We start from the raw sequence: 67,428 nt of genomic DNA, 5'->3' as shown, positions 1-67,428 counted from the left end.
TATGACGCAGAACTATCAGGTGAGAAATACTGCAGTTACTATGGCTGAGGAGCAAGGTGTTTCCATGATAGCATTGAAAAATCTAAGATAAAGATAGTTGACAAGTAAATTAAAACCAAGTAAATAAATGATCAATAAATTTTAACAGATTAAAGTAGAATACAATCACAGTAAGAAAAAATAAAACGAACCCAATGTAATAAATTATATTACCTCAAACATAAGAAAGGTTCTTATTACAGGAAAACGTAAGCACAGTAAATTGTACATATATATAGTAGATAAGCACCAAAACCAAATATATATGAACGTTTAAAACCGGATTATCAATAAAAATAGATAACTTAGTATGACTGCATTGCAATGTCAGCGAAAAACATTGATATGAGTGCATATTGAATAAAGATAAGAAAAGAAATTATCATTCCCGAAGATGTAAACTTAATTTAATTTATAATTTAACACATATATAATAATAATTATAAAACAAATATTTTTATCTTTTGCAGTATCAAAACCTTGTGAGATTTTTAGAACTAGCTGTTACAAACTGCCCAAATTTAAAGTATTTTCGCCTGATCACCAAAGAGTACCAGGATCAAAAGAACCCCGATCAACAAAAGACAAACCTTGGACAAATAAAAGCAGATTTGGAGCGGAGAAACATTGCTGTATCCATTAAATACGAAGACACGTTGCACGATCGGAAAATCTAGTAAGCTTGCAAAATCATTGCGACAGCAAACAATATGTGGATTGATTAGTGTGTGAAAAGAAAAGACAAAAATTCTTGGGTATATAAATAACATTTATAGGACCATTTGTTTTTAAATTTAAAAACACCACTAATACTTATTTGTAAATTACAAAAAAAAAGTATAGAGTATAAAATACGGGACATTTTGCTTGTATTTTTTGTTTGTTTTTTAAATTAAAAAAAGACCACAAAAGTAAAAAAGTATAAAATATAAATCTACCATTTTGCCTGTACTTTCGTCAGACAAATCGATTCACCCTACTATTCATGTATACACACATTTCTTATCTGTTCTTTTATTGCTTGCAGCTTGAGCAATGGCTACATAATCAAAATTGGACGGGGTCTGCACTTTTACAAGGCAGCCAATCCCCTGTATTCGATTGGCCTGGTCAACTACAAATTCCGAAAATGCCTCCAAACGGATGTGGATATTTGGCGCAACAGCAGCGCAGCATCCTGAAGCACAGACAATATAATAATGCTTAGCTTTAAGTGATACAGCTTCGTTTATACATTCTATTCTCTTACGATTTTTATAAAAATTTCCTTCAATTTTTTCAAAACGAAGAGTAGTAGTCGCCCACAATTGCAGATTTTGGGCTGCTATAAATCTGCAGACGCCACGAAGACACCAAAACTAATGTATGGACGAGGCCGGAGGGGCGTTTTCTCCGCTGTACGCTGTTCTCTGCCAGAAAATGTTTAAAATTCATAACTTTCACGCCACTTGCGGATGCGGAGGCAGCTGCACAGCTGGCGGCCCGTCCTGGCTGCTGTTTTGAATGCCGCTTGCCACTGAGGCAGCCAGCGGGTGGCCACTGCAGTTGCATAAAAGACAGAATCGGAAGCTCCTGCTTTACCAGCTCCTGTGTCCGTGTCCCCAGGCTCGCTTAAAGCCCGGTATTCGCCTCAATGGGGTTACAGTCGAACGTCTGTAGGTCGAACTTTTATGCAACTCGAAAGGAATTAGCTGTGTTTTTCACTCCTTTTAAAGAGCTATTTAACTATACTAATGCTCTTTCTTAGCAAATCTTTAACATTTAAAGCAATGAATGTACAACGTTTCCAAAACAAAATTCATTTTCGTTTCATATATCAGACGAACCAGACGAATTTTTCTATTTTATTTTAACGTCTTATTTTTGCTTTTTAGAAATAATCATTTTTTGTTCAGCCAAATTTAAGGTCTTAAAGTATATGATTAGTGATGGCAAAAGAAAACGTTTTTAAACAGATTTTTCAGGTTAAAGTTAAACAACATTAGGAATTAATTAACATTAATTAGACATCTGAATCAAAAAAAAAAATTCTTAACAAATTTGTCTCCTTTAACTCTAAGTTAAAGTTAAAGAAGTTGGCCTGTTATAAAATTCATGCCAGTAGACATGTGCGTGGATAATTAGAACTGCGACACAGTTGGCTGCACATCGGAACCGGAGGAGAAGTCGAAGTCGAAGTCGCAGCGTTGTGCCACCTTCTACTCGTGTGTGCGGTGGGCGGCGGGGTATATTTTCAATTTACTTGGTGCCATACCAGGGATTTATCAACAGATGAAGGCAATTGTTACGCAAAGGCCCGAAATGCGGCGCGATGAGCCGGCCTAATAAATTGCACCAGAGCTAAAATGCTTTGCTCGCTTTTAAATTTTATGGCCCGTAAGAAGGCCGCCCAGAGAAGACACCCCATACTCCACCCAGCACCCACAAAAGCACCCACCCACACCCACTGTGTAACCACCCCTAATTTTGGGTTTAAGCACGTCTAGAGGTCGGAGCCTGCGGGCCAGCATTGTGGAGTGGGGATTCCATTTGCCTAAGCTGGCTATTCATTCCCTGGATGTTCTAAACAAGCAACAAGAGCTTCTGCTGTGCTGCTCGGGGCCCAGGATGAACTTATTGAACAATTAGATGGTTCACTTATTTTAGATAAATCTATGAACTAGATGGATCCCGGGGCCTTCGCTTCGCCTCGAATGTTTGCCTACAAATAAGCCACTAACTGACTGAACAACAGAGCCGGATTCCCTTCGGCCACGCAACAGTTCGTTGAGTTCCCTGAGCTCCCTGAGTTGCCTGAGTTCCCTTAGTCCAGTGACTCTTTGGTCACAAGTGCACAAGCCTCAAGCGCTGCTTGCCAATTTGTGAGCAATGAATGCAGCGACGGCAGCGCAGGAAACTACTACAATACATAGCCATGGAATTAGTTATAGTCCGGTTCCAGGACTTCGTCTTCGTCCTGGTCGAGGGAGAGTGCGAGTGCGAGGACACAAAGGGCACACAAAAAACCCACCACTCTACTCCAAAGGGACGAGGAAGTCGAGCAGACAGTGCCCGGGGCAGACCAACAGCATAACTAATCCGAATATTTTACTCCGCCCCTCCGAAAAATAGATGCCGATGCCCTAGTCGAAACCACTTTATGTACCCGGTGTTTTTGGGTGGCGCAGAGGTAGAGGTATGTCGAATTCGAGGACCAGTGGAAATGGGATTTGCTGAAGAGGGTCCAACACTCAGAATACTTCCTCACCAATATATTAATTAAATACCATTTGAACCTGTTTAAATTTATAAATTAAAAATGTTATTGATTGAAATTGTTTTGTTATTTAACTTTAGTAAAGCTTCTTACAAGACATATAATTTTTAAAGTATTGTTAGTTATAATCTTAAATGCCTTTTTCAACCCATTTTAATATATAAACCTATATCAGCTTAACATGTTTTGATAGTAAAATTTACAAGTTAACTTGTATAGTAAAGCTTCTTAAAAGATATAGAGTTGTGAAAGCATTGTTAATTAAAGTCTTCCTAATGAACGTGTTGTTTAATTTTAGAATGCCTATTTTACCAATTTTACTTATATCACAAAAAATAACTGTTATCAAAGTATTTTCATAATAAAAGTCAAATTCAAAAACATTTAAAACATAGTTAGGACATATTTTGTTTTTTACTTCACTAGTTTTTATGTATGTCAAACCTTCTTTCAAGATTTAGAATTGTTTAAGCATTGTCAATAAATAATTGTGTATAACTTGAAGTTAGAGGGGAAAGAAGTGTTTTTAATTTTCTCGAAGTTTTATTGATATTTTAAAATGTTTTAAAAATAACCGATGCTTTATTCAGCTATCTATATAAATTATCATTTTTAGTTTTCAGTTTTCTTGTTAAATGGATGTTTATGTGTTTTGGCCAATCTTTTTGCTAGTTTTTGCTATTTTTCCTATTTTTTTTTTAAGGTTACATACCCAGAAAACTATAAAAACCTGTTACTGGGCATATGAAAGTCGTAATATTGAAGCCAAGGATTCTCACTTGGCCATCAACCAGGATGAAGAAAGGAAGAGGGCAATAGATGGAGTTGCTACAAGGGAAGGAGGTCGCGTTAAGCGGAATGTTTTAGGTTCAGCGCAGCACTTATGACATTACATTTTACGAGACCGTGTGTGTGTGAGAGTGTGTGTATGGGTGTGGCTGTGGGTGAGTTTCTGCCTACGTGTGTGTTCTCTATTAATTTGCCATAGCATCCCCAAAACCCAACCTCCTTAACACGATTGTCCTGGCTGGAAAGATTTGTGAAAGCGCCACGTAATTGACTTTGACTTTCACCATGGCCCTTAGCTCGTTTGCTTAAAATTATCATTGGGTTTTTGGGATTGGGATAGGAAAAACTAGGATTTCCATTGTGTACACATATATACTTATGCCGATTTCCTATTAGATGCGTAACTTTGGACCACCAAGAAAAGAAAAAAAAGGGTGGCGTCAACATTTTTTGCTTGTTTTTATTGCTGCTCCAGCAACATCAACAACAAGGACAATAACAACGGCCAGGCAAACTGGCAAATGTCCCACTTGTTACCAGAGAACGCCCCCAACCCAAAATAAAAATACGAAAACACATGAAAAAAAAGAAAGTGGGTGGGGCCGAGCGACATAGGCGATAGGGAAAATCGGGCCATAACTTTTGTTTTGCTACGTACATAAAATGGCGCCAAGCAACCTATATAGGCCAGACATCAGAAACGAAGAGAAACCAACGAGAAAGATGGCTGCACTGAGAGGAAAGTTGACTATCTTCTTGGTAAATCAATTAGCAAAGGGGTTGAGTACTAAGATTACAAATTCTCAATACAAAATGTTAAAATTCTTAACAAGAAATCTATAACTTTAAAATATACGAATCCTTTCTTAAATTAAAGCAAATATGTGATTAACTGGTTAGTTTATTTTCTTAATATGCCATTTGTAATGTTTAAATTTCCTATAAATACTTTCTAATTACAAAATATATGCATCCTGCCTTAAATTAAAGAAAATATGTAATTAATTTCTAAGTAATATACAATACTTATTCTTAAAACACTCATTTCAATTATTTTTACTTATTGCAAATATAGGTTTTTTAATGCTATTCTTATTTCCTACTTTTATACGTTTATAAATAAATAACATATCCTTAAACATTAGTACCGGCCCATCTATCTTAATAACATTCCCAACAAATACTTGTGTTTTCCCTAAGGACTAAAGTTGTAAAAAATCTATGATTTAGTTTTCTGAGTGCATTGCTTTTGGGATGAGACGCAGGAGCACATAAAGTCAAGTGAAACTACTGGCAATAGCAATTGAAATCAAAAACGTGCCATCAACGGTTGTTGTTGTTGCTGTTGATGTTGTTGATGTTGCTTGTTGGTATTGCTGTTGTTGCTGTTGTTGCTGCTGCTGCTATTGCTATTGCTGTCGTTGTTATTGTTGTTGAAAGCATCGCTCCTGCATCAGGAGCCGACCATTATGTAAATTGCGTGAAGGACACAAGGGGGCGGGAAAGTGAGTTGGGTGGCTTTTTGGGTGGCTTTTTCGGATGGGTGTTGCTAGTTGCTGCTGCGGCTATTGCTGCGGTTGACCAGCAACCGCATCATTAACGCTTTGGACAGGCATTAGGAGAACGCAATGACAACTGGCTGAGGTCTCAGGCTGCTGTGCGTCCGAAATATGAACTAAAGTGATTTTCAAATATGCCACACAGTCGTAGTCGTCGTCGCAGGCACTTTAGGAATGGCCATTGTTGCTGTCGAGCAGTTGGTGTTGCCGCTGTGCCTCGTGCCAGATTAAAAGCTGTCACAGACCAAACAAAGGCAACCGCAGCAGCAATACAAGGAGCAACAACAGCAGCAACACAAAGGACAGCCAACAGCATTGGCAGCAGGAGCAGCCGAGGCAGTTATTGTCCTCTCTTTGGATTTGCAATGTATGCCGATTTATAATCAATCAATGTCAGCGCAAAATTCGAAATGGGTGGTGACGCCTACTGCACTGCTAAAAAATGTCGAAAGCGAACAAAGTCCTCCGGAAATCGAAAAAAAACCCGGTGTAACAAATTAACACGGAAGCGAAAGAAGGATCCGTTTGAATTCACAAGATAATGATTCGTCATTTAATATTTTGAAATTAAAGTGGCAATCAAGATTGGCAGACACTAATTGAATGATTACTTTAATATTCTTAAAAAAGAAAGTTGATTTAAACAAAATGAGGTACTAAGTATGTTAAAAGTGGATTGAAAATGGTTACTTAATTCTGTTTAAGTAAGGTGTTACCATGAAAGAAGAATATTTATTATTTGTTTTTTTGTTTGAAAATGAAGAAGTAGAATTAATTCTTGCTAGCAGAAGGCTTAAAAATATAGTTGTATATCAATGCAATATTTTTCTCTAAGTGTATTTCTCGGCAGTCTCTTTTTCACGCGCTCCCCCGGGCGACTACGTGGAACGTATGCCGAAAAAAGCCTTCATTAGGCCCATAGACGTCACGACAGGACTTCGCTAGGGCCAAAGGCGCGTTATTTATAGTGCGTGTCCTATTAATGCATAATCGACGTCAATCTTGGCATATTAAAGGACTAACGCGGCCTAAGTCGCTTCATATCCCTGGGCTATCTGCCTGATCCTCCCCTCCCCCTTCTCATCTCACCCCTCGTCACGTTTTTTAACGATTTTAAACCAAAGATAGATGGCCAGAGATATCTTTTGGCAGCCACTGGCTACTGGTTGCCTTGAAAATCCTTTTTGCTATGGTTTTCTTTGGTTAATAGACCGAAATGCTTGTCAAATTCGCTTGCGAATTGATGAACTCGAAAAGGGTCCGCTGCCGGAATTAAATGCATTAACACAGATAAGAAAAATATTTATGAATTTAATAAGATATAATGGTATTTTTGAGCTCAAGAGTTTTTTCTAGTCTGAGCTCGTTTTAAAACGAAATACCTGGCACAAAATGGTGTAACGTTTGGGTTGATGTTTTTGGGTAGACATTAAATACAAAGAATAAGTAAAATAAATCGTAGACTTTGTCTTAGGTTCTTCAAACAAATACAAATTTTAAATCTTATTTTTTTGCATTATTATTAAACAACCTCTTTATTTAGATATATTTTTATAGCATACTTATCAGATTTTTCATTAAAAGCTTGCTTTAAGTTCTTCCTAAGCTACTGTTTCCTTTTCGCCAAATCCAGGCCACATTCTTAGCCAGGAATTTACCTCGGGTCAATTATTTCACTTATTTAGCAGGCTTTAAAATTTCGCCACAAATCCACGCCTCCTCAGAGCTGGATGTTTAATGACCAGGAGACATTGTGACAGCGTTGACAACTCGCTGGAGAAATGGTAAATGGGAAAAGTGTGGGGCGCGGAATTCTGAGATTCAGTGAGCATTAGAGGAAGTAAGTCGCGGGCATAAAAAGCCAAGTTGTAATTTGAGTAATTAAAATTTGACACGATAATCGAATCGCTGGAGCTCTAGAGGTCGGTTACAAGATAGAATTGGAGCAGGTAGATGTAGATCCAGATCCTGGCACGACATCGGCGCCAGCCCTTTCACCCAGATTACAACTTGAGCGGCCTTAATGCCCCGCACTTTATGTACATTTGTATATGATTCTTTGTGTGTATATAGGGCCAGGCCAGGCAGTCAATGTCAAACCACAGACTATTAAATACACACGCAGGCACGCGAAAGTGCTGAAAAACAAAGCTCGCGCAAGCCAAGAGATGAGGATGCTATACACGGTTAAAAAAAAAGAATAATCTTCCTTACAGAAATAATACTTTGTAAAAGTATATTCAATACGCAAAAGGTGACTACACCTCTTAAATCTTATTCCTTACTTTCCTAAATGTCTATAAACTTCTCAATGTCATGTTCAATTTTGACATTGAGTTAAATTGCTGGGTATGTTAAAATAAAAACGTTAAGGTTAAGTTTTTGAATTTCTTACCAATTCATGTAACAAAATTTAGTATACCAATTTATGTTTATAAAAAATATCACAATAAGAAAGCAAATTTGTGCTTCCGATCAACTTAACTTCATCTTAACTCTTTCTGACAGGTTACAAGCTATAACTTCAACATCATATTGGGAAATCGGTCCTCTTTTAACAAACAGTGACATATGTTGTTTATAATGTAAAATAAATAGAAAAATATTACTTTTCATGAGTAATCAGTATTTATCTAACTTATGTTGTACTTCAGATTAAGTTTTGTCATCTCTTTTGATTATTAAAAAGCGTTAAGGAAAGCTGATCCATAAATTGATCTGAAAAATGAAATTTTAACTTTTCCTTTAATGATTTTTTTTATTTTGGTTGGATATAACATTACTATAATGTGTAGATGTGTTCCATTTTATTAAAAACACTACCTAATTATATCCTCATTTAGACTAGATTTTCTCGCAGTGCCCGAATGGCAGCGATGACGATAGCGATGAAGCTGGCAATGTCGGCGACGGCAGCTTCCATAATTCGCCTGACGACTCCGGGATTCGTGGGGAGTAAAAGCCATTAAAGTAACAACCAGGCACAGCACGTTTTTACGGCGACAAAAGAAGGTTCCTCAGGATGGCTAAAATCGGAGTGGGGAGGTGGGAGGGCGAAACGAGATGGGGGTTTTCAGACTCAATCGTAAGCGCAGCAGTCAGCGTCATAAACGACGGCGTCGGCATTTAGAAAGCGCAGATATTCCTGTCAAAACGATAAGCGCGCCTTCGCCAGAGTGAAAAGACAACCAGTCAGTTGAGAGGTGGATTGGGGTTTGGGGATTGGGGATGGTGTTGCGATGGTGTGGATTTGAACGCCTGGCAATCCCAACAAACCCAAAGGCAGCATTTTTATGCGGGATCTTTAAACGCTTTGCGGCATTGTCATTTATGTATCTATTCCAGGAGTCTTTCTTGCATTGGTTAAATGCCTTACGGTAATTTCATTCACTTACGCGCACATAACTTGCAGAACTCACGTATTCCCATTCGGATTCGCATTCGCACTTTCCCCTGTTTCCCTGTTTTTCTCCCATGGAAGGGGGCAAAAAGTTATGGCTAAAATGGGGGTTTGGCAAAAGGTGCGTAATGACATTCATGTGATAAGCACACGCAGACGCCCCCAGGTGAAAATGGGTGGGTATTTCGGGGAGGACGGCTGCAGCTAATGAGGCAAATTCCCAAACCCAAAGCCAAGCAAATATGTACATAAATCTTTAGCGGAATAGAAAATAAAATATATAGAAAAGTAGGTAGCAGTTGGTTGGCCATTGCTGGCCGCAAGAAATATGGATTGTTGCCTAATCACCTAGAGCACCATCAAGGAATGGGGAATGGGAATGGGACAACTCCTAAGTCGCGCAAATCCCAAAATATTTCACAACTTTATCCCCTTAGGTGGGATTTTTGCGGACAAATAAAAAATATAGGATGAAAAAACCGAAAAAAAACAACGCAGCAAACGAGCATCAGTGGCACGTTAATCAAAATGTTAGCGGGGAGCCGGGGGACAAATCGTCCTGGCCGCCAGATATGGCCATCTTACGGATAGGTATGCTGGATGTACAGGATATACAGGACCAAGGCATCGAAGGCAAAGCGAAAATTTTAATGGCTCAATAAAAATGCCATTTGCGCAGCCCTCTGCTGGCCCGCAGAAAGTTGGCTTTAAAGGCAATCGGGCAGGCCAGGCCAACCTACTCCGCCAGGCGAAAACAAAAGCCAAACAAGGCTTAACACATTTCCCCAAAATGTTTATCTAATCAGCGCAAAGTATCCTGACACCTGAGAAGAGCCAGGAACGACAGATGCACTTAGAAAAATACTTTTATCACCTGTCGAAAAACATTTTTAAATAAAATAGATTTTCTTTAAATTCCATTTGCTATACTATAATATTTAATTTAATGGTCAACCATAAAACCAAATTTGGTTGTAATTTTTTTGAATTCATTTTTTTAAATTCGAATTTTTTATTGAGTTTCAATATTTTTACTAAGTATAAAAAAGTCTGTTAGTAAGATTATTTTTATTCTTGTTTTCACATCTTTTTTTTTAATAAATAGAGTGCTGGTAACATAGAAACTTAATGTTAGACATGAAAAACATATGATTTAATCGTTAAAAAAATTGTTTTTAGTTTTTGGCACCTGCTAAACCAAATACGAAAATCTATTGAACATTTTGTCTAGTGTATAGAAAAGCCAGGACTCTCGCCAGGAGGCAGCTGTCAGGGCATTAATCTGCAATTGCCGAAGATTTCCGCCTTCCAATCGAATCAAATGTAAATCAGGGAGACCGGGAGGCAAGTTGGGGCAAATGGAAAATGGAGGGAGGCCATTTGCTGGCTTTTCCACTGAACTAGTTGCACATCTCTGCGCCCTCACACGTATTTATTTCTTATGGTTTTCTTTTTTTTTTGGGGGGGGTGGGGGGTGGAGAAGGAGGATTTATTTTCGCCACCCATTTTTGTTTGTGGTGCGCTTTATCAAACAGAAAATTTAAAAAACAAATAACAGCCGAAGAATACAGGGCGGCAACAGTAACAACAAGAACAACAACAGACGGGTGCGCTGCCATTAATTTTTTATTGGTTCTCCGAAATCCGATTCATGCCTTCTACAAAGATTTCTCAAACATTTAAAAGTGCGAAAAGATCAAAGCGAATTCCAACTCATTGTTCCCCACAGTATTTTCGCGGCTTAGCCAGAGAAGAATAAATCTATGAATTCCGGGAGAGAGTTCCGTCCTCGTACGTTTAAGTTTTCAGTTCCCCTGATGATGTGGCATATTTGCTTGTAAACATTTGACGAGTTCCATTTTAACAATCCGCCCGGCGGAGCAGAGACCACCCACAATTACTCCAAAAACTCGGCCATGGAAAATTAAATCAGCAGCTTCTTCTGGGGCTTGGGTTTTCGGTTCCGTTCAAACTGATATTTTGCTGGCTCTGCCAAACCGCATATCAAACTGTCGACCATTTACCATTGGGTCTACAGCAAGGTGCGGCCCGTGCCAAGTGGTTTTTGGCTGCCGTTGTTTTCATAACATTCTGTTTCCCCCCTGGTTCCCCACGTTGCACGTACACATGGCCCCCCAGCCCTCAGCCCCCAGAAAACCATCCCAAAGTCGGGCAACTTTTGACGCCACTCTGTCTGCCGCGCCACGCCTCGACGGCCTGCATTCGTATATATATAAAAAATATTCATACGTAGAATGCCCTTTTTATTATGCATTCTTCGCCAGCGGGTGCGAACAGTTTTGTGGTGAACTCTGGCATTTCCCGCTCCACTTCGCTTACTTCCAATTTGCAGGCGGAAAAAGCTGATACCGAATGGGGGTCAATACTAACTATTTGGCGCAAAGGTCGCTCGCAAATCACAAACTTTTGGAGTTACGGATATTTCACTAACTGCATTTTAAGTTTAGTTCGCTATAAGACAGTATAAGGGGCGCGAAGAAAATCGAGATCGCTTTTAAAGTTGTCTAAAGTTGGTTGTAATAAATTTTACTTCGACTTTCATTAAACAAAAGTCTTACAACGAATTTGTTCCTTTAAAATGTACTTCCTATTGTTTATAATCTTAAGCTTAAATTTATGTTTTAATAAAGAGTATTTATTTGTATGTTTCTTAGGTACAAAAAAAATGGTTTTTAATTTATAAAGTGCAAAAAGTCTTTGTAATTCTTTTTGAACTAAAAATTATTGAAGATTCTCGTCAAAATCATTCAACATGCTTTCCGAAAAATATATATTGTCTTAAACACTTTTAATGTTTCATTTTGTGTTCTTAACATATCAAATAAATTGTAGTTCACCATTTATTGTTATATAATACTTTCCTTTTGCCCCCTTTTGAACCCTTTAAAGTGAAAGTTATAGCTGGTGAAAGCGGATAGAGCTTTGATCTTATCAGTTTAGGCCAAGTTTCGCCCGCAAATTGAATCTCCAGCGGAAATTTCTTTGTTCCTAGGCCTCTTTTTGATCGCCTGGAGGGTATTGAAACTTCGATGTGGCAACAAGTGCCAACGCATTCGTGGCTATATCGTCACTTGTGTGGAGTGTGGGGTTACAGTTTGGAAAGTTCGAGGGAAAGGGAAATCAGCTCCGCTTGTTTACACGTGCCTTTGTTGCGCGATGCGTGTGTTCCGGACTCCGCATACGGAACAAGGAATAGGGAATGTGGAGGGGCATATGAGCACCGCATGAAGTTTTGCCTACTTGTATTTACATACAAGCAAGTGCAGCAACATCAGCAGCAACAGAGAATATTCCACCCCAACTCCCCCTTGTTGGCTGACTTTCCCATGAAAAATAAACAAGCGTTTGGCTCCGACAGTCGCCAAGATGTCTACGACGTGCCCTGGCTTTTGCTGTTGCTCCAAGTCACCTGGCTACCCCAAAAAGGTGGCACGAGTGTGTTGCAAGATCCACTCAAAAAAAAAAATTTAACATTTTGTAACTTAATTTTTACTTTTGTAAGCTACAAGTAGAAAAAACTTCTACTCCATGACATAAGATTACTAGGATAGTTAAGACAACTAGGAAGATATGGAAAAATAAGTTCATTTTAAAAATCACTTTTAAAACGAAATCACTTGACGATTCTAAACCAAACCGTTTAAAACACTATCCAGTACTTTTTATTTTGTCTTTTTACAAATCGTTCTCGGAATTTAAAAGCTGATTTTTATAAATTGTATATAATTACAATTCACTTCTGTCGGCAACAGAGAATAATTGGATTCCCAATCCTTTTTCCAAGTGTACTTAAGTGACTAATTAATAAATTTTATATTCAATTCAACTGGTAAGTATATATTTTAGGCCCCTACATATTCAGTTTTACTTGTTAAATTATTGTCTTAAATAAATATTTGTCTTTCTGCAATAAGTAATTTCTAAAGTTGCATTATTCACTGGCAAATAATGTTATGCGACTACCAGCATTTCACAAATTTTTCAATTGAATACAACAAAAAATATTACCAAGTATAACATCTTATCTTCAAAAAGTTTTTCAGTTTTAAGAACGACAGTTTTATAAACCTTACCTTATATTTTTATCTGTCCCAAATTTGGTGAGCAGAATTTTGAATTGTGTTTAAATTAAATATGACGGTCTTGATATTTTCACACTCTTTTACTAAAACGCGGCGAATTGAACATCATCAAGAACAGCGCTGGAAGTAAATGGAAAACACAGCGAATTAGCGTCCGCACACACATACATATACAAACGCCCGACACTTGTGTGAATGCATTGGTGTGACAAAATTTTTGCAAAGAACTAAAAAGACGAAAATTGTACTTTTTATTGATATTGATAGTTGCACGTCATAGTAAAAGCAATTAGAGTTATCAAGTTATCATTCTGCAGTTACTAGCTTGGTGGATTTGCTGTTTTTTTCTTTCCCAGGTTCACACATACATGATAATGTAAAAACGTAGTTTTTTCACTTTCTGGTGCTTTATTTTCATGATCACAGTGGCTTAAGCTGTCATTGCATTGTTGTTTACACAAGATTTAACTTTTTAGAACTTAATAAATGGGAACTTTATAAAAAAATGCTTAGAAAAAATAACGCGACCACTTCGACAAAGCACGAAAAGAAAATGCAGAAATGGCGTCGAACTTTGGAAGGAGAGAGGAATGAGAACTTTGGAAGGAGAGAGGATCAAACGGAACGTGCTCTCTTTCTCTTTTAAAAAGAGAGTTAATAAGAAGGGATTATTTTTTTGTAAGGAATGGAAATTGAAAATATTTTATCTTTACTTATATTTAATAATTAAACTTAATTAAGGTCTCAAAACACCCAAACAAAAACTGATAGTTTTAGTTTTTTTATATTTTAGTTTAGTTTTTGAAAGTAAACTACAGACAGTATTAAAGTATAAGTATTAATTCAATACTAAATATTAACTTCTATACCGAAGAGTCTTAAAAAGTTGTCTAAGGACTTATTTTTTTTTATTTTCATTCATTCGTGGTCTTAATTTAAAGTTATATTATTTGGACATTTTTCACACCCAATGGTTTAAAATTCATGTAACAATAGTTCAGTTTCTATGAAACATTTTGCTTGGCTGTGATTAAATCAAAATAATGGACAAAATCACATTTATTTTAATTTCTTAACATTTTAGTGCATTTTTCGCGCAGTGCAGGTCCATGGGGAGTTGTCATGATGTTGCCAGTGCCCGTATTTTAATAATGCATCGAAATGAAAGTGGCTGTCAACTGGAGATTTGACAGCTGCTTTATGCCGGCGACAAGGATCGATGAAGGCCCCCGAATCAGAATCGGAATCAGAATGCACACCGAAGGTAATGCCCATTGTGGCATCGTGTCAGGTGCGTAGACAGACTTGCCACAGCTTATTTCACTTAATGTGTGATAATCAGGGGGGAATCGCCGGCTCATTAGCACATGGCACTCGAGAACTCGAGAGCTCAAGAACTCGACAACTCGACAGCTCGAGAACTCGAGGAATCCCCATCCAGACCGCACTTACTCATAAATGCCATAGATCTTTGTTTTTTGGGGGCCACCAGCTGGCCCACTTGATGGCATAAACACAGATTGCATGGGGCCCGCTTTGAAGTGCAAATTACCCGCGGGGTCAACCAACAAAATATCATGGCAACCACAACACACTGGGCCCCTGAAAACACTGAAAAGGGGAAATATCGGTGAAAATGGGGCTTTCGCTCGTAATACATCTTGGAAATCTCTTTTAATGACCCGCGCCGGCCACTTGAGAGGTTTTTAGTTCAAAGCTGTTGCTATTTTAATGTGGTCGATATTCTAAATTTAAACAAATAAACAAACATGCATTGCTGTTGCTGCTGAAAGTTTATTGTTTTTAAACCTGTGCAGCAAAACTGTTTGATATTCCTTTTCGTTGGCCGGTTGAGTAGCCGATAATTTGGCACTTACTATAAAACGTGCGAAATTCATTCACATTCACATTCACATTTCCACTTGATTCATTTTCGGCCGGCAAAAGCAATCAATGTGAGTGCTTGGTTTATGTTTTTCCGAATACATCCGCCCAGCTCAGCTCCATTTTCTATCCACCCACCACCCAACCCCCCTTCGTGAAAAACTTTTCTTGCGGCTGGAAATCAATATGAGTAATACGAAATAATAATCCATGAGAATCCCGTGGTTTGGGGGCCACTCAATACCGATTTGTGTATAGATTGCTCTTTTTGAAGCTGCCAAATAGCGGGGAAGAAGGCGAAGTTACCACTCAATTTATAGGTTTTTCAAGTGCAAATGAGGTGCTGTCAGCAAGAAAATACTGCAAATGATTCGAGTTTCAAGTGAATCAAAGATAGCTAAACTTTCAAAGCTAAGAAAAAAATTAAATTAAATAATATACACTCGTTTTAAACTAAATTTTTACTTTAATAATTTAAGACATTCTTTTCAAGCAATAGACAAAAGATTATAGTCTTATTACGTTGTGTTTTCCCTACAGGTATATACATTTATGCGCTAACTAAGCAAACACATTTAAAAATATTTATTTAAAGATAGAAGTTACAAAGATTATTTAAGTAATTCAAAAAAAAGTCTTTGAATATGCAGTCATTATTTTAAAGAAAGTTACAGAAATAATTCAGATTTCAATAGACTTATTGCTTATGTTAGTTACTTTTAAAAACAAACATCTGTTTTACAAAACGTCAGAAGATAATGCTGTTCATTAGATGCTATTTAGAATTAATGCGCTTAGAGTTTGGCCTAACTGAAAAAACACATTAAGAATATTTTTGATAAAAGATAAAAATGATATAAAAATAGATAAAAAGTGAAAAAGAAATAGAAATAGAAATTAAAACATATCTTCAAATATGTATTTCTTGTTTTAAAGAAAGTTATAGAAACAAATTTGGATTAAATAGGTTAATATTTAATGTAGTTAAATTTCAATACAAAGATCTGTTTTAAGTTCTGTCATCATTCTCTAAAAACCAATTGTTTATAAAAACTTGGTGGAATGTTCAATGATTCAAAGGGAAAAACCAGGCAATTACCTTTGACTCCTTTGGCAAAAACAAAAGTTTCCGCAAACACAAATCAATTGCACTTGCCGGCAAACTCAATGGCTAAATAAATTATGGTTTTCGCTAACCGCCATCGACTTGAAACCCGACATTAATTAACACCAACCCTTTTGGCCAAGCAGCTGAATCGAAATGGCGGCGATTACTCGTGTGTCCAACACCTGTTACCAACAAATAAGACAGGGAAAAAACGAGGGACGAAGGAAAACTCCCGTCGTCACAGGTCAACAACCAGTTTATTGCTCACGCATTTCATTTCAGAAATCTTCTTGGCGTTCCGAAAGTCATCATTATCATCGAGGATGGTGAAATGGAGGATGGAGTAGCCAGGAGCAACTAGTGTCAAGAATCGCATAAATTTCCGATTCCGGGACGCTGGAGCTGAGTGTGCCATTTAATGGCCGGCAAAGGTCACGTTCACACCGCCGTAATGGCTAATGGGCAACGAGCGGCTCCTGACAATTCAGGTAATGTGGATAATTTGCTGTCAATGATGTGGAACGGAGGGAGCTGCTCTGCGGTCCACGCTATTTGTTGTCAAACACGGCACCCTGCATTTTACGGCGCACTATAAATAGGCCCTATACTACATGTTAATGCCTCCCGATAAACTGGGAACTCATGGGGCATGGGGCACAAGGCATGTGGCATGTGGCATGGGGCAGTAGACCCAATCGAATTTTGACAAATCACTGCTTGTTGAGCACAGCCACAAATCCCGCTGATCGATGATTTGTTGTCTTTGATCTCTGGAACAACGAGTGTGGAGTGATTAAATCAAATTTTGACAAGGTGACGATGCCAAGCCACAGTATATTTTTCTTCAAGTGTGCTTTAAATCGAAGCTAATACAGTAAATCTTCTATAAGAAACATTTTCGTGGGACTTAAATAAAAGCTTACACTACAAACAGCTTCTGTAGGCCGTAACTAAAGAATTTACTTAAAAACATCACTAACTTTTTTTGTTATCTAAAACTCGTTTAAAAAATATAAACTTTTAAGCCAATATTGGTAAAAAATGTCTACCTTGGGGTTAACTCGTTTTTTTAAGGAACAATACCTTTATATTTAATTTTAATAATAACAAAACTAAGTTATATACACTTCTTATATTTAAAGAATAAAGAATTTCGTTTATTATATTTTATTATTTAGCTAAAATAATCTTTGCTTTTTATATGTGTTTCAGCAAACTGACTTCATTGAAAATTGAAAAATTTAGTCATAGTTTTGTTGAAAACCCAGAAATTCGAAAGATTAATTATACGAACAAAACATAACATATATAATATTAAATTCAAATTTAATAAACAAATTATATTCCAATTAAATGTAAAGAAGAATTATCAGTTTAAGTTGAAAAATAATAATAGAATTAGGTACTATATTACAAGGGAAAAGCGGAGTTTAAAGTACTGAAGTTCCACTGCATTATTATTCATGTGTGTCTTAACCAAAAAACAGGGAACTTGCAGCATAAATCAAGCGATGACAACGGAAACAACATCGGTAGTCACGCTCTAAACAATAACTATGCAATTACAGGCAGCGATTAAGTTGCGGTCGGGAGCGGCAACTAAAATAAACAAGATCTGAGGCGTTTTATGGCTTAGTGCGACAGATAGGGCAAAAAGAATAGGGAATCCAAAAGAAAACATTGTTTCACAACGAAAAACATTGAGAATTGAGTTCCAGAGCTCTAGAGCTCTAGACCAAAAACCAAACCGAGCTGAGCCATAAAAAACACAATATTTGTTTCCAATACTATTCCCAGCATAGGTCTAAAAATAAGCAGCGACATCTCTCGAATGTGTGGCCATCAGAGAAAATCAGAGGATCAGAGGCCAGAGGATAACCCATTGTTTTATGACCCATTTCAACCAGCGGTAAGCGATCGTAAAATTTGAATAAATCGGGAGAGAGCGTGAAGAATCCTTTGTTGGCATCTTCTTTCACATATGTGAATATCTGAACTTCAATTGCTTCGTTATATGGTATTTGGTATTTGGTATTTTCGATTTGCGTTCAATGTTTTTATTTTTTTCAAATGATCTCTGCTTTCTACTTGAGAACGGAGCGATCGTAAAAATCCGTAGATCGTAGTCCTGTTTGAAATGTATACACAATTATTTTACGACCTTTTAAGATATAGACCAAGACTTTGGTTGCTTAGGGAAAATTGCGTACTTGACTGCACCATTTACTCTTGCTTTCTTTCGCTCGGAAAAGTCGTAAAAATCGGAAGGGAAATTCTACGAGATAGCAATGTCAAGGGACTACAAGAAGATAAACCTTCTGGCATTATCTTCGGCAGCTGTTATCCGGCATAATATTAAAACGAAGTTTTTCTTGGAACTCCTATATTTTAATAATGTTTACAAACCAATTGAACAGAAGAGATATCTAAACTTTTCAATTCCTATTCACTTAAGAGGCTTAAAACCATTGCAAGGCGTCAAAATAAAAATGGTTAGTAAAAAAAATGTTAAGCTTTGCAGAAATAAACAAATCTTTACTATAAATTGTTTAAATTTGTTTTCTCTAAAAAAAAATACTTGAATTCGTATAAGAAAAAGACTGAGACTTAAAAGTCTTTCTATATGTTTGAAATTTTCAAAAACTCCTAAAAACACTTCAAAGATCGGCTGCAAAAATGCGTATAGTTCATGTGTAAACTTTGCTTGATTTTCATTTGTTGAAAAATCAAATTCACATATTATTCAAAACACATTGGGAACTCTCAAACATTCACACACACATTCAAAAGAGATATTTTAACTCCGCCCATCCGAAAGGCGGGCAAATGAAAATCGAATATCGCTCTGAGCATATGGACATAAATAAACATGGAGAGAGTGGAGAATATATATGTAAGCAACGCCCCCTCAAAAAAAAAAGACTATATTTCGGGGATAACTGGATAAATACTATTATAATCCAGGATATCAAATTAATGATGATGTCCTTAATCAAAAATTTAAATAATTGAACAAGAAATTTATAAAAAAAAGCAAATAAATAATTTAAATTATATATAAGATCATCATTTGTCTTAGGAAAAATAGTAACCCTAGCTTAAAATTTATATATTTAAAGAATATGTTTTATTTGTTTTCGCAGAAACAAATTATTTTTCTCTCTCTGAAAACTCAAACATGTGTGGATCTTTTGTTGAGGGTGTTCGTATATCTCTGTATTTATAGACCAATACGCTGCTCTCCCCAAAAAACACATGCACATGAGTACTGGATGAGGCATTACAAGTGATCTGCGTATCCGAGTCCATTCATTAGTCGATCGGACTTCTTGGCTGACGCAACGGTTAGCCAAATAGTCGCGCACGTATCTCCAATAACTTCGGATGTTATATCTTCCCGGGAAACATAAGCCCCATGAGATCAAAGAAAATTAAGTGAAGTGAAAAAAACAAAGTTTGAAAAAAGGTTTTCTGAAAATAAAACATAGTCAAATCCTTAATTCGAATTAAATACAAAAGAAAACCATAAGAAAATGTTACCATCTTGCTATGCCAATGGATCGGGTCTGCCGGAAAATGACGAGCTTCTTAATTCCCTGCTTTCAAATCCCGAATATCTCAGAGCTCAAGTTTCCCCAAATCCATTGGCTCCAAATGCCGTCGGAATGGAAAGTTTGATGTGCGGATCGTTATCTCCAGCTTTTTACTACCAGGGAATTGATAATTTCCTGGCCTTGCACAATAATATCTGGGGTTTGCCCATATCCTTCCTGCATAACTCACATCGACCGGAAAAACCGCCGTTTTCCTATATTGCACTTATTGCCATGGCCATAAGTAGTGCTCCTAACCAGCGATTAACTCTCAGTGGAATCTACAAGTTTATAATGGACAAGTAAGTTATATCGTTATTTGAGAGTTAGTCATTGTTTTTATAATTTAAGTCCTTTTTTTTATAAAAGCGGGTATTTGTTTTTTAAAACTTAAATATTTTTTAATTAACCTGCAATTAACCAGCAATTAACCAGCAATTAACTCCCATTACAATCTACAAGTTTATAATGCACAATTCGAAGCAATTATTATTACTATTTTCTTTTAAGGATCGTATACTAATTAATTTTTTTAAAGATTTACTATTTGTCTATTTCCCAAAAGTGTCAACTTAATTTTCCCTGCATTTTGAATTTTTTAGTCCCCATGACGAAAATCAAGTTAATTTAGATGACAGCCTTGACTAAATCAAATGCCAAAATAAAAAATCGCAGCATTCCGAATATCTATTTTAACTGAAACAAATTTTATCCCAAGACGCATTTTAAAACAGTTGTCGCTACATTTGCCAAAACTGAGATTAATATCATTGAAATATTGAGCGTAAATTTATTTCTTTCAACGTGAAAAATATATAAATATCAAGGATTACTTGGTCATTTATTTGTTCCATTAAAAAATGGTCCCATTTCTTGGCTTATGTATATGGTTATATTTTTTTAAAATATTTAATTTTATGTCTTTTGCGTAGGTATATCTTGCATACTATACATATCTTCTTTCGGATGGTTTCTTTTCCTATATAAACACAATTTCTTGAAAATGGCGGAGAAATATTTAAAATGAAGCGCTAATAATTGAAAATACAAGAAGGAGAACAATGACTTCATGTGTTTATAAACCAAATTTTTCCGATTTCTTTATCAACATAAACAAATATTATTTTTATTGCTTTTGCAAATCGTTTGGCTTAAACAAACTAAATGGGAATCATAGACATTGGCTAATACGATGTGTATCAATTCAAAAAAATGTTTTGCTATGTAATATATATATATAGAAAAATGTGTTACATTCTAATTTTGTAAATGTAAATATTTTCTAGTTATACAAATAACATTTACCGACTCATCGGCATGACTATAAAATAAATAAATATAGTATTTTTTGTTATGTCCTTTTTTTTCTTTTTTAATTGTTTTATAAACATTATTTGTAGGCTTTTGAAATTTGTTTTAATAAAGCTAACCAAAATGCAAACAAACAACGAGATATTTTATGTATAAGAATTAGAAAATGGTATATAAATTTCCTAAGATATTAAATTAGAGAGAACTCCAGTAACTAACCATCAATATCGATTATTTTTTAGATTCCCTTATTATAGGGAAAACAAACAGGGCTGGCAGAACTCAATTCGGCACAATTTGTCCCTGAATGACTGCTTTGTGAAGGTGCCTCGGGATAAGAACACGATCGAGGACAATGATAGTGCTGGCAAGGGAAGCTACTGGATGTTGGACTCCTCGGCATCGGATATGTTCGAGCAGGGAAACTACCGGCGAAGAAGAACCCGCAGACAAAGACATTGCGCCAACTCAAATCGCTACGAAAGAGAGTCAGGAAAGGTAATTAAACTAACTAAAACTATAAAAAATATTTATAAAATATTTAAAAACATATTTTCTTTCAGGATTCCAGTGATGGCAGCAATGCTACCGCAGATATTCGTTTACCCAGCGAACCGCTGAATGATTTCGACATCTTCTGCAACGAGAGACCCAATTATTCGGATAGGATTACTGACTTACACAGGCAGTATTTGTCCGTATCTCTGGGTTTCAACAGTCTTTTTAACAACGATGCCAGAGGAATGCGAGCCATATCAAGTTCATCGCTGCCCGAGATCAGAGAATCTCCAGATGATGTGGACGCCTCCTCTAGTTCCAGTAAAACAGCTCCGAATCCTGTGGATAGTGCCTCACTTCATGAGGATTTGCATTCTCCGAGCGCCTTTACTCCGCCACTCAATCGTCGGGAAATGAATTCTTCGGGTGCGCCAGTCCCTAATGATTCTTTTCGAGGCATTCAGGATTCAAGCAACTCATCATCAACAATGGCAAACAATCGGTCAAAGACCACACTATTTACCATCGACAACATCATTGGCAAGCCATGAAAACTGCACAATTTGATCTTAGCTTTTTAAGATATTACCTTATAAATGACTTTGTTTTTAATAGAAAACAGTGATTAATACTCAAATTAAAGTTTAAAAATTTATAATATTTGTTGATTTTGTGTTTTATACCCCAAAAAAAGGGTCATAAAGACTGAACTGTTGTTACATGAAATTTTAAAGAATTGGGATTGAAAAATTTCCTAATAAGATAAGTATATGTGGTTAAAAAAAAGGTCCTTAGACTATTCAGTACAGAAACGAATCTAAAAAGTATAGGGGATATAATCTTGCGTATTGAGTATATAGTTACAGCAGTTTAATTTCAAAACACACTTTGTTAAACTAAACTTCCAGTTATTTTTTTAAACTGTGCTCATATCTTTTTTGATATTTCATACAACCCAGTACCCCATAAAATGCGAGTCAAAATTATTAAAAAACTTAACGCAAAACTCCAAAAATCAAGACATGGAGTTCTTTAACGACTGCGTTGCAGTTGGTGTAGATTTGATATTACTAGGATTTTGTGTACGCGAGTATGTAAACTGCAAGCGAACATTGCAGCTGCTAAGGGTGCGTATACTTAACATTTTATAAACAATTTATCGTAATGACTTATTTAGCAGACTGCTCCTCAATACAACATCGATGGGCAGCTAAAATCGTTGGTGGAGAAGCAACCTGGAGGAAAGGTACCTTATGCTGTAATTCGGGGAATGGTTTCCCCCATTGGAGATCCAAGACCACCCCAAAATTCCAAGGTTCCAAGTGCAAATGGAGTCCTTCAAATAGTTAAGCTGCATGAGCACAGGATTATCCGGGGAATTACTGGATTGTGGAGGAAAAATCACATCTTGCTCCATGAATCCGCAAAGGATATGCCTTTTGAACTACGAAATCAGCAAAATGGAGTGCAAATCGTGGATGCTTTGGGAACATCATTTTGGGATGTGGACATGGTCTATGATAATATTGAACGATCTTCGGTTTCGATCTTTGATCGCATTTGTGGCTTCTTTTCCGGTGTTCCCCAAAGAGGTTTTCAAACCACCGAAGAGCTTTTGAGGGACGGAAGATTTCTCACCGCCATTGGAGAATTGGAATTGGATGGTAACACTTTGAGGATGCAACCTTCCCAGAAAGGACCTCTCCTCTTGACAACAGCCAGCAAATTCACGATTGTAAAGCGATTAGAAAAAGCGAATAGAGAAATTATGTGGGTGGTTTAAAAAGGCTCTTTCTATATATCCGCTATAAATCTTTTTCAGTATCAAGCTCTTCGTGTGCGGAACCATCTCTGCCCTTCTAATTGCTTTTATTGCTAGCAAGATTTACAAGAGGAATAAAAAGAAGATAGAGGAGTGCAAAATACACAATCGCCTAGAGAGGGAACGAAATTTGGTTGGTCCTGTCAGTCTGAACAAGGATCAGCTTTGTGTAGTGTGCGGCACAAATGCCAAAGAAGTAGGTTTCAGGCCATTTATAAAACTTAAAAAAAAACATATTTATATTTTTCTTTATATAAACCATGTTAAAATCACTTAATAGATAATAACCCTATTATGTCCCTTAGATCATTCTACTGCCTTGTGGTCATGTCTGCCTTTGCGAGAATTGCTCCCAGATGATCTCCATCAGCTGTCCAGTTTGTCGTTGTAATATTGAATCTAAGGCAGCCGCGTTCATTGCCTAGAAATCAGATCATCAAATTAATCATCTTGTTTCTTTTCTCATATAATGATGTTTAAAAAAAATATAACATTTAAAGATCTTTAACCTTGACAAATGCTGTTCTTCTCTCTGCAAAATACTTCAATACTCAAGATTTTAATTTATTTTAAATAAATAAATAATAATAAAAACTATTTCAGTACATTTTAAAGTTTGATTTTTTTCCGGAATTGTATACTCGTTTTATTAATATAATTAATAACAAATAAATAATAACAAATAACGAAATTTAATTTATTTTGCATCCGTTCCCCTTTGCAAAACATAACTATTATGAATTTAAATTCTTCAGTATAATATTCAGTATAATACCATATGAACTAGTTCCCTAAATAACGGTCAACAAAACAGTGTTGAAAACGCGTTATCACATCCAAATAGCGCTAACTCAAACACAGTCACACTAAAAATACATATGGTCTGTGGGTAAAACAAAAACAATAAAAACAAATCAAAATATGGAATTTCTACACGAATCTATTGCACTGGGCGTGGATTTATTAATATTAGGCCTATGCGCGCGGGAATATGTGACCTATAAGCGTACCGCCCAAGTGCTAAAGGTGCGTATACTTGATAATTGATATGGGATTTTACCTATTCGATTTGCAGACCGCACCGCAATATAATATAGATGGGCAGCTAAAATCGGTGGTGGATCAGCAGCACGACAAGAAGATACCATATGCGGTTATTCGCGGCACAGTCACACCCATTGGCGTTCCGTTGCGAAGTTCTCTGGTGCCCAGTGTAAGTGGGGTGCTCCAAATAGTGAAGCTGCATGAGCACAGGATCACGCGGGGATTCGCCGGCTTCTGGACGGAGCACCATAAGCTGCTCCATGAATCCGCCAACGAGATGCCCTTCGAGTTACGCAACCAACAGCACGGAGTGGAGATTGTGGATGCCTTGAGTGCAGCCGTCTTGGATGTGGACATGGTCTACGATAACTATGAACCCTCCAGTTTGTCCCTCTTCGATCATATCTTTGGTTTCTTCTCTGGCGTTCGTCAGAGGGGTCTGCAGACCACCGAGGAGGTGCTCAGGGAAGGCAGTTTCCTTACCGCCATCGGAGAGCTGGAATTGGATGGCAACACCCTCAGGATGCAGCCTTCGCGGGAGGGACCTCTTTTCCTGACCACCGCCACCAAGTCCACGCTCATCAAGCGGTTTGAAGATGCCAAGGCAGCCTCCATGTGGGTAAAATTCCCTTTGGGTATATAGTTTTTAAAATACTAACACTTTACAGATTTAAACTTGTAATTTGTGGCACCATTTCGGTTGTCCTGATTGGATTCATTGCCAAGAAGATCTATCGCAGGAGGAAACAGGAACGGGAGGAGGCCAAAATACGCAATCGTCTGGAGACGGAGCGAAGGGAACGACGGGCGAGGAGTCGTCCTCACACTTTGTCACAGGATCAGCTTTGTGTGGTGTGCTCCACCAATCCAAAAGAGGTGAATATCATTAGGTTTATATACGAATTCGCTGCCGAAAATGTTATATACAAAACTTTAACCTTCATACAACATAATCTGCCTTAAACTGTATAATTTATTTAAGTTGAATACAATTTTATAAAGTAGTTATATATAAGTTTTACAATATGCCAGACATTGTGTGGAAGTACTAAACCTATAATTTTTCATTAGCTAATCACCACTTATTTGCTTTTAGATCATCCTACTGCCGTGTGGTCATGTCTGTCTCTGTGAGGACTGCGCCCAAAAAATATCTATTACCTGCCCCGTTTGTCGTGCAAATATCACCTCCAAAGCAGCCGCCTTCATCGCCTAGAAACCAATCGAATGCCAAACAAGATCACCTTGTACCTGTGTGCGCCAACCCATTATTTTGTTACAATGCTAATGTAAAGGCATTTATTTTCAAATTATTTAAAGTTCAAGACAACGAAAAGGGAAATCTATTCAGTGTCTCCTTGCATAATGCTCCTATATTGGCGTTGGTTCTTCAGCAGCTGTAGGAACACCTTGTATTTGCGGTTGTGAAACTCCAAGGTTTCTGAGTTTGGCTTGACCAGTTGGCCTGTGCCACCCATAGCCTTTGAGGCGCTCTACAAAAGCACAAAAAGTTAGTTGGAATTTATATTAGTATTTCTGTAAGCCCACCTCCAAGCTGTCAAAGTGTCCCGATGCAGCTGCTCCCAATGCAGCAGCTCCTACCAGAACCATTTCCTGTTCGTCCGGAATTAAGGTGGGCAGATTGCAGATATCCGCATGGCATTGCACGTACAAAGGATTCTTGGCCAGTCCACCGCAGAAAAGGAGCGTTTGGAAGGGCGCTCTGCCGTACTGATATAGGTTCTCGATAATGTGACGAGTTCCATACTGAAAACCATTAAAAATTTAACGAATAAAAAAACGAATATTCTATATTTAAGACAGTCACAAACGACAAGTGTGCAGTTGTGTGTGCAATGCACTTCTTGAAATATTTCAATTGAGCCTAAGAATTCGCGTTTTTGATTTTTTTCATATCATTTAGCAGAAAATTAACATATACATAAGTAAATACACGTCATAAAAGGTTCAAGTTGAGCTTAAGCATTCGCGTATTTGATTTTTAAAACGTATTTACAGATGTCTGGGAATTTGTAACACAAAATACTTTCACGTCATGCCATATTTCAATCGAGCTTAAGAATTCGCGTTTATGATTTTATTGTTAGCAAGCAACTATAATATCATATCATAGCAGAAATGTGTAAAATTATCAAGCAAAGAAATGTAGGTCATGAAAGGTTCTAAATGAGCTTTAAAATTCGCGTTTTTGTTTTTAAATCAGTTACAAAATGTAAATATGTGTAAATTTATAAGACTAACACATGCTCGTCGTGAAAGGTTCCAAATAAGCTTAAGAATTCGCGTAATGATTTGGTGGTTATGTTTCTTAGTAATATATTGACATAATTCTTAGTTATTATTAACTATTAGAATATATAAACTATAACTTACAGCCAGAGCTTGAACGAAAGCCAAGTATCTAATGGCCAGAGATTCAATTCCACGCGTCATGTCCAAGCCAGAGATCTTGAAAAAAATCAATTTCTGCGTAAGCTAATGATCAAAAAGCGAATGGACTTGGCCACTTACCATTCCTCGCAGCGTGGGATCTGCGATGGGCGATCGATTGCCATGAAAATCCGGCCAGACATGCAAATCCTGGGTAAGACAGTTCACCTGATCGAGTCCTCGGTCAGCCGCCAACTTCGTGAGTAACTTATTGAGATGCTGATAGATAAACTTATCCTCCCCCAGTGTTGACTTCAATTCAGCGTAGGATTCATGGGACTTAATGACGTGATCCAAGAGGTGACCTGCAATACTCTGACCGCCTTCGTTAAGGAAATAGCCAGGTATAATGGCATCCTGGTATGGACCCCAAACGCCATGGGCGAAACAGGCCTTTCTGGTGATGCTCATGTGGCAGGTGGAAGTGCCGGCAATCAAAGCCATTTTGCCCTGGACATCGTCGTCCTTGGATTCTTTTGATCGACAACCAAACATTCCCAAGGCGCCGGCATGGGCATCAATTAAGGAAGTGCTGACCACAGTTCCTACTGGCAATCCCAATTCCCCGGCTGCCTTGGCCGTAAGTCCTTTGCCCACTTTTCTGCCCGGCGGCTGGACATCACTGCCCAGTTTCTCGAAGTTATTCCGGGTCAACTCCTCCAAATCTGCCTGCTCGAGAAACTGCTTGTTCCAACTCTCACTCGCTGCATCGTAGTTCCATTTGCAGACCACTGAGCAAAGCGATCGCGTATCCACACCAGTTGCTCGCCAGGTCAAAAAATCAGGCAGATCGAAAACTCTCCATATATTTGTGAATGTCTTCGAAAGATTCCTCTTCAGCCAGAGCAATTTTGGCACTTCCATCTCCAGGGAAACCTGACCGCCCACATATTTCAGAAGCGGATGCTTAAACGAATTTATCTCCTGCGTTTCCTGCTTCGCTCGATGATCCATCCAGAGGATTATGTTCTGCTCCGCCTCACCGGTTTTGCTCACACTCAGCGGCGATCCTTGGGCACCCAGAACCACCAAGGAGCAGGTGGCATCAAAGCCAATGCCCTTCACTTCCGACTTATCGACGCCGTCAATGACTTTCTGTAAAATCAGCAAACTGGGTTAATCTAATCTACACGAGATTCGTCGCCGAACGACAGAGGTTATCGCACGGAAAAAAATTATAAGATCATTTTTATGCTTCTATCTGTCTATGGATCATAATTTTGAATCAATCATAATTTTCCTTAATAACTTATGTTTAGTTTTTTTCATGCTATTAATTAAGAATTAATCAATACTAAGATAGTTTTTTTTTTTTTAGTTTTATCATTATTTATCAACAAGTTTGTAAGATCAATTTTTATTTTGTTGTAAAAAGGGCTTTTATTTAACTTAAAATCGCCTTTAATTTTAACCTGTTGGATGGGATTTTTAACATAATGTTTTATAAATCAAATTAAGATAAGTAGACTGTGAATAAGATCAATTTATATATTTAGTTGTAAAGATTTTTGTTTTTTTTTTCCTATTGATTCCATATTTTGTTTCAATCAAGTTGATTTTTGATTCATTTAGTTGATTTTGTGAAATTGAAAAAACTTTGAAATCGATCTTGAAAAGATTTTAAGAGCCCCTAAAACTTGCCTTTACCACCTGGCAGATGGATTGCCAGATATTATCGGAGGATTGGTTGTAGTAGTGCGGCTCTGGGTTCCAGGTTTTGATGGCCTGCACCGCCTGCTCGAGGACACGCCCATCGGCGGCCACCAGGGCGGCCCTTGCACTGCCCGTGCCCACATCGACGCCCACAAAGTACGGTCCGGATGACATTTCCAGGTCGCCGGCTCCGTCACAGACGCCTCTAATCACCTTGGCGGTCAAATAAATGTTATTTACTCAATGCAAAAAACCGAAAACGAAAACGAAACGAGAACTAAAACCGAAACCAAAAGCGTGTGAAGTCGTCGAGCGTCGGAGGCAAACTGATAAGCAACCTTATATGCGAACGCCCAGCGAACCCAGAAATCGTTTAAATAAACCCAAGTACCGGTTTGTAAAGATCTCACTGGATTACAACTACTTATGAGTTCAGTAGGCTGCTTGTAAGTTAAATATGTTGATCATATAGAGATATTACTGGTTGTATGTGTTTAATTTCAAACTAAATAATTCATAATTACTTATAAATCCATTCATTCTTTTTAAGAGGTTTAAATACTTTTGATTATCTGCTGGTTGCTACATAATTTACTTATTTCAGACTGAAACACATTAAGTTTTCTCTAAAGAAAATACAAATGAAATTTAAGTATATATAAATGAATATTGTTAAATTTCATTATTGCTTAAAAAGTTTATTATTGTAGGAACTATTTTGTGCACTATAGTTCCACACTATATAATTTATGATTTCCTTCTCTTTGCACTTTTCAAATTAAATTTTTTCTACTTATTACATACATCCAAAAATGATTTTATTTATTAACTTAGTAGCCCTTACAACACCTGACATATTTATTAGTAAATTTCAATTAAATTATTTGCGTTATTAACTAATTGAATGATGGTTTTTTCTTATCAACCCAAAACATTTACTATTAATTTTGTTTGCTGGTAAATGATTTTGTTTTGTACCAAACTTTTGCCACATTTTATTAAACCAAATAACATTTTAATTTAGAAAAGTCCCAAAATGAATACAATTTTTAACCGAAAGCAAACCGAAATTAGTAGAAATACAAAAAAGGCACACCTGATTGTTTTCAAATATTTGAGCAATGTTTTGCTTTACTTGTACATATGCGCAGGTTGTTTATCCGCGCAAAAACACACACAATTGAATTTGCTTTTATTTTATTATTTATTCCGCAGTCACCTGTCGCAGAACCAGTCTCGACGAGTTGCTCCCAACCACTAATTCAAAGCCCTCGGAGTGGTAGTAATTAGCTTCGAATTCAATTCACTATTCAAATTCAACAGACGCTGTTCACTGATCACTGATCATTTAAAATATCTGGTTTCCAACAATAAATAAAATTAAAGGAATAATACTCAAAAATATATCTAGAAAAATATAAAAACCTTATCTTAAAATCTTAAAAAAAAATAAAAGTTGTTAAAAAAATACACAATACAAAATCACATTTAATTTTTCTTAAAAAAAAATTTTATTTTATTATTCCAAAAACTAAAAAATTAAATTTGATTATCGTAAAACTGGAAGGCCTATGTAGGGCGCTTACAAAAATATTTATAGATTTTTATCTAGACTTCCCCAAACCACCATTTCGAAATATCAATCAATATTGGAGATAAGCTGTGAATTTATTATACGTCTATATAACAAAATAAGTAATATATGGAAATGAAATGAAATAAATTTATAAAAATTACAGACATTTTATTTAAGATTAAGATATAACTTAGTTAAATAAAGATTAGGTTGAAAATGAGTAATTTATTTAGCCCAAATATATGTTTTGCAGCAACAGTATATATATGTTTAAAACTTTTAAACATCGATTAAACTATTATTTCTTTCTTATCGATATATAAATGATTTAATAAATCTGGCAACTCAGCGGCTTAGTAAACAAAATAGTAAGCAAACCAGAGATTTTAAGCATTCCATGGATCCTCAGTTTTTGGAGCTGACGAAATTGCTTCCCCGTTGGGTGGATATAGAAAGGGTTGTTCAAAATGAAATTGAGGCTCGTTATATACTCAAAAAGGCTATTGATTTCACGGAGAAACTAAATTCCAGCGGAGATTCCCAAGAAGAGGAGACAAGATACCTTATAGATGCCCTGGTGGACAGGAATTGGGAACGCATTCACACAGGACACTTTAGCAAAGTACCTTTGAGTACAAGGAAGATATATGCCATAGGTTGTTATTTCAAGGTGGGATTTATCTATCCCAAAGTGTACCAACTAAAAATGATTTTTGCAGATTTTTTTCCTACTCCTGGAGAGCACAAGTCCTGCCCAAAAGGAGCTATGCAGTGGGATCCTGGATGAGGCCCAACTTTTGGGTTGCACGGAGGATTGGAGTGTACTGAAAGCGGCCTTAATGGATTACCTAGATAAGGAAGGATTGGGAAGTTCCGGAACTCTGCCCATTTTGGAACCACTAAAACGAATTTCCTGTACCTGTGATATACCCCAACTTGAAGCGCCCAGCTTAAAGGAATTCCAAGCAAAGTGCTTTCAAAAAGGACAACCTACGCTTCTTTTAAACACAATCAAACATTGGCCTGCTTTGACTAAATGGTTGGATCTCAATTACCTTCTCCAAGTGGCCGGAAATCGCACGGTGCCCATCGAAATAGGATCCAACTATGCCAGCGAAGAGTGGTCCCAGCAGCTTGTGAAGATTCGCGATTTCCTGAGCAGGCAATTTGCAGGAGATAAATCCAATCAGGAGATTGAGTATCTCGCCCAGCACGAGCTCTTCTCCCAGATCCCAGCTCTCAAGAAAGATATATCCATTCCCGACTACTGTTCCATAAGCAATGAGGAACCTCCGGGAACTGTGGACATCAAAGCGTGGCTGGGACCAGCGGGAACCATATCACCCATGCACTACGATCCCAAACACAATCTATTGTGCCAAGTTTTTGGTTGTAAAAGAATTATACTAGCTGCTCCTTCTGATACAGACAACCTATATCCCCACGAAAGCGAATTTTTAAGCAATACCTCTCGAATAGATGCTGCCCATTTGGATCTGGATACCTATCCACTGCTGGAAAAAGTCAAGTTCTACGAGTTGCTCCTTCAACCTGGCGACTGTTTGTACATGCCACCCAAATGGTGGCACTACGTGAGATCTGAGGCCCCCAGTTTTTCTATCAGCTTTTGGTGGGAGTAATATTGTGAAATAAATGATAAAAAATATATAAATCAAAATATATGATTTGAAATAATATCATGATTCGAAATATATTGTTTTAGACTATGACAGACAGCAGCAAAAATAAATTTTAGTCTAAACCGAAAAAAGTAGAGGTTCAAGAACAGTAACAAAGCTTAATTTGTTTGCATTATATCTTGTCTCTTTATCACTTTCATTGTAGAAATGTTCTACTTTTAGCCACATTACTTTTTTTTATAATATTTATAAGCCAAATTAAAGTCCTACTACAAACTACTACTAGAATGCCCGGATACAGATTTAGATTTGGCATATAAAACCAAATTGTATATACTTTAAATATAACTATGCCTAGATAAGATGCCTTATTATCATTTCATTTGTTGAACTAATTTTCAACAAAAAATGTGCAATATACTTCCGATTTCCGAGCGAACATTGATCGCCAGCTGGACAAACAGGTTGCCGCTTGACGTCATTAAAATGAATAAACCAGCGATACCAATACGACATGATGTGGACTATCAGCCCAAAGATGAATCATCGAATCTACCAAAACTGGAGGAGTACTTTATGGTTGTTCTTTTAATAGCCACGACGCTTTTTGGGTGTGTTACTGTGGCAAACAAAACTTAACACATAGGAATTAAATACAAAGAATTTTCGGGCAAAACAAACGCAAAGGGGAGACCACTATCAATAAGCCCCATTCGTTATCAATAGGCGTGTGTAGTTGTGTGTATATGAATGAGGATTAACATTAAGATGTGTGTGCTTGTTGTTTATCGATTTTAAAAATCGTTTATAATCTTTTTTAAATGTGCCTGCTTTCGCTGCCCCACCGCCATGTTTTTATAAGTCTTATCGTTATTTAAATGTTTTGGACATCGCTCTTCTTCGAGGGCTTAATCATCCTTGTTTCCGGCCCCACCGATGGTGATCTGCTTCTGCAACTTGCTGTACTCCTCGGTGAGTCGGTCGTATTCGCGGTTGAGGCTCTCCGCCTGGGACTTAACCGCCTCCTTGTCCTTCTTCTCGCGATTCAGATCGGAGGTGAGCTCCTGGACGCGTTCGCGCAGCTTGTTGAGCTGCAAAAACGATTTCGGTTTAAGTTTCGATTGGGTTTTTCGGATTCGAATGGGAATGGTTGTGAGGTGGGTACTGTAGATGGGGGATACTTAGGACACTCGGGCGGTGAGTCCTTGCACACGTCTCCGCAGTCTTGACAGCTGTTTAAAGAGTTAACAAGAGGATTTATCTTTCGAGTAAGTGGCTGCGGTATTTCATAGCCCAACTTTTGTGTTTGGGTGTGATTTCAAAACGTTCAGCTGCGGTCAAAATAATAGCAGTAATCCTATCACAATTTTCACTTTAAAAGTTTAGAACAACTGTGAAAACTGTGTACTATTTTGCAGTCTCCACGCTGCTTTTAGTTTAAGATTAAGCTATGCTTTTAAATTGTCTCTCTAAATCTACTTTTATTAACATGATATTTATTTTTACGTTTATTTGACTTCATATAATATCTTAGAAGAAGAAAAACTAAATATTCAGATCACCTCCCTAATACAATTATGATATCTATGACACCAGTTCTTAACTTCATTTTCAAAATATAAATAAATAATCAAAGAAACTAAAAAAGAATTATAGATGAAATTAAAATAATAACAAATTGTAACCATAATTTGTGCCTGTGGTATAATGTAACATGTACTTTAAAATAAAAATTATTGCAGAATAAGCAAGTAATAAGATAGGTATATGAAACCTTAATTTGTGATTATAATCATATGAAAATTGGATTTGATCTTATGGTTTTCTCCATACTGATTATCCATACTGATTACCATACTATTAAAATTAGCTTGATCTGATTTCTCTCTATTGACTACCCTATTTTTTGACCACACCTTCTTATATGCATTGCCATATTTTTACAGCTGGTAGTAGCCAATGTAACTCCAAAGTCTTAGGTGTTAGCTCTCTAGACATGCCATTAGTCCTGGGGATCTGGTGATGCAGGATGTGAGCCATAATAATGGACAAACTTACCTCAATCAGTGTGGTATCCTCGCCAGCTTCCTTGGCCTTCTCGGTCTTCTTGTCCTCCATCAGAGATCTTGCGGCTGCGGTGGCACTTTGGGCCTGCTTCAAGGAGGCCTCACTTTGGGCCAAGAGATTCGCCTGTGCCGACACCAAGGTCACCAGTTTCCGGATGACCAGGACGAGGAACACGGAGAATCCGCAAATGTAGAAATTTCTCTGAGCGCGGAACAACTTCATGCTGTGCTGCATTTCCACATTCAAATGCACTTCACCGGTCTGCTCGAAATTGGAATACTTTCGCATTTCGCGAATGGACTCCAGTAGGAACAGGATTAGGACTCCCAAGATCAGGACGAAATATATGTGCGCCTGTTGGCCCAACATGGCCAGAAACTTGGATTTGAAGAGCCGGTTCCATCGGTAAGGACTTGCAATTGGAAGTACGAGCAAAAGGACAAAGGCTATTTCTGCATAGAGAAACCCAGCGATCAAAGTCCACACCAAACTCATTTTTAAATGCTTTTTGAATTAATTCGTTGGCTTCGATTTTCACTCTTTTTTTTCGTCGACTGCTGTCTGCAAGGAAAAATGTATTCCCAGATTAGCTGTTAGTTCTACGGATTCCGTGGGATTCTATTTTTAGACTACGGCCGGAGTACGTGCGGCTGCTTACTTTAAATAGCAATAATTAAATAGATGCCGTGATGAAATATGCGAATATTTTATGTAGTCACCGCGGTGGCCACGTCAACTCTGTTTTTTTGTGTACAATCAGAGCTGCCAACTTGTGCTAGGGAATTTACTGTAAATAAAACAGCCAGAAAAAAAGCCATAAAAGCAGCTAGAAAAATAGATTTATTAATTAACACATTTTGTTTACCTATAAAGTCTATTTAAGATTTCTTTTTATATATTTAAAAATGATATTTTTTTCTCTCTGTTTTTTTTTTGTAAGATTTAACTGTAAAGAAAATAGTTCAGCATAAGCCAATTTATCAATTCTATTTTGATACCTATTAAGTCTATTAAATCTATAAAAACAACGAGATTCATAAATACTCATTTGTGTCTACTCAAGATAACTTTTTTTAATTGCTTAATTGTTAATTGTTTTTTTAACTTTTGAAGTGATCAAGTCTTTATTCTAAGTAGGATATTTAAAAAAAAAAATCTTGTCTAATGCCACAGAACACTAATGATATATCTTAATATATTAGTTATCAGTTTGTATAAAATAAAAACAGTTGAAACTTAAAACAACAAAAATTTTAAAAGGTTTTACGAAAAAATAATAACAGCTAATTTAAAAATAAAACCAAATGTCTTAAATCCTCACACGCGTTGGCAGCCCTGTTTGCGATGTAAACAAACTGGTCAGCTGGGTTGCCAGGTTTCCAACGAAATGTGCTTTTCAACAAATTTTCAACTTCAGCGCCATCGATCAAATTCTCTCCTTAGATTCAGTTATTTTCGATTGCTCAAAGATAAATACGTAATCTTCCATAACTTTCGAGATGTCCTACCAAAACTGGCTGAATTACCTGCAATCGGCGGAGAAGAACTCGATGATTAGTGGTAGGGCACGCAAGGTGCTCTATAAATTTCCGGACGGAAGGCAAATGGCCGAGGAATACAACATGGAAACTGGGATCGTACAACGCAGGGCCTGGAAATCCAAAAGCAACAAGATAATGGGCGAATCGGAGTGGGAAATCGAGTTGGGTGAGGAGCCACGTCAATTGAATTGGTCTGGAAACAAACCCCAAGGATCTGGTGACGATGATGATTCCCTATCCGGCGGAGATTTCACTCTACGGGAAAGTAACACCGCTCCTCTGCTAACTAAGAGGATTACCAAGAAGAATATCGAGTGGCGTATACGTAATATGCCATTTGCCCTGGATATCTACAATGTAACCGCCGATCCCGAAAAGCGGGCCATCATAGTGCGCACCTCGAACAAGAAGTACTACAAGGTCATCCAGATTCCCGACTTGGATCGCTGTGGGATAAAGCCCTCACAGGAAAGCCTCTCCGTTCATCATCAGTTCAACACCCTGATTATAACCTACCAAAAACCAGCCATTCTCTGCGAAATGGAGGCGCAGGTTCTGCTGCTACTCAAGAATGTCGAAACTGAAACGGACATGGACGACCTGCTAAAGGGTCTGATGGCCAAATAAATAAGATAGATTATATAACTACAAAATACCTCCTATTTTTCATTATTATAGGGCAGGGTCTGGGCTTAAGCTTCAAAGATTTCGGTACATTTTTATGGGACTTTTTCATAGCAAATGTCGCTTAAAATATTAAAAACATGACTAAGATTATAGTTTACAAAAGTTGGAGATACTTACTTATTTATGTCATTGTGACGAATTTGCGGACTTGGGATTTTATTTTCTTAGTCTAGTCTTTACTGCTCTGGTCCTTTACAGTTAAAAGGAAACTGATCTTGAAAAAACTGAAATTAAAACCAATAGCAGGTCTTGCAAGTCAATTACTATGTAAACGCAGTCATTCAGATTAAGTATTTTAAAAGTAAAGCTTTTTAAAGGGGTCATTACAATTTTAAACTGAAGGCACTACAATTGAAAATTTTTATAAAGATAAAAGGGCTTAAAAGTAAGTTTAGAGTTAAGCCTTTTTTCATGGCGTAATAAAATTTCAACTACAGGCCATTGTATTTTAAGAGATCTTCCAATCTTCCGATCGAAATTAAACAAAATCAGTGACATTTTAAAGGCCCGAAAATCCTTGTTCTTAGCCTATTTCTGGAAGCTCTCGGCCATGCCGGCATAACTGGCCAGAGAAGGAGCCGATGAGCTGGTGAAGAGACTATAATCGAAGGAGGGCAGTTCCAAAGGGGCCAAAGAGGGCAAATCCAGATCATCGCTGCCCGTGAGCCTGTGATTATCATAGGGATCTCGCTCATCCACATCCTTCAGGGGATCACTCTTTCTTAGCGTCTCCATTTGGGGCTCCGAATTGGCCAAATTGTTGGGGACTTTTATCACCAGAGACGATGTAAACTTGGCATCGAAATCCTGGACTGTTTTATCAATTGCCTTGGCCACCGATTGCGCGGATCCTCCGGCTCCACTTGATCCATTCTCCGGCCGCAATGGTAACATAGGACTGGTTTCCTTTAACGGAGCAAAGTCCTTTAACTTATTTAAGCCATGCTGTGTTTTCCGCATCTCAATTTGGCGCAGTTTTCGCTGGAAGTCCAACGTTAATGTGTTCAGAACTTCAATGGATTTTGGCAGGGCCACTCGTTTTTGGGCATCCTGCATGTAAATTAGGGAAGTCTCCAACGCTTTTATGGCCTCCTCATAGCGATGATTGCGTATAAAACGCTCTGATCTGCGCTCGTGGAAATGAGCCTTTATAGAAACATAAACATTACATTTTTTACAGGCAAAATACAACTTTTATTTGAGTTCTTACCAAATTAAGTGGTGCGCAGTCCATGTTTTTTGCAGTTTTCTCGTTGGATTTTAAGTTAACCTCTTGCCTTTAATGTATTTTTATATGCCTTCCACTCAAATATTACAAAACGAATATCCAAATGTGTTGTCTTTTGGTTCTAAGCTATTAAAATGTTTGTTCTTTTACAAAAGTCGCAATTTCCCCAAATTTCTCTTTTGTTTACATATGTTTTCCGCATGCGATATGGCAGCTCTGTCCCCAAATCTATCGATAGATCAATTTATCGATTTAAATAAGTTTCAGCCTATCAAATTCAAATCGATCAAATTAATTTTCACGTTTTTAAATATATAAAAACAAATCAATTATTTGCGGATTTAATATTTATTGCAGAAAACACACAAAATTTGACGATTAAAATTTATTTCCATTCAAAATGTTTTAAAAAAAATCACATAATAAATATTTAAAAAGTTAACATTTATTGTCTTTTAAAGCGGTCTTCCTGTGGCCTGTTTTCCCTCTGTAAGAGCAACAGAAGCATGTACAAACACAGGCACATTGATACCCTGCAAAATATAATAAAAAATATAGAATAGTTTAAATGAAATCATGGATCATTAAAAAATTTAAAAAGTACATTTTATCAAATAGCTATACATACCTGCATTTTAGCTGATCTAACAAAAGCCTTGTTCGAAGTCACGGTGAAAATTTGTCTGGCCATGCCGAAACTAAAGATTTTGAGACTTCGCTCGTTCACATTGGCAGTGAAACGTATGTGGGAGAACTCCTCGGGTATATTTTCCACATCCGGAAAAACGGTTACCCTGTTCATCAGCTCCTCGGCTCGTTTTCGTTCGCCCTCGCCCCCCACAATATCTAGGATACTTTGGAAGGCATCGTAGGCTAATTGGCAGCAAACTAAGGTTTTTCCTTCTAGAATTTTCTCTAGCAGAGGTTTAAGTGGCGAGGCTCTTTCCCTTTCGGCTTGTTCGGTGAGAAGTGGTTCCTTGTACACCCAATTGGCAGATCCATTGGTCAGTGCACTCACATAGGCCAGTAGAGTGGTCACATCCAGATTCAATTCATTCGAGGTGGTGGCATATTGATCCAAATCACTATCTGGTGATTCCAAAGATGCCGTTTGCACGCCCATTTCTAGAAGTTCTTCATGCAGAGAATCCTCGATTTTGTTGGAGAAGTAAAAGACTATCTGAAAGAGGATAAATTCTATGAGTTTTGATATTTCAAATTTGGTGCGGTTAACATAAAATTAGTGGAACAATGTAAAGTAAACAAAGAAGATAACTACCCACCTTGGGCCTCTGGAACATGCAGAAACTGAGCTCACTAGCCTCTAAGTAGTCCTCTGCCTGATCCAAAACGCTCCTCGCCCCGATGCTAACACATCCTTTGGCCGCATCCTCAACGGACTTCGAGTTCCTGGCTATCACCTTGACCCATTTGAGACCATTATTGGCCACTATGTCAACTCGCAAAGGATTATCTCGGGATTCTAGGCGAAAAACGGCATTGATGTCCACCACTCCTTGTTGCAAACGCAGAGTTTTAATCAGAAAATCATAGTAAACAAAGTTACTACTTGTTATATGGTGTTCTTTCACCGATTTTGTAGTAATCACCTTCAAGAAAACTTCTTGTTTAGTGGAAGTTTCCAGAATAGTGGAAAAAACAAACCTTATTTAGAAATTTGAGTTCCTGTTGAATTTTTCTCTGCACTTTACTGACTCCGGGAAGGTCCTCAAAGTCAATTAACGCTTTTTTTAGTTCCTCCCCCAATTTAACTTTCTTGTGTGCCTCTTCGTAAAGTTTCTCTTGAACATCTTGTTCCTCCATTTTTAAATTTGAGTAATATTTACAAAATCACGAAATAATTGTTTTCAACTGTCAGCTGTTTCAGTTTGGTAAACAAAGATGGCTGCGAAATTGCGGATTTCACAACACTAGTAACTGCATTTTCTTTTTTATTCCAGGTGGACAGTTCCCAATGGGCACTATCGATATTCGGTATTCTTGCTCAAACTACGATACTATTTCTAAGAGAGGTATTCATTTCTTTTCTATGTTTTGTATTTTTAAATTTGTTATTTGCTTGTGTTTATTAACAGATAGCTTGGTGGTAATAAAAACTACGGCATCTTAGAAGTAAACCTTCTAAGTTTTTTAGTTCCAACCGCAAATTGTATATTTATTTTTTGCCACTATGACAGGAATTTTTATTTATTTACAACCAGGGATTAAAAGCAAATCAAATATCGATTTCGGTTACAGTTACAACCAATATGACTATTTCGACTATTTTTTGTTTCGGTTACAGTTACGGTAAATTTAAATTATTATTACCGCCATTTCTATTTAAATCTTTGCGCAATTTTTTTGGCGCCAAATATTGTTCATATATATTTGTGCTGTATGTATGGTTCGTGTATGTTGAACTTTAACACAATACATATATATGCAATGAAGATCAACATCAACAGTAGAATATATGCATGTGCACAAATTTTGGCGCCAAAACTTGGCGTGCTTGTGGGTAGGCTTGTGTTTTGCAGTAAAATGTTAGCCAAACGTCGAACTAACAGAAAAATGGTAGCCAAACGTCGAACTAACAGAATGAGAGAGTTGGATAGATAAACATCGATAGTCCCTGCCAAACATCGATAGGGCCGAGATTTGGAAAATATCGATGACAAACGTGTTGACATCGACGTTTTCCCATCACTTCTTCTTTTACTTTTTTTCGCCGACCGGACCAGATGTGGAACTGAAAAAGTGAAAATGACGCCACCTGAGTAATCAAGAAAATTCTAATCCAAAGACATCGCTGGTGAAATGTGCTAAGTCACCCGTTAAACCAGCAGAAGGTAAACAAATAAAACCAATTTTAATAGTAGCTCCTGGTATTTAATGGATTTTCCGCACGAAGTATCTCCAGAAATCAGAAATGTCTGTGCTTTGGTCGCATTTGAAGCGTGCTAAACTAAAAATTAAATGCTGCTTACTAGCATCGTTAGGCGACACGAATTTCCAATACTGTGGCCATGGTTTTCAAAGTAGTACAAAATATATATTTATATAAAGATATTTAAGAGGCTTTCCATCGGCGACTGTACCTAACCTCAAACTGTACTTTTATTCCAGTTTTGGGGCAATAGAGTAAAAGTGGTATAGTGTAACACTATGTATCTGTACAATTTGACCCTACAAAAGGGCACGGGAGTGACCCACGCGGTGCATGGCAACTTCTCCGGCGGAAAACAGCAGGAGGTTCTCCTGTCACGTGGCAAATCGCTGGAGCTCCTCCGTCCGGACTCGAATACGGGAAAGGTCCACACGCTCCTCTCCACGGAGATCTTCGGATGCATCCGCGCTTTGATGGCTTTTCGTCTCACGGGCGGAACTAAAGGTGAGGTTTAAGCACTATAATATAACATATTACTTGGGAGAGTCATCTGAACAAAATATATTTAGCTTTGCTGTTATTAAGGTTATATTTTTAGTCTTAAAGATAGGGCTAGATAGAAACTGCACTTATCAGGTCTAGATAATTACCCAAAATATGAAATGATATTTCGAACTCACATGAAAATTATTAAGCCCAATTGGTACTTCAAAAAGAGTATTTACTTGGGAGACACTTTTTGATACACTTTTGACATAAATTAATAAGATAATATCTTACTAAATAAACATTTTGGTATATATTTTTGTAAGGTCTAAATTACCTCTAAATTCTTTAAATATATTGAAATTGGATTGCAAATACCAAACCCATATGGGACTCCAAAAAAGTTTATTATAAAACTGAATTTAAATTTTCTTAGTCAAACAAAAAACGATTAATAAAACATTAAAGGAGTTTACTATCATAGTCTAATAACATTTTAAAGATCGATGCTTATTTCAAGAAACATTTTAAAGATCAATGCTTATTTCAACAAACACGTGTTTTATCTGGTTTTACCAAACCCAAAGAGTTCGAAAAAAAACACGTGGGGAACCATTTTTTTTTCGCTTATCTATTTTTGGTTAACTCTAAAATTTCCTTTTAAACCCGTTCAATCTTCTCCCAATTAATATATATAATTTTTAAGTCAAGCTTACAACATTTCCAAGCCGCACAAATCCCTATTGAGGCAACACTCTATTAGTTGACCCCAGTAAGACTTTAAAAACACGTCTAAGTGCGAGATTAAACGAAAGACTTGGCGTCGCATTTGCCATAAACCAACTCAACGGAATGGCGAATTGAAACTTCGAGTTACACTACCTAAAATATGTAAAAATATATATATATGTAAAAAAAATTTTAAAAATATATGACTAATGTTAAATCTAACTTTAATGATTTCCAGATTACATTGTTGCCGGTTCCGATTCGGGTCGTATTGTGATTCTTGAGTATATCCCATCCAAAAATGCTTTGGAGAAGGTGCACCAGGAGACCTTTGGCAAGTCGGGATGTCGAAGGATAGTGCCTGGCCAGTACTTTGCCATCGATCCCAAGGGAAGAGCCGTGATGATTGGCGCCGTGGAGAAACAGAAGTTGGCCTACATCATGAATCGGGATACGCAGGCTCGTCTGACGATCTCATCGCCCTTGGAGGCCCACAAATCGAATACCTTGACATATCACATGGTGGGCGTGGATGTGGGCTTTGATAATCCGATGTTTGCCTGTCTGGAGATCGATTACGAGGAGGCTGACATGGATCCATCAGGTGGGCATTACCCTTTAATATAATATTGTCCCAAAAGGCGCTTTAATTCACAGGTTTAGTGGATTTAACCACGAACACTGAATACGTTAGTGCCAGATAAATTGCGATCACTGAACCATTGGTGTTGCTGTAATTACCTAGCCACACTTCACTGATTTGTGACCCACACTTTTAAATTTAAATATATTTTGATTGTTAAAAAAGAGTATAAAATATTTAACAAAAAAAACTTTAAATTGTAATGTCAAAATATGTTTTATTAAATATTTTACATTATAGTCTGTTCAAATAACTAGATTTTAATGAAATGATGTCTAAATTTGAGCTATTGTTCTTAGTTTCGTTTGAAATTTGTACCCAGAAAACATTTAAATATGCTATTGATAGTCAAAATTGGGTTTAAAAAATGTTTTACAATATAGTCTGTCTCAAGAACACCATTACTAACCAATACCCCTTTTTATTTATTCCAGGTGATGCCGCCCAGCGCACACAGCAAACGCTGACATTCTACGAATTGGATCTCGGCTTGAACCACGTGGTTCGCAAATACTCTGAACCCTTGGAGGAGCACGCCAACTTCTTGGTTTCTGTGCCTGGAGGCAACGATGGCCCCTCGGGCGTGCTCATCTGCTCGGAGAACTATCTGACCTACAAGAATCTCGGCGATCAGCACGACATTCGTTGCCCCATTCCGCGCAGGAGAAACGATCTGGATGATCCTGAAAGGGGCATGATCTTCATCTGCTCTGCCACACATCGCACCAAGAGCATGTACTTCTTTCTGCTGCAAACAGAGCAGGGAGACATCTTCAAGATCACCCTAGAAACCGATGACGATGTAGTGTCTGAGATCAAACTGAAGTACTTTGACACAGTGCCTCCAGCAACAGCTATGTGTGTGCTAAAGACGGGTTTCCTCTTTGTGGCTAGCGAGTTTGGCAACCAGTAAGTATCTAGTTTGTAAAGAAATTGATAGGAGGAGGGGTTTAATACATTGACAGAGGGGTTTTACAAGTGGCTAAAGAATTTTAAGATGGTCTCAGATAATAATGAAAAGAACAATGCTTTTATTTTAACAGATTTTGTCTTTAAAATATTCAAAACCTTTGACATTCCATAAAAATATTAATGTTTTTCTCCCATTAAAAATGCTGGAATATAACACTATTTTTCGACTTAAAAACATATTGTAATATTATTACAGTGTTTTATAAAGAAAGTTCTAAATTGTCAATTTTACTACCAATTCCTTTCATTTTCTATTTTGTGATTAACAGAATCATAACTAAATGCCTCTTTTCTTCAACTTTTAGCTACCTTTACCAAATTGCTCATCTGGGCGACGATGACGATGAGCCAGAGTTCAGTTCAGCCATGCCTTTGGAGGAGGGTGAGACCTTCTTCTTTGCGCCACGTGCCCTAAAGAACCTGGTTTTGGTAGACGAACTACCCTCGTTTGCGCCGATAATCACCTCTCAGGTGGCTGATCTTGCCAACGAGGATACACCGCAATTGTACGTCCTCTGCGGACGAGGACCTCGCTCCACTTTGCGAGTGCTTCGTCACGGTTTGGAGGTTTCCGAGATGGCCGTTTCCGAGTTGCCCGGTAATCCCAATGCTGTTTGGACTGTGAAAAAACGAGCTGATGGTGAGTCTCCATTCGAATGCTTCTCATAAAGTCATGATTCTTAAGCTAAGATTAGACGTAAGATTGAAATGTGGCTAATAACTCAACTGGTGCATTGATACAGATCGAGATATAGATTACATCTAGCTTTACACACGATTCTCCAAACAAGTCCCACAAGTTATCAACCACCAGTTCTCTCTTATTTCAGGCGCTTAAACACAGACGTCATGTGTGAACTATCGAAAAAGACAAGCGATTATAGAGAATTTACTCTCTCGTTTGTGTAAAATTTAAATTGTCTTTTGTGAAGCGATAGGTAAGGCAACATTTAATGCAGCTCATAAGTCAAACAGATACTACAACAACTACTACTCGAAAAAAAAACAAAATACAAAACTATAGTTAAGCCAGTCGGACATTGAACATGATGCGATATTTATCAACCGTGTTTCAGCTGAATTATCCATTGATTACAACTTGATAAACTGATTATTCAATGTCTCCAAAGATAGGCAACAATTTTTGAATGGTTTATCTTTGTGTTCCATACTCACGGTCTAAGTTTTCTTTTGTTCCCCTACTTTTAGACGAGTTTGATGCCTACATCATCGTGTCCTTCGTGAATGCCACTCTCGTTTTGAGTATTGGCGAAACGGTTGAGGAAGTTACAGACAGTGGTTTCCTGGGCACCACACCCACACTGTGTTGTGCCGCCTTGGGCGATGATGCCTTGGTTCAGGTATATCCCGATGGCATTCGCCACATTCGATCCGACAAACGTGTGAACGAGTGGAAGGCCCCGGGCAAGAAGTCGATTACCAAGTGTGCCGTGAATCAGCGCCAGGTGGTCATCACCTTGTCGGGCAGGGAGTTGGTCTACTTTGAAATGGATCCGGTAAGCATTGAATTCTGTGATGGCACTTTATAAGTTAATCAGGGTGTTTAGTTAAGTGGCAAATTTTTCCTTTTGAAATCATTAAACTCTGTATAAATAAAAACGTCCTTTATTAAAAGACTGTTTTTAATAACAAGTAGATTCTTCTGGTTTTTTTTTTTTTGTGGCTAAACCATATTTGTTTTTTGTTTTCATTGTGTTGACAAATGCACTGCCCTAATTCAGTTTTAAGCACCCCTGATATATGTTATTTGAACTAAACACCCTGAATATATCTTGCTCTGATGACAAAAACACGAAAAGAACAATCATGTTGAGACACTATGTGTCCTGCAGTGCTGAGCTTTTAAATCCCTAAAAAGCAATTAACTTAAATTAAAAACCCAACTAATTAGGATTTTTTTATCCTTACAGACTGGAGAGCTAAATGAGTATACAGAACGCTCTGAAATGCCGGCAGAGATCATGTGCATGGCTCTGGGAACTGTTCCAGAGGGAGAGCAGCGTTCCTGGTTCTTGGCCGTTGGTCTGGCTGATAATACTGTGCGTATCCTGTCGCTGGATCCCAACAACTGTCTGACTCCTTGCTCCATGCAAGCGCTACCCTCGCCAGCGGAATCCCTCTGCCTGGTGGAAATGGGTCACACGGAGAGTACGACCCAGGGAACTTTGGATGAGGATGCACCCGCCCAGCGAAGTGGCAGCAACAAGGGTACAATCTACCTAAACATTGGCCTGAGCAACGGCGTCCTGCTGCGCACTGTGCTCGATCCGGTGTCCGGAGATTTGGCCGACACCAGGACGCGGTATTTGGGCTCTCGGCCCGTCAAGCTCTTCCGCATCAAGATGCAGGGCGCCGAAGCAGTGTTGGCCATGTCGAGTAGAACCTGGTTGTCGTACTACCACCAAAACAGATTCCATTTAACGCCTCTGTCCTATGAAACGCTGGAGTATGCTTCTGGTTTCTCGAGCGAGCAGTGCAGCGAAGGCATTGTGGCCATATCCACAAACACCTTGAGGATTTTGGCCTTGGAAAAACTGGGAGCGGTCTTCAATCAAGTGGCATTCCCCCTGCAATACACTCCGCGAACCTTTGTTATCCACCCGGATACGGGTCGCATGTTGATTGCGGAAACGGATCACAATGCCTACACGGAGGATACGAAGAGTGCCCGCAAAGAGCAGATGGCGGAGGAGATGCGCAGTGCGGCGGGCGATGAGGAGCGCGAGTTGGCCCGCGAAATGGCCAATGCTTTCATCAACGAAGTCCTGCCCGAGGATGTTTTCTCGTCACCCAAAGCGGGTCTGGGTCTCTGGGCCTCGCAAATCCGTTGCCTGGATGCCATGCACGGCCAAACGATGTTCAATGTGCCGCTCACCCAAAACGAGGCCATAATGTCGATGGCCATGCTGAAGTTCTCCATAGCGGCCGATGGCCGGTATTATCTGGCCGTGGGAATCGCCAAGGATCTGCAGCTGAACCCGAGGATTTCGCAGGGCGGCTGCATAGACATCTACAAAATAGATCCCACCTGCTCGAGTCTGGAGTTTATGCATCGCACGGAGATCGATGAGATTCCCGGGGCACTGTGTGGCTTCCAGGGTCGTTTGCTGGCCGGCTGCGGACGGATGCTGCGGATTTATGATTATGGCAAGAAGAAAATGCTGCGCAAGTGCGAGAACAAACACATTCCGTATCAGATTGTCAATATCCAGGCGATGGGTCATCGCGTTTACGTGTCTGATGTTCAGGAATCTGTATTCTTCATACGCTATCGTCGCGCCGAGAATCAGTTGATCATATTCGCCGATGACACGCATCCGCGTTGGGTTACGGCCACCACTCTGCTGGATTACGACACCATAGCCATTGCCGATAAGTTTGGCAACTTGAGCATTCAGCGATTGCCGCACTCGGTGACCGATGACGTCGATGAGGATCCAACCGGCACTAAATCGCTGTGGGATCGTGGCTTGTTGTCTGGTGCCTCGCAAAAGTCTGAGAACATTTGCTCTTTCCACGTGGGCGAGATCATCATGTCGCTGCAGAAAGCTACTCTAATTCCCGGCGGATCAGAGGCCCTTATTTACGCCACATTAAGCGGCACTGTGGGCGCTTTTGTTCCGTTTACCAGTCGCGAGGATTACGACTTTTTCCAGCATCTGGAGATGCATATGCGCAATGAGAATCCACCGCTCTGCGGACGCGATCATCTCAGCTACAGGAGTTCGTATTACCCGGTGAAAAACGTTCTGGATGGCGATCTTTGCGAGCAGTATCTGTCCATTGAGGCAGCCAAGCAGAAGAGCATCGCTGGAGATATGTTCCGCACCCCAAATCAGATCTGCAAAAAGCTGGAGGATATACGCACGCGATATGCCTTCTAAGGTGAGTTGGATTGGTTGTATATACAATGAGCTGTTAAGTTTCTGTGATGACATAGCTATTTTACCTTGGGACACCTATGAAATGCCATGATTCGTGTAAACCTATAAACTGAATGTATTTAAAAAAAAAACCATTGTCTTTATCTATTTAAAAACATGACTAATTGAAATTTGTTTTATATTTCAGATTGCAACAGACAAAAGTACAGAAGCCCAATGGGAAACTATAATTTTTGGATTAGGTGGGTTCACATTTCAAATATAATTTCTTAAGCTGCTGAAAAAAAAATTATAAACCGAAATACAGCTGTATTTTCTGTGATGACATAGCTATTTTACCTTGGGACACCTATGAAATGCCTTGATTCGTGTAAACCTATAAACTGAAGTCATTTGAAATTAACATTGTCTTTAGCTCTTCAAAAACATGACTAATTAAATTTTGTATTTTATTTCAGATTGCAACAGACAAAAATACAGAAGCCCAATGGGAAACTATCTTTTTTTGGATTAGGTGGGTTTTAATTCTAAATTTAATTTGTTAGCTGCGGAAAAAAAAAGTAAACCAAAAACAGCTGTATTTTCAATGATGACATAGCTATTTTACCTTGGGACACCTATGAGAAATCATGATTAGCGTAAAGTTATGTTTAACTGATGTAAAACTATAAACATAACATTGCTAAATGCTAAGAAGTGTTGTTAATTAATTATTTCTTTTTCTTACAGTTAACCTGACAAAACCATCAAATGCTGCACTCGAAACGTTTTTAAGGTAAGAATTGAATTTAATACAATTTAATTTTTTTTTTATAACTCAATGATGTTATTTACATATGTTAGACTAATGAAATGATTTGATTGTAAATTAGTAACTGATAAAATTAACAACTATTCAATATTTGCTTGGAAATCTTGAACATTTCCCTAAACTTATATTTTGTTTTTACTTGCAGTTACATCAGAAAAGAATTCAATGGAACAATAAATTCGAAATGTTTTCAAGGTAAGAAATAAAATAAATTATTAGTAAAACACCATAAAACTAACCCAATGATGTTATATTCATATGTTAGACTAATGAAATGATTTGATTGTAAATTAGTAACTGAGCTTTTAAACAGATTTTAAACTTGTTTAATGAATATTGAAAACTAAACAAATTTCGTTTGTTCAATTACAGATCTACTTACGTTGGGGTATGTGGCGTATAATTTAAAATAAATCATACATTAGGTAAGTTGTTATATTATAAATCAGAAATATAAATGAAACTTATACCACTCTCTTTCTCTTACAGTTTGTACATCTATACTAATTGCACATTTAATCACCGATCAACCACTAATCGACTGCCGCCTATTTATATTTAGCCTAAGCCACTATGCGAATTCCACAATTCGCACAACCACCTAAATATAATCATCTCTAGACTTTAAGCAATTTCTAAATAAAAAGTAACCGAAAAAGAACCAAGGAATGTGGAATGTTGAGGTAATTTGTTGTTGATACTTTGCATAATGCCAGTTGATGTTGGCCTGTCTTGTTGCGGTCTTATTATGTCCATTACCATGTGGCTTGGGTATTATATCTCGGCCTTGTTTGCACTGCTCTTCATTTTCATTTTCCCGTTATGGGACATCAGGCCAGAACAGGCAGACAGATATTTGCTAAACGCCTCGTTTTCCATCCGCCCGGCATGTACGCAAAATCGTTGTAATTTGTTGTGTTTGCGGCATAAGCACAGTAGTTATGCAAATTGTCGCTCGTCCCGGTGGTCGATCACTTGCCAAACGGGGCAAGTGCTGTAGAGATGGTCGATAGGCTTTTTGGTAGCTAAATAAGAGTTTCAGCAAGGCCTCTTGTGCATTAAGTGGTCACTTCTCTTTAATATTCAGGTTTATTTTTAATATTAAAAATCAATTTAGAATATGCTAGCAACTAAAAAATAACGAAAATAGGATTCATTAGAAACTAAATTACTGTGAGGAACTACTTTGAAAAATAAGTCAAACATTTCTTATGCTTGACACTTATTAATAAAAATTACAAAAAGCCCTTGATTCTGACTTGTAAATTAATATCTTTACTAAGTTGTTTAAATAATTAAAAAAATAAAACTAAAGCACAGATATTCGATGTGTATCACTTCGAATTCGGTTTTTGGTCATGTTATGTTAAGCATGTTTTTAGAAAATCAAAGCTACAATTTTTTTGCTTTCTGAAATAAAAACATGCATAACATATCACATGCATTTAGCTAAATACGACATCTCTGATCTTGCGATGTCTGGGGGTTGAGGAATCCACAGAAGCAGCAAGGCAGCCTCTTTTCCGATGTCGACCAAAGCTGGGGCATCTGGTTAAACGATTTATTAACTTCATTTCTAGATCATTAGATCGCATAACACGGACATTCATCACTTGGCACTGGTTTTTCTTGGTTTTACACTCTTTTTTTTTTATTTTCTTGGATGCTTTTGCCAGACTGGCACGCAAGTGCAATCTCAAGATCTCTAGGCAGCATCTACGCATGCGATTGCGTCGCCTTTTGCTCGTTTTTCTGGCCAAACGATCTGTGCCTTCGATAAGGACAATCAACGCTTGGCGCAAACACTTGGCACCCCCGGTACAAAAAAATAAAAAAAACGTGCAACGTACAACCAGCCCTGCAACACCTGCCACGCCCCTTTTCTGCGGCGCCTTGAAGCAGTTGCCATTTCTGAGATTTCCGAGAGAGAAGTGGCGATATGGATGGGGATTTTGAAGCGTGTGGAATGGGGCAAGATGAGCAGATGCCCAGCTGGAGATAAGACAAAGGCGTCCCCAGTCTGCAGATTTTCAGAGTGTTGCCAGTTTGGCTACTTGTCCGTTGTTGCTTAAATATATTATTTTAAAATAATATAAATATTTATATTATATTATATACATTTTATAAAATTTGACTTATTTTTTTTAGATCTAGAGAGTAAGTATTTCAACACAAAAATGTATACAACAATAAAACAACAATCTAACTTATTTGCTTCGCTTTGTCGTAAACAAAAATATTTAAATTTTCTAAACTCAGCATAATAATTATTAAGGAGATGCTGAAAATTATGCCAATTAGATCACATGAATTTAATTGTTAAAGGGTTACAATTTAGAGAATAGTTGTTTCCATTGAAGTAAAATTATTTAAATTATTCTGGAAGTAGGCTTATCAATATTTAGCGCTGCTCTACTTATTTCAAGCTATAACATCACTGATCCTTTGTTGTGGGGCGTGAATTTGGACCGCGCATTGGTCGCCTATCAGTGCAGGACGATCGCAATCTCCTGGCGAAGATCGCGGATTTGGAATCGGAGTCCCATTCGCAGAGTTCCCGGCTCCGCAGATGCTTATCAACTCGAGAATGCCTTGCGTGATAAAATTTCGCACGAAGTGCCCCACGATCTGGGGACTTTTTGTGGCAATATGGGTGTTAACGCTGCAACTTTTCAGCTGTCCACCGTTTGCGTGTAAGAATTTTCTGCGAAATTCTGCCGGACACGCCGAGATTTTAATCAGATGTCTGCTCCGGAGTCTGGGACGTTGGATACTGGACACTGGATAGTTGGACAGTGGGTACTGGATATGGATGGATAGAACTGAAAAAAAAGACACGATAGACCGACACTTTCCCTGGGTGTGCGAGTGCGAATTAAATGCCCCATTCGCCGGCAGTCACGTCTTTTCACAGTTAGCAACTTTATTAAAACTAACGGGCATGGCAAATAATTAAAACGCAGCGGAAAATTGCAAATTGCCTGCCGTGTAATAAATAGAATCATCAGAGTGGCTGCCTGGCGGATCTCCGAAAGAGGAGTTCCCGAGATCGGAGACCAGAGACCCGGCCTCATCAGCATCACCAACAACATCATCATCATCAGCGAAAGGCAGCAGCGGCAGCATTATTTTAATTCACTTAGCATCGTCTGACGTTGGTTTTGGACACACCGGGGAAAAATGGGACAAATGTTTAAGTCAAAGTTGTAAAGAACATATTGATTTAGAAATCTATCGCCAAATTTAGAATAAACAATATTTTTTCATTTTATATCTATAAAGGTAATCATGTTGACGTGATAATATTAAATATTGAATATAAATTTACAAAATGAATTGATCTTAAGAAATGTTTAAAATTGTGTTTATTTCAAAAGATATGATTTAATAATATTTTCATCCTCTGATACTGAAACATTATGCGAGATATTGTTTTGTTAAAAGAAAGTTATAGAAACTTTGTGTACAAAGTATGCATAAACTATTGATCTCATATTAATTTAAAAGCCATCTGATGCATCGTCTGAAATATTTATATTTAATGTGTAAAGCATAAAATTTAAACTAACGGGTAAAAACTATTGATTTTATAGTACATATAAAGATCAAGATTTTTCTCAGTGCCTGTCTACGGCCCGGCTTTTCTTTTCTTCGGCCTTTGCTCAGACAAGTGAGCTTGAGCTGGGGCTTTGAATACTGAATCTGAATCTGAAGCTAAGACTGCGACTTAGCCGGTTGCTGGCAGCTCGACAAACCAATTATAAAGCGTAGAGTTTGATGTGCACGTGTTGGGAGAGATTGGTATTGGGATGGTGATTGGGAGAGGCTGTGATCGCGATCTCTAACCCGCGGCGGGTATATCCAATATATATATCGGTCAGTGGCCATTTAATGCGATAAGAACTGAGCAGACGAATTAGCTGCAATCTGCGATCAGCGGAGAAAAAGTAGGTGAAAGATGGTGAATGCTCAGATAAAAGGTAAGTGGATCACACAAAGTAATTTCAATAGCGGATTTATGAACATGAAAATTAAAGACATGCATTTAAGTTATTGTAATAACAGAAATTACTCGAGTTCTTTAGACTCAGGTTAAATAATGTAAATTATTACATTATTAAACATTGAAACTAAACTTATTATAATCCTTAACTAAAAATGAACATATAAAATTGATTTATATATTCTAATAATAATTATTTTCCTTGATGATCACTAAGACCAAAGAAATCCCATCAAATTAAAAACATAATATATTAAATATTAATAATTATTAATTAGACCGAAGAAATCTGTCTATAAATTACCAAATAAAATAGACTAGGTACTTGTTTAATGCCGTACATTGTGGATACATTTGTACAATTATTCTACTATTTCTTTTTGACTATATCTTTTATGTTTTTTTTTTAAAGTGTTTTCACATTAATTTTTGATGATTATCATAAAATGAATTATTTTCTTCTAACTATTAACTAAACATTAAATATAAATTATTATTTTTCCAATCAAAAACATTGTTTAATATATATTTTCTTCATCTTAAGGTGAACTTATTTTCTTTGTTCTTCCAAAAGGTTTCACCTGACTTAAGTATTTTTCCGTGGTAGTGTGATCACAAAGTCGGATTTGAATACCTGTTCGTTTCAAGCGCGGTTAAACTGCTGACTGCCAAAGGGGGAAAATGAGGTGGGTTTGGGACGAGGCAGAGTGACACTCACATGCGGCAGAGTCTTCAAGTTCCCAAGTCCACAAGTCCACAACTGTTGATTGCTGTCAGTAATCTTTCCCCTGGTTCAGACTCGTCGTTTCAGCTTTTTGTGGTTCTTGGGACCTGACCCCATTCAATGTCATTAACTCGGCCCAAGGTCTGTTTGTTTTCGCTGCCAATTTCGCATAATTGGCTGAAAATTATGAAATGCTACGAGGGCCCAATCGCAGTCGCAGTCTCCTCGTTGCGGTGGCATCTTCATTTCTTTCGTTTGCCTTCTGAACTCCGATGAACTCTCTCCCTCCTGCTAAATTGCACTTATAGAAATACTTTGGTTCAAAAATACTTTTAAGTTTCTTGAACGAAATATCTTACAAAATTATATTTAAAAGCTTCACATTTCTGTTAATAATTAAAACTTTAATACAGTAATAAGTAATACAAACGTACTACTCTTTCTCAACACTTATATATATATATATATTATTTTAAGCTATTTTCTTATTTTATTTATCAAATGTGCTTATTTCAAATGTTTTCCTACTTTTGGATCTCTTTTATGATTGTTTATAATATTATTAATGTTTCTTTTGCAACTACTTTTTGACCATTTCTTTCACGTTTGTTTTTATGCTGATTATCATAAATAGACTTAATGTTTTTCTTAATATAAATTAAAGTTTTTTTTTATTTAAAGTAAATCCATCCATTCAAATCCATCATTATACCCTTGCAGAGGGTATTATAATTTCAGTCAGAAGTTTGCAACGCAGTGAAGGAGACATCTCCGACCCTATAAAGTATATATATTCTTGATCAGCATCACTAGGCGAGTCGATCTAGCCATGTCCGTCTGTCCGTCTGTCCGTCCGTCTGTCCGTCTGTCCGTCTGTCCGTCCGTTTATATGCAAACTAGTCTCTCAGTTTTAAAGCTATCTGCATGAAACTTTCCCAAAAGTTGTCTTTCTATTGCAGGTAGTATATAAGTCGGAACGAGCCGGATCGGACGACTATAGCATATAGCTCCCATAGGAACAATCGGAAAAATAAATGAAAAAAAATTATAACTTTGCTGTTTTTTAATTTTTTGTTTAGTTCTTCGACATATAGCAATGGTTAAATATTTCAGAATTATGGTTTAAATTTCTTCAAAATCGGACGACTATAGCATATAGCTCCCATAGGAACAATCGGAAAAATAATTGAAAAAAAATTATAACTTTGCTGTTTTTTAATTTTTTTTTTAGTTCTTCGACATATAGTAATGGTTAAATATTTCCGATTTACGGTTTAAATTTCATCAAAATCGGTCGACTATAGCATATAGCTCCCATAGGAACAATCGGAAAAATAAATGAAAAAAAATTATAACTTTTCTGTTTTTTATAATTTTTTGTTTAGTTCTTCGAGATATAGTAATGGTTAAATATTTCAGAATTATGTTTTAAATTTCATCAAAATCGGACGACTATAGCATATAGTCCCCATAGGAACAATCGGAAAAATAAATGAAAAAAATTATAACTTTTCTGTTTTTTAATTTTTTGTTTAGTTCTTCGACATATAGCAATGTTTAAATATTTCAGAATTATGGTTTAAATTTTATCAAAATCGGACGTCTATAGCATATAGCTCCCATAGAAATATTAAAAAAATATAAAATAACTATCTAATAATTGAGCTGCAAATCATCATAGTTTCAATGTTTTTCAGCATATACTCAAGTAAATCATAATTTAAATGTTTTCAAAAGTATTTGATTCATGCAATAGCTGCAAGGGTATATGAACTTCGGCTTGCCGAAGTTTGCTTTCTTTCTTGTTTTTATAATTATTTTACTATTACTTTTTGACCATCTATGTTTGTTTTCAATATGTTTCAATAATGTGTTATTTTGTTATATGTTATTAATATTTTATTTTTGCTGGTTATCATAAACAGATTTTTTTACTTCTTAACTAAAGTATACTATTACTTAAAGTAAATCCTTTTAGTGGGTAGGAAGTCTATGGTACTTAAAGTAAATACTTCTTTCATAACTATAATATTTAAAATAATTTTAATGCTACTTTTAGCCATATGTTTTATTTTTGTTTTAATATGTTTCAACATTTATTTGTTTTTGATTAGCATCAATAGATTTTTTTTATTTCTAATAGCTAACTTAAGTCGATTATTATTTAAATTGAATCCCTTTAGTGGATAGTATTTCTGTCAGTGACTAATCTAGGCCCAGCTTGTCAGCGGCTCATCGTTCCGTCGAGCCCAACTGTTCGCCCCCGGGCCAAAAAACATCTTCATGGGTCCAAACTGAGGACTGCTCGACTTCCTTTCACCGACCATCTCAACTGAAAACGTTTCAGTCACTTAGTCAACAATCTGTTGCATCTAATTGTCTTTGCAACAAATTACTCAATTCCAGTCGGATGCTAAAAGATCGGCATTCAGATGCAGATGCAGATGCAGATGGACAACGAGAATGAGAATGAGATCCAGAACGAGATCCAAACGACGACCGGCTGGTCAACAGGTTTGACATAATTTTCACTTTAGTTTGTTTTTAAAAGCACAAATTTGCACGCAGCTGAAGGATCCCAGCCGAGATCCCAAAGTAAAGAGATATCTCTACGAGGACGATAATGATAATGATGATGACGATGCGCCGAGTAACTCAATCGCAAAATCCCACATGTATTCCCGATCCCATATCCTCCTCGATGAGTCAAACCAGCACTTTAGTGGGCGTGGCGCACTTCCGCAAGTAATTTGCTGCGGTTTTGCTGAGGATCTCGGGGAGGTGGTCTTATAATGGAACATTTTAATGCTGAAACCGATGCTTAAAATCAAAGTCATAAAAAAAGAACTAAGCAATGAGTGCGACACAGTGGAGATGAGTTGACAAATGGCTGTTTAAAATGTAGGTATAAGTATATGTATTATAAGGTAACTATAAAACGCTACAAATGTCATAAAAACATTAAACATTTAATTGTAATTTTTTTTAATTCAATGTTGGATTCTTTTATATTATTTTTTTTTAATTATTAATTTGGGTTATAAGCAGACCTACCTTTATTCTCCGTTTTGAACTATTTTATCCAATGTGCTTTCGGTCTTATTTTTTACTCATCCTCAACTTACCTTAAATAAAAGCTTAAAATCTCAAATAAATAAATAAATATTTTTAATTATATTTAACTTCTTAATAATATAAAAATCTACGTTTTAAACTACCTATTTTAACCAATTAGTTTTTGATCATATTTTTTTTAATAATTCCCAAACATTAAGTTTTATTATCAGTATTTATTGTAAAATCTTTTTATTAAGTCAAACATTTTTTTTTCTCCAAACTATATTCCATTCTAAAAATTTCCCTAAAATACAATAAAAGTATACAAAATTTGTTGATCTCTTAAATTGTTACTTTTTTTTTAAATTTAGTAAGTTTTTTAGCGCTTTGAGTACCATTGTACAGCGATGATGGGGACAATAATGGTGCTGTCGAGAGTGCAGTTGCCACAGTCGCAAGATAAATACGTGAGGCAACTTGATCAGTCGCACACGGAGATCATCAACACAGAACACGAAACATGGCCCAGATGGAAGTGGACGATGGAACCGATGGATGCGATGGATACGCTGGTTCTGGATGTCGATGGTTAATGGAGGAGGGTAAAAACTTGCCAACGGAGACACGTCAACAATGAGGCATAAAAACGGGAGCACAGCCGCATGCAACATAATTGAAAGCAATTTGTGGTCCTGAATCTGAATCTGGTTCGTGTCTCCAGTTCTTTGGATCCCAGGCCCCAGCGTCAGCATGAACATTACATTGATTGCCATTGCCCCACACACTTGCTGCACACTTCACCCATTCCAATCCGATCCATCCGTTCGTTCATTCATTCATTCATTCATTCATTCACTTGCCCAAGCCAGTCACTCACTCGCTCGCTCACTCCATCAGTCACACGTGTTGTTTGTCAATCTGGAGCATGAGGATCGCACACTTTTACACCGAAAAAAATACTCAGAACTATAAAGAAATTACTTAAATGTCAAAGAAGCACAACTCTTATACCGAAAAAAATATATCGAATAAATTCAAAAGGACAAGGACAAGTGATCAGAGAGACCATAAGAACATAAGAAAACATGTTATCAAATTGAACTTAAGAGTAATTGCAACCCGGAGCATGAGGATTTACACGGAAAAATATACTTAGAATAAATAGGCAAATATTCAAAAGGGCAATCTACTCAAAAAAATTATTAAAACAGCATAAGTCTTTAATACAAAAGGTTTCAAACCAGCAGTATACTATTATTGTTTGTTTTTCTAAATAATGTTGTTGCGTCTTAAAATCCTCTCAGTTCGTATTTATTAAACAGGTTTTAGATCATAAGTTTGCCTTATTTAATAATTATCTATATTTTAATGTCTTAAAAAACGTATTTTACCTAGAATAGTGCAATGTTTTAGTTTACTAAAAAGGTATTTTCAAAAAACTTTTTATAATTATTAAAAAGTCAGACCTTTGCAATGATTGTGTTTTAAATGTATTTTTAAAATTTTTTTAGTACCTTCGCTGGTTTATTTTCTTTACAATACTTTTTTCCATGTGCATTGCTGCAGAAAATCCCGAAAAGATGGACGGCTGTTCGAGTGGAGCGGAAGTCGCTCAGTTCCGGCGAATGGCAGCCCCATTCGCAGTTCATCTTTATTTTCCTGCCACCTGAAGCAGACACACATTTCTCAGTTCCAGAAGCGAAGATCTTATATCTTCTATAGATGGGGTTGTGCCGGCTGTTACGCAATTGTGGCAATGTCTTTGATTTGTATCTTTGACGTCGTGGTCGCTGCTACTTCCAAAAAGTAATTGCAAACAGCTGAGCAACATGTGCGGCCAGTTGTCTTTTCAATTTTGGAATTGCCTTTCCCAAAATTCCTGAATTGTGCAAGATTTTCATTTTTTTTTGTTAAATGATCTATTTGCAAGCTGGCCAATTTGATTAAACTATTTGCTGATGCGGTCTGTTTTTTCCGTAGGAAATTAATAAGATTGAAGCAATTAAAGTAATTTATGTATTAGATTTCAATTTTGTTTATAGAAGTGTAAGTTATAAGGGTAATATAAAATGTTTTTAATATTTCTGTAGTCTAAAGTTTTATTTACCCATTTTAAAATGTGCAATAATCATAAAAACTTTTGCATTTTTGACTGTCTGCGTTTATGTAATTACATAATTGAATTTAATATGCAGATAATTTGACCATGACAAATGGCAATCTGTGAACCATTAAATTCAGGGTTGAGTCCGTGACGAATTCGCTCCTTGTTGCTGTTTTGCCATCGCATTTTTGGGGTCATTTCGCTCGAGATAAGCTCCGCTGAGCAATCAACATGGGGCCATTTTTCGGGAGGGGCTTTGGATATACACTCGTACACTCGTATACTCGAAACCCCATCCACAGACGAGTACAGTCATTTTTATGTGTGATACATGCAATAGCCACTTCCTACAGATGTCGGCGTTTTATCATTGCGGCCAAGTGTACGATGTGTTTATTGTTCTCTGTCGGACATTGAATGGAATAATGTTGTTACTACAAACATAACTATACTGAGCTGAAATTGCATAGTTTACTGACTGCTGAACATCTCTACATGCATATACAATAAAAATGTGTAGGAATTTCAGTTTCACCAACATCCCTTAAGTTTTCTTGATTCTTCTTTCCTGTATAAAATTTCAAAACCAAAGATATCACCCAAATCGCTTTTAATTTTGCGTCAATGCAATTTGAATGTCATCTCTAACGCATTTTTGCCCACTTAGCATTTATTGTGGACTTGAAACGCACAAGGCGAACCGCAGTGGGGCTGGAAATCCAGGTGGTGCAAGTTTTGCGATGTTTTGGCGCTCCGATTGAACAGCTGTTGCTCCATGTTAATGTTAATGCCAAATCGCGCATACGCCTCGTTGTGCGGCCAAGCGTTGCAAATCGCTTGAGCTTTTTGTTTGTTTGCTTAGGTGGCCCCACAATTCAAGTGCAGTGCTCATCAATAAAGTGAAATTTGTTGGATGGTCCCAGAGCTTCTGCTTCTGCTGCTGCAGGGTCCACATAAATGCCGCACAATATCCACATACTTGTATTTATTTTCAACAGCAGCAGCTGAGCCGCAGCAACCGGACGCACGTGTTCATTTTCATTTGGCGCAGAGAACCCAACAACGATAAACAGCCGCAGCCATGCACTTGGGTAAAAATAGTTTAATTTTTAATATAAAATAAAATAAATTAAAACAGAATAAAAAGAAACTATTGGGTATACGAAATATAGATTTTTTTTAGCATTGTGCAAAAATCAGCATAAAAATACTTAACTTTTTCTTAAAACGGAATTTAAAAAGGTTTAGTTAGAAATTACTACATTTTCTGATTGACAAAATTGAGAAATATTATCAATATAAAACTAAAATATACTTTTTAAATGCTTTAATTTCAAATGAGAATAGAGAAAAAGATAATCGACAAAATTTGGAAAGGTTCGTTTTTAAGAAAATAATAAACAGTTCAAATTTTGTTACAAAATCGAAAAAACAGAGATCCAAAGTTAAGCTTGTGGGTATTTTGTATGCTGATAAAGTCAGCAATTTTTAAATTTAAATTTAGCTTTATTGATTATGATAAAGTTTTAATATTTTCTTACTTCTGGGATGGTTAAAAATCAGTTTAAATGTATGTTAAATAACATTTTAAGCTTTCCTGCAATATGGAAATAATTTTTTTGAGTGCCCGGCAGAATCTTTGTAGACGGGGCCCAGCGGAAGACGACCGACGACTGCGGAAATTATTCATTCAAACTGCTTGACTGCGTCGCCTGTTGTTGTTGCTGTTCTCGTTGCTGCCGTTTCGCCGAGGCTTTTTTCATTTTCAATGTTGAAGAAATTTGAAATTCATACAAATTGCAGGGCGCACCATGGCACACAATGGCTTTGGATTGGGATCGGTGGAATGAGAGCCACCCATGCAGCTCCACAATGTCCGGCAGTTGCGATATAGTAACAATGAAAAGCAACTACTACGGCAACTGTCCGTCAAAAAGTCAGCGAAGCGCAAAAGCAGCAAAAACGCTACGCTTTTGTTTGGCTTTGGCCCCTAATAATTATTTTTCTGCCCCTCTTTGGTATAGTTTTTGTTATTTTTTCCTGTTTTCGTTTTAACAATTGCATAACACAAAGGCCGAGATGAAAGCCTCAAGCTTTCTCTACCAATCCAATCCATCAAGATCGGTTTTTTGGGAGACACACACACACACACTCAAAAAAAAAAAAAAAAAAAGAGTAAAACAAAAACGAACGAATTCAGTTCGTCAGTTCGTCTTTCACACACAGGTGTGCGCAATCAATCAACATGAGATCACATTAAACCGGAGGGCAACAATGGCCACGATAATCACACTCAGCTGGGCTCCCATTCGTCTAAAGCCCCCATAATACAGTCGAAATCCGATAGGCTGTATCTTACTAAGGCGGATTACCAAGCTCCTGAAAGAAAAGCATTTTAAAGTAATTTTAAGTAAATTTCGAAGGCCTTTAACAGGTATAGACTTACAACTATTACTTTTTACTAACATTTTTGGTCTTACATAACTTATTAACTTTCATAGATAATTAAATAAATTTTGGCTTTTTGAGCGACTTTTCTATTACTAGATTTTTTAAGCTTAGATTTAAACTGAGTTGTTATATATTATAATATTATAAAATAGAAAAATTGAATTTTTGCATTTCCAAAATTATAACTACTTATTGGTAAACCACAGCAAGCTTGTCTGTAATATATTTTTTTTTAGATCTACGCACCCGCAACGTGGTCCATGGGTCCACGCACATAAGCGCTGATATGTTGGCTCGGCCAGCTTTTGTCTTTTTTTTGTAAAATTTTTTTTTGTTTGGCTGGAGGCCTCATTAAGACCCTCGCATTCAATGACCATTTGTGGCCACCTCGAGTGATTTCGAGGGGCAAATGTGGGACCGGCGTAACCGGCTGATTGCCGTAACATTCCACACTTAATTAGTGGACCTCCGATCGGCGGTTGAAAGAGTTGTACGCTTGTATAGACATTTTCAGCTTCGTTTTCTTTGTTGTTAAAAAAAAACGCACAGAAAATAGGAGAAAAAACAATAGCAAATCGAGATTATTTGGGCTGTGAATCATTAACGTTGCGTGAATTACCAAGAGGAAGTTGTAATGCTGGGAATTAATTAAACCAAGTTATTACCAAGCTCAATATTAAAACTTGCTCAGTAGTCCAGTAGTAATACACTATTGAAATTGAATAAATCTTGTCCTTACTTATATATGTTTAAATAAAGTTAAGTTTGTTTCAGTCGATAAAAAGCAGGCAATAACAATTATATAATATTTTTACTCAAATTTCGAAACGTTTTTAAACTCAATGTTGATTTATGTGCACTATTTCTTAATAACAAATCTTTAATAATCTTTAAATAAATCTTTAAATAAAGTTCAATTTGTTGAAACCAACGAATAGCAGCTAAAGCTAGAATTAATTTAATAATTTTTAAAGAATATTTGTTTCTAACTTCGAAACCTTTTTTTGACATATGTTAATATTAATATAAATTAGTTGTTATAATATTAAAATGTTAATTATATTTCTTAAAGCACAATATTTATTTGATTTATATGCACTAATTCTTATCTTATCTTTCTAAATTATTATATTAATTAATATACTAATTTCTAATGTTTCTAGTGTTCTAGTTTCCACGCCAACTAGAATCGAAGTTTTATAGATCTTATTCCCTGAATGGTGGCACCCCATTGGCGGACTGTCAGTCGATTTCCATATGAAAGTAATCAACCGATATCCCCTTCCAATTTGTCCCTCGATTTTTTTTTTTTTTTTTTTTGGTTCCGTCGAAGGGAGTGCCATCCACATAAAAGAGCCGAAAAGCCGCAAGTCAATATTTGTCGCAGCGTTGAACAATTTTAATTGGATATTCTCGCCCCCTCGAAAGCACCTCTGCAAAAGCCGCAAGTCAGAAAAAGCGACAAGTGCGGCGCGGACTGTCCATATTTTCGTGTGTCTTAACGCTAAGCGAAATTAGCATATGAATAAACTTTTGGCCGGCACTGTGTTCGTGTTTTTTGGCTCGTTTCAGTTTGGTTTGCTTTTGCTCTTGGTTTTTTTTTTTGTTTTTTTCTCCACTTGGCTCGGGTGTCCCACTGTCGAAGGCGGCATCGGCGTCCATCAAAGGCGGACCACACCGAATCGCGGGGGGAGTGGCATCGGCACACACAGGCAATATGTGCACTTTAACGCACATGAAACTGATCCCGAATTGGAGGTCACGTAGTCGTCCGCAGCAATGGCCAGTGCAGCACACTCGCAAAAATAAGAAATTCATACTTCATTATTGATTAAAATATTAATATTGATAATGTGTTCTAAATTAAGTTTTAAAATTTATGTTTAAAAAAAAAATGTAATAAATTGTTTAGAGACTTAAAGTTAGTGTTTAGGTGTCAATAATTTGTGTACTATTAATAATTAAAGGAATATTTTTCAAAGTGCCGCCCCAACGCCTTCGTTTTGGCCTGGCGCATATAAATTACACAATGTAGCAACAACATGAAAAGCGGCAAAAGGCAACAGCAACAACAAATCGAATGGCAGCGGACCGCAACCGCCGATGGAGGCAAGTGAAACCCTGTAAATGCAATGAAATGGTTTTTAACTTGTGCAATTTTTCAAAAACACAAGCCGAAATGCAAAAAAAAAGGCAAAGACGAAAATTAAAGATCGCGAGTCGGCATGGAAATAATATCGTTTTGATGTTTTAACAAGGTCGGCACATCTGCCACTCCCCCTGCCCTTTGACCCATTGGTCTCCTCCACAAATTCAGAGCAAACAAAAGCCATAAACATAATACTCTGCTTCACGCAATTTGTTCAACCCTGGGACCGCTGCACGGAGAAAAATGTAACAAGCTTTTGGCTTTTATAATGGATATATTTTGTCTAAATATTTTGTCTTTAAATATCGCAGCCCATAATGTGATTAAGATTAATATAACTAGAAATCTTTATGTACAATTAATTTCGAAGACGTACTTGTACCTTAATGCTTTTTGACTAATCAAATAAGAGGTATATTAAAATGATATATTAAATAAATTATGTGAGTACTTAATTCTGATAAATTATATATAAGAAATATTTAACTAGAGGACTCAAAGGGTTTTGGATCACATGTATGCATGATCCCATAACTAAAATTAACTATTTCTTAAATCGTTCGAAGCTATGAACAATTGTTATAATGTTGTTCTCCTTGTTCAGTTGAAGTTCGAAAGGTTTTGCCCTGACCATCGAAATGTATTTGGCCCTGCCTCAGTTCGTCTTGGTTAAGTTGAGTTCGCTTCGCTGGTTCTTTTAATCCAAGTCTTTCGCTTTGAACCTGAAGCGCCGGGTTTTGTGGTTTGAGATCGGGTATTGGGGAATGGGCTCTTGGACCTGAGACCCCTGGATTGGCAGACGTTTGGCCCATCAGTGGATTGATTTGGCATGCTCGGGGATTTGCATCAGATGCAGATCGTGAAGTCCCAGAGGTCACAGGCAGTTTCAAAGCTATTAGTGGTAATGGTTGGAGACTTGAAGCAATGCTTAAAGTGGCATCAAATGTGGGACCGTCAATTTTCGTTGCCTAGAAGTAAAAATATTTATTTAAAATTTCTGTTGTTGATAAAAATATCATTTGGTATTTACAAAAAGCTTTTTAATATTTGGATATTAATTTTTTGTTCAAGATATCCAAAATAATAAAAGTAAAATAATTATTTCTGATAATTTAATGAAAATAAATTTTGGATCAATTTAATTTTTTGAGTTTTCATATGAAAATTAAACGAAATGGATCTGAGTCTAAAATAATGACCCAAAGAGGTTTGCAATTTTAAAGCTTATCAACATCAACTTATAATTTTGCAAAAATTATTCGTATATTAATTGAGTTACTTGGCTTAGAGTTTTTAAGAGAGCTCGCCAAAGTTCCGTTAGATTTTCGGCGATTTCTTTTCCCGCTCTCCGTCTCTGAAATCATCGCCATTTGTCATTTTCGCTGAGTCTTTTTTCACGATGGACGTGTCTGTATTCTAAGCGCGCGATTATTAATTTTCGCCAATTGAACACAAAAGAAAGTAAACACTTTAGTTAAAAACAAAGTAGTAAAAGTTAATAGATCTGTGACTAAGTAATTTTTACCATACTAACGCCGAAATAGCGAAATATCAAATACCCAAGCGTCTACGTTTGTACGAGCCTAGAAAAATTGCGTGTGTGTGTGTAAAATCCGTTAGATCCTCGGTTTTTTCTTTTGCTCTTCGCCATTTTTTCGCTGCACTGTTTCACTGCCGGACGCGTTTTTTTTCTAAGCGCGATTTTAATCAATTTTCGCCAAGTAAACACGGAAAAAAGTATAAAACTGTGGTAAAAACAAAGTAATATTAGTCAAATACTAGTTAAATATGTCAATAACTCTCTAAATTACTTATCCAAGTGTTTTTAAGAGAGCGCGTCAAAGTTCCGTCTGATCCTCGGCCATTTCTTTTCCTCTCTCCGTCTCTGAAATCGTCGCCATTTGCCATTTTCGCTGAGTTTTTTCCACGACTGACGTGTCGGTATTCTAAGCGCGCGTTTATTAATTTTCGCCAATTGAACATAGATGAAAGTTATCACATTAGTCAAATACAAAGTAGTAAAAGTTAATAGATCTGTGACTAAATTATTTTTGCCATACTAACCCGCCGAAATACCGAAATATCAAATACCCAAGCGTCTACGTTTGTAAAAAAATTGTGTCTGTGTGTAAAATCCGTTAGATCTTCGGTTATTTCTTTTGCTCTTTTCTCAAAACGCCGCCATCGCCATTTTCTCGCTGCGCTTTTTCACTGCCAGACGCGTCTTTTTTCTAAGTGCGATTTTAATCAATTTTCGCCAAGTAAACACAGAAAAAGGTATATGACTGTGGTATACCCTGTAACTAAGTGGTGCTTGCAATATAAAGTAAATAACACCCGAATAACCGAAAAAACCACGGGTCTAGGCTTTTGCATAAGTTCCGCGTTAATTATAAACTAGAGAAACGATACCTCTTTAAAATCAAAGCATATTCGGTCAATAATATTTTTAGCCATATTGTGCAACTTGTTATATTAAAAAAAATTTGATTTTTATGGTTTATCGAATTCTCCTTTCACCAATGCATTCCCGCTGCGTCGGTGAATGTGTGTGTGAGCTTGTGGTCGCCAATGTGCCGTGCCTTCCAGAATACATTTTGATAGCAACGCTGATTTTCAATTCGCCGCGACTGGAATAAGAGAAGAAACCAAAAATGTTACTTTTGAGTTGCGGCGAATTAGCTCAGGAAATGAGCTATGCTTCTTTTCAAATTGTGGTAAGACTAAATGCAAAAAAAAATTTAACTCAATATATTTAATTAAATAAATTAAGAAATTACTACTTTAACATTTTTAAATCCCATTACCCGAACCCAATCGAATAATTTTCACCACACCTAATCAATAAAATGGAAAACCCCACTCCTGCTATTCGAAAAATTGATCAAAGGCCCGTAAACGGCTGTTTGTATACGAATAAGTATCAAAATGTATATGTTTTATTGACTGCGGATGCAGTTCATAAACAATGCCGATGGTGGGCAAACCGTAGTCGTAGTCTGCTATCCGGAGTCCGTTGTCCGGAGTCCAAAACCAGTCCGTGATCCGTAGCCGCAATATGGCGCGCATCTGTTACATGTTACCATATTTTTCCCAGCCGCCGATTCGAAGAGAATATCGTGTATTTATGAAATCAAACATAAGGTAGCCAGTCGATTGGTTCTATATCTTATTTTCCCCTCTGCAGCTGCACATTTGGCACACATGACAGCGGAAATTTACAGAAAAAAGGGGGGGGCGGCTGGGGCGGAAAACCACACACATGGCCTATACCCAAAAAAAAAGGGAATATTTTTATGTATTTCCAGTTAAATCGGAAGTGGAAATCAAGATCCAGCAGAAGGCATGTGAGCGTGCCGCGATTATCACGCTATTTCTGGAAGATTGGGGGTTGCCCGAGTGGTACCCACATGTCACTGCTCTTCCTCTTCCTCTGAGGGGCGGAATGTGGGCGGGGGGGCTTTTTCTGACGAGCTGCTAATGATGCCAACGGGTTAAAACGCGTGTTGTGATCTATTTCGAGGCAGACAGAACTGTTGCTTATACACTTGAGTGGGGATTTTTGAATATGTCGCATTTTAACTTAAAAATAATTTTATTACTTTTATTGTTAGTAAAAATTTTCATAAAAGTACATATAACGCATATACAATTTTAAATGTTAAGTGATTAAAAAGCATTATATGTATAATTCTGTTAAGTTTATCTCCCAAAATGTTTTTTTTGTAATCCAAATTTTGTTTTTTTTGCATGGAATAATTTGTTTAAATAATATTAGAATGAACTTATTTAACCAATTACATTAAGTAAATCGAATGGTTTACCTCATTTAAAATATATATAAAGTGATTAGGAAAGTGTACCATAAGATCTCAAGTCCCCAGAGTAAAAGAAAATTCTTTTTCATTTAGCTTTTAATTTTTTTGTTATGGTCCTCAAAGTGTTGCCCAATATTTTAGCTTTGTTTATGGCTTCTTGATATAACCCGCGTGTCATATTTTATGATCCACCATGGTCTACGAAATGGGCGTGCTCTTGGGGCCACTTTCTTCGGCATTATGAGCCTTAAATTTAAACTGGCAGCGTGATTTCAGGGCCTCTAAAACTGTGTGTGATGTGTCAAATGAATTTTCAAGTATATATGGGGCATCGGAAATTTTCAGGCATTCAAAATGCGTTTTGACACAAAATTGACATTTAACAAACTTGTTGGCCATGTTAAGCCAACTGTTTAGTGCAACGAGCAGCGACAAGTGCATAAAACACGCCCAAACGACGACAAGTGCGTTGTCAATGGCTGTAGATGCCGCAGAAAATGCAAAAAAAAAGGAAAAATAAATAACAACGCCAAAATGGTCAGCACTGGGCGAACAGTTGGCCACGATCCGTAGCGATCCGATCCGATCCGACCTGCCACAGCCATATAAAGCGGCATATGGCGGCGCTGTCTCTGACTTTATATGGCCATTCGACCGATATTTCAAATATATACTGTTTGTTTTTTCGTTTTCTCGACTTGCGTATTTGGTGAATTATTCCAGCCAGCTGCCGCCGCGATGCGGAGTCCATATAATCATATAATTCCTGCAGCTGGTGTTGGAGGCCTTACACCTTTCACAATCTGACATAACCTTTAATACCGAGACACTTATGAAAGATACTTTCAGTTTTAGGGTGCCCAACAGCAAGCAGGTAATTAATTCCAAAAAAGCAACTGTTTCAAAATTTTTGTAAATATTTACTTTAAAAAGATACATTTTTCTAAAGATATAACTTTTATAGACATACATAGTCTTCTGGAGTTCAAATACCAAGATAACAAAATAACTTAGTTAAAAAATCAATAAACAAGAACCCCCACACAATTTTTTAATAAGGCCTAGAGATCTTGCAAGTTGAATAACCCAATTAGAATCTTGTTTATTCCCTGAAATTAATCCAAGAACTGCATTCTCTCGCATCCTGCAATCTCAGTCCCAAACATTTGCAGCGCATTAAACTGATTAATTGAAGTCATCATGGACTGTGGCAGGCAGTGAGCAAGAAATTGGAGGCCGGAGACGCCACCAGATTGCCACATAAATTCACTTAAGATTGCAACAAGCTCCGCCAATAGCAATTTGTAGACAGTGCCATCTACTGTGACTCTCTGACTTCGAATATAACTTTGGATACAACTTCAGCTGGGGGACACTTGAGCTATACACTTTAGAAAAATAATTAAGTTCTATAAAGGATGAAATGATAATATTGGC

At 37.2% G+C, this 67,428-nt stretch overlaps 11 protein-coding genes, 1 long non-coding RNA gene and 5 other non-coding genes across 22 annotated transcripts in view; 13 read left to right on the top strand and 4 right to left on the bottom strand.

Annotated features, from left to right (window-relative positions):
• LOC108145666 (MIT domain-containing protein 1) overlaps positions 1-1,323 on the top strand; it is a 1,800-nt gene extending 477 nt beyond the window's left edge. For both annotated transcript variants that reach the window (XM_017271219.2, XM_017271220.2), the window contains 3 exons: positions 1-19; positions 510-715; positions 1,067-1,323. The exon at positions 1-19 is cut by the window's left edge. In XM_017271219.2, coding sequence (XP_017126708.1) covers positions 1-19; positions 510-715; positions 1,067-1,220 — 379 coding nt within the window. In that variant the 3' untranslated portion in view covers positions 1,221-1,323. The remainder of the gene's footprint in view (positions 20-509; positions 716-1,066) is intronic.
• Positions 1,324-19,287: 17,964 nt separating this feature from the next.
• Positions 19,288-22,158, top strand: LOC108145731 (fork head domain-containing protein FD2). The gene is made up of 3 exons (XM_017271294.2): positions 19,288-20,033; positions 21,285-21,540; positions 21,606-22,158. Exons 1-3 carry the CDS (start codon positions 19,672-19,674, stop codon positions 22,089-22,091), a joined length of 1,104 nt encoding a protein of 367 aa, XP_017126783.1. The 5' UTR covers positions 19,288-19,671; the 3' UTR covers positions 22,092-22,158.
• Positions 22,159-22,480: 322 nt separating this feature from the next.
• On the top strand, positions 22,481-23,876 carry LOC108145755 (mitochondrial E3 ubiquitin protein ligase 1-like). Of its 2 annotated transcripts, none has more exons than XM_017271320.2 (4): positions 22,481-22,667; positions 22,721-23,310; positions 23,363-23,558; positions 23,668-23,876. In XM_017271320.2, the coding sequence occupies exons 1-4, from the start codon at positions 22,563-22,565 to the stop codon at positions 23,785-23,787; spliced, it is 1,011 nt and encodes a 336-aa protein (XP_017126809.1). In that variant the 5' UTR covers positions 22,481-22,562; the 3' UTR covers positions 23,788-23,876. The 2 variants fall into 2 exon arrangements, with proteins under 2 accessions (XP_017126809.1, XP_017126808.1); XM_017271319.2 differs by having other exon boundaries at positions 22,718-23,310.
• A 352-nt stretch (positions 23,877-24,228) lies between these two features.
• LOC108146305 (mitochondrial E3 ubiquitin protein ligase 1) lies at positions 24,229-25,752 on the top strand. Its single transcript, XM_017272257.2, has 4 exons — positions 24,229-24,388; positions 24,438-25,021; positions 25,075-25,282; positions 25,503-25,752. The coding sequence occupies exons 1-4, from the start codon at positions 24,284-24,286 to the stop codon at positions 25,620-25,622; spliced, it is 1,017 nt and encodes a 338-aa protein (XP_017127746.1). The 5' UTR covers positions 24,229-24,283; the 3' UTR covers positions 25,623-25,752.
• On the bottom strand, positions 25,692-29,711 carry LOC108146304 (FGGY carbohydrate kinase domain-containing protein). Its single transcript, XM_017272256.2, has 6 exons — positions 29,607-29,711; positions 28,499-28,723; positions 26,939-27,952; positions 26,801-26,875; positions 25,955-26,173; positions 25,692-25,899 (listed from the first exon to the last, which is right to left on the bottom strand). The coding sequence occupies exons 2-6, from the start codon at positions 28,682-28,684 to the stop codon at positions 25,750-25,752; spliced, it is 1,644 nt and encodes a 547-aa protein (XP_017127745.1). The 5' UTR covers positions 28,685-28,723; positions 29,607-29,711; the 3' UTR covers positions 25,692-25,749.
• Positions 28,682-29,899, top strand: LOC121467083. The gene is made up of 2 exons (XR_005977196.1): positions 28,682-28,956; positions 29,726-29,899. It is a non-coding gene; the product is annotated as an uncharacterized LOC121467083 (long non-coding RNA).
• Positions 29,900-30,483: 584 nt separating this feature from the next.
• LOC108146255 (bifunctional peptidase and arginyl-hydroxylase JMJD5) lies at positions 30,484-31,912 on the top strand. The gene is made up of 2 exons (XM_017272193.2): positions 30,484-30,756; positions 30,806-31,912. Exons 1-2 carry the CDS (start codon positions 30,484-30,486, stop codon positions 31,724-31,726), a joined length of 1,194 nt encoding a protein of 397 aa, XP_017127682.1. The 3' UTR covers positions 31,727-31,912.
• A 384-nt stretch (positions 31,913-32,296) lies between these two features.
• Positions 32,297-34,577, bottom strand: LOC108146257 (B-cell receptor-associated protein 31). 2 transcript variants are annotated; one of them, XM_017272194.2, is made up of 3 exons: positions 34,452-34,575; positions 33,785-34,354; positions 32,297-32,817 (listed from the first exon to the last, which is right to left on the bottom strand). In XM_017272194.2, the coding sequence occupies exons 2-3, from the start codon at positions 34,286-34,288 to the stop codon at positions 32,635-32,637; spliced, it is 687 nt and encodes a 228-aa protein (XP_017127683.1). In that variant the 5' UTR covers positions 34,289-34,354; positions 34,452-34,575; the 3' UTR covers positions 32,297-32,634. The 2 variants fall into 2 exon arrangements, with proteins under 2 accessions (XP_017127683.1, XP_017127684.1); XM_017272195.2 differs by lacking the exon at positions 32,297-32,817 and adding an exon at positions 32,826-32,958 and having other exon boundaries at positions 34,452-34,577.
• A 566-nt stretch (positions 34,578-35,143) lies between these two features.
• LOC108146258 (protein DPCD) lies at positions 35,144-35,987 on the top strand. Its single transcript, XM_017272196.2, has one exon. It carries the CDS (start codon positions 35,293-35,295, stop codon positions 35,959-35,961), a length of 669 nt encoding a protein of 222 aa, XP_017127685.1. The 5' UTR covers positions 35,144-35,292; the 3' UTR covers positions 35,962-35,987.
• LOC108146259 lies at positions 35,977-37,447 on the bottom strand. Its single transcript, XM_017272198.2, has 2 exons — positions 37,232-37,447; positions 35,977-37,167 (listed from the first exon to the last, which is right to left on the bottom strand). Exons 1-2 carry the CDS (start codon positions 37,253-37,255, stop codon positions 36,550-36,552), a joined length of 642 nt encoding a protein of 213 aa, XP_017127687.1. The 5' UTR covers positions 37,256-37,447; the 3' UTR covers positions 35,977-36,549.
• A 172-nt stretch (positions 37,448-37,619) lies between these two features.
• LOC108145694 (UPF0415 protein C7orf25 homolog) lies at positions 37,620-39,152 on the bottom strand. The gene is made up of 4 exons (XM_017271253.2): positions 38,915-39,152; positions 38,533-38,859; positions 37,878-38,429; positions 37,620-37,782 (listed from the first exon to the last, which is right to left on the bottom strand). Exons 1-4 carry the CDS (start codon positions 39,071-39,073, stop codon positions 37,705-37,707), a joined length of 1,116 nt encoding a protein of 371 aa, XP_017126742.1. The 5' UTR covers positions 39,074-39,152; the 3' UTR covers positions 37,620-37,704.
• An 813-nt stretch (positions 39,153-39,965) lies between these two features.
• Positions 39,966-47,880, top strand: LOC108146223 (splicing factor 3B subunit 3). 3 transcript variants are annotated; one of them, XM_017272141.2, is made up of 11 exons: positions 39,966-40,101; positions 40,379-40,643; positions 41,593-41,958; positions 42,432-42,906; positions 43,275-43,609; positions 44,179-44,486; positions 44,901-46,875; positions 47,062-47,116; positions 47,333-47,388; positions 47,604-47,649; positions 47,831-47,880. In XM_017272141.2, exons 2-7 carry the CDS (start codon positions 40,418-40,420, stop codon positions 46,872-46,874), a joined length of 3,684 nt encoding a protein of 1,227 aa, XP_017127630.1. In that variant the 5' UTR covers positions 39,966-40,101; positions 40,379-40,417; the 3' UTR covers position 46,875; positions 47,062-47,116; positions 47,333-47,388; positions 47,604-47,649; positions 47,831-47,880. The 3 variants fall into 3 exon arrangements, with proteins under 3 accessions (XP_017127630.1, XP_017127631.1, XP_017127632.1); XM_017272142.1 differs by lacking the exons at positions 44,901-46,875; positions 47,062-47,116; positions 47,333-47,388; positions 47,604-47,649; positions 47,831-47,880 and adding an exon at positions 43,784-43,907 and having other exon boundaries at positions 44,179-44,291; XM_017272143.1 differs by lacking the exons at positions 44,179-44,486; positions 44,901-46,875; positions 47,062-47,116; ... (1 more) ...; positions 47,604-47,649; positions 47,831-47,880 and adding an exon at positions 43,800-43,907.
• LOC121467145 lies at positions 46,910-46,995 on the top strand. The gene has a single exon (XR_005977295.1). It is a non-coding gene; the product is annotated as a small nucleolar RNA Me28S-Gm3113 (small nucleolar RNA).
• LOC121467168 lies at positions 47,184-47,268 on the top strand. The gene has a single exon (XR_005977318.1). It is a non-coding gene; the product is annotated as a small nucleolar RNA Me28S-Gm3113 (small nucleolar RNA).
• On the top strand, positions 47,454-47,537 carry LOC121467169. Its single transcript, XR_005977319.1, has one exon. It is a non-coding gene; the product is annotated as a small nucleolar RNA Me28S-Gm3113 (small nucleolar RNA).
• LOC121467158 lies at positions 47,687-47,759 on the top strand. The gene has a single exon (XR_005977308.1). It is a non-coding gene; the product is annotated as a small nucleolar RNA Me28S-Cm788 (small nucleolar RNA).
• Positions 47,881-47,915: 35 nt separating the features above from the next.
• LOC121467159 lies at positions 47,916-47,992 on the top strand. Its single transcript, XR_005977309.1, has one exon. It is a non-coding gene; the product is annotated as a small nucleolar RNA Me28S-Cm788 (small nucleolar RNA).
• Positions 47,993-67,428: the final 19,436 nt, after the last annotated feature.

This window comes from Drosophila elegans, unplaced genomic scaffold, assembly GCF_018152505.1.
Source record: "Drosophila elegans isolate 14027-0461.03 unplaced genomic scaffold, ASM1815250v1 contig_208, whole genome shotgun sequence".
Lineage (NCBI taxonomy): Eukaryota > Metazoa > Arthropoda > Insecta > Diptera > Drosophilidae > Drosophila > Drosophila elegans.
Note: the sequence above shows the minus strand (reverse complement) of the source record. Positions and strands in the feature narration are given on the sequence as shown.

Coding starts and splice junctions, on each gene's coding strand:
- LOC108145731 (XM_017271294.2), top strand. CDS start 19,672: ATGTTACCATCTTGCTATGCCAATGGATCGGGTCTGCCGGAAAATGAC. Junction 20,034..21,284: donor TACAAGTTTATAATGGACAA/GTAAGTTATATC, acceptor ATTATTTTTTAG/ATTCCCTTATTATAGGGAAA. Junction 21,541..21,605: donor ACGAAAGAGAGTCAGGAAAG/GTAATTAAACTA, acceptor ATTTTCTTTCAG/GATTCCAGTGATGGCAGCAA.
- LOC108145755 (XM_017271319.2), top strand. CDS start 22,563: ATGGAGTTCTTTAACGACTGCGTTGCAGTTGGTGTAGATTTGATATTA. Junction 22,668..22,717: donor GAACATTGCAGCTGCTAAGG/GTGCGTATACTT, acceptor TGACTTATTTAG/CAGACTGCTCCTCAATACAA. Junction 23,559..23,667: donor GCGGCACAAATGCCAAAGAA/GTAGGTTTCAGG, acceptor TATGTCCCTTAG/ATCATTCTACTGCCTTGTGG.
- LOC108146305 (XM_017272257.2), top strand. CDS start 24,284: ATGGAATTTCTACACGAATCTATTGCACTGGGCGTGGATTTATTAATA. Junction 24,389..24,437: donor GTACCGCCCAAGTGCTAAAG/GTGCGTATACTT, acceptor TTCGATTTGCAG/ACCGCACCGCAATATAATAT. Junction 25,022..25,074: donor GATGCCAAGGCAGCCTCCAT/GTGGGTAAAATT, acceptor AACACTTTACAG/ATTTAAACTTGTAATTTGTG.
- LOC108146304 (XM_017272256.2), bottom strand. CDS start 28,684: ATGTCATCCGGACCGTACTTTGTGGGCGTCGATGTGGGCACGGGCAGT. Junction 26,876..26,938: donor ATCCCACGCTGCGAGGAATG/GTAAGTGGCCAA, acceptor ATTTTTTTCAAG/ATCTCTGGCTTGGACATGAC. Junction 26,174..26,800: donor CTTTCGTTCAAGCTCTGGCT/GTAAGTTATAGT, acceptor AATGGTTTTCAG/TATGGAACTCGTCACATTAT.
- LOC108146255 (XM_017272193.2), top strand. CDS start 30,484: ATGGATCCTCAGTTTTTGGAGCTGACGAAATTGCTTCCCCGTTGGGTG. Junction 30,757..30,805: donor CCATAGGTTGTTATTTCAAG/GTGGGATTTATC, acceptor TGATTTTTGCAG/ATTTTTTTCCTACTCCTGGA.
- LOC108146257 (XM_017272194.2), bottom strand. CDS start 34,288: ATGAGTTTGGTGTGGACTTTGATCGCTGGGTTTCTCTATGCAGAAATA. Junction 32,818..33,784: donor AGGATACCACACTGATTGAG/GTAAGTTTGTCC, acceptor TCGTTTTTGCAG/CTCAACAAGCTGCGCGAACG.
- LOC108146258 (XM_017272196.2), top strand. CDS start 35,293: ATGTCCTACCAAAACTGGCTGAATTACCTGCAATCGGCGGAGAAGAAC.
- LOC108146259 (XM_017272198.2), bottom strand. CDS start 37,255: ATGGACTGCGCACCACTTAATTTG. Junction 37,168..37,231: donor ACTGCGCACCACTTAATTTG/GTAAGAACTCAA, acceptor GTTTCTATAAAG/GCTCATTTCCACGAGCGCAG.
- LOC108145694 (XM_017271253.2), bottom strand. CDS start 39,073: ATGGAGGAACAAGATGTTCAAGAGAAACTTTACGAAGAGGCACACAAG. Junction 38,860..38,914: donor AACTCAAATTTCTAAATAAG/GTTTGTTTTTTC, acceptor GTTTTCTTGAAG/GTGATTACTACAAAATCGGT. Junction 38,430..38,532: donor GCATGTTCCAGAGGCCCAAG/GTGGGTAGTTAT, acceptor ATCCTCTTTCAG/ATAGTCTTTTACTTCTCCAA.
- LOC108146223 (XM_017272141.2), top strand. CDS start 40,418: ATGTATCTGTACAATTTGACCCTACAAAAGGGCACGGGAGTGACCCAC. Junction 41,959..42,431: donor GGCTGACATGGATCCATCAG/GTGGGCATTACC, acceptor TATTTATTCCAG/GTGATGCCGCCCAGCGCACA. Junction 44,487..44,900: donor TCTACTTTGAAATGGATCCG/GTAAGCATTGAA, acceptor TTATCCTTACAG/ACTGGAGAGCTAAATGAGTA.